Raw genomic sequence first — 72,089 nt, 5'->3', positions numbered from 1 at the left:
ATATAACCTGGATGAGAGTGAAAGCTAGTGAAGGTGAGGAGAAGTGGTCACTTTCTGAAAAAAATTTTATGTAGATTGGAAATGTTGGTAGATTAGAAATGGAGTATTAAAGAGAGGAGACAAACACTTTGGCCTGAGTAACAGGAAGAGTGAAGTTGCCTTTTAAGACCAGGATGAAAGTGTCAGGAGCAACTTTTTGTGGAGAGCAAAGGGAGATGTTATGTTTGAAGTGCCTGTTAGACATCCAAGGGAAGAAGGAGGAGAAGGGATGACAGTGGGGAGGGAGAAAAAATGTGGCAGTTGTCAGCATATCAACAATGGCCTTTATAGTCAGGAGACTGGATGAGATCACCAAGGGAATGAGTGTGAATAAAGATGAGAGGAAGTCCAAAAATCCAGTCTAGGAGAGGACAGAAAGATGACCAGAAACCAGCAAAAGAAACTGAGAAGGTGTGATTATGAAGCTAGGAGAAAAACCAGGAGCACCAGTGTCCTGGAAGCCAAAGAAGAAAGTTTTTCAAGGAATAGGAATGACCAGCTTTGTCAAGTGATGTCTTTGGTTAGGAAGCAAGAGGACTGAAAACTGACCATTGTATTTGGCAAAGTGGAGACTGTTAGTGATGTTGGAAAGAGTAATTTCGTTACAAGGAGGGAGTGAACCTCTTTGGAAAGTGTTCTTGGCCAACATTGTTTTATCTATATCCCACCCCAACCAGTGCCCTAGAAGATCTATATCTACATCCCCACCCAATTACCCCTACCCTAGATAATCTTGTAGCAAATTTAAGGTATATATAAAAAAAGAGATTGGTGATAGTCTTTTGTGTTAAAAGGGGGAGGACATATTTTTATTGCCTGTATATACATAAAGAAACTCTGGAAACTACTAACGATAGCCCATACCTTACATTTGGTGTGTTTTCCCCCAACCCTCTTGAGGACGTTTTGGTGCTCACTTTTACTGGAGAAGCACCGACCTAGGCAAGAAGCTTCGCAAGGAGCCTGCTTCGGCTATTGTTCCCTGCACCCAACACAGTAGGCCTCTGGCACCTGGTGGTGACTTGTTAGTCTAGCACTTTTCTAGAGAAAGGTAGAAGGTAATCTGAAGACCTGTCAGCTACCTAGCTGGGTAACATGGACAAACCTCTTGGTCACAACTCAGTTTCCTCATCTGGAAAATGAACTTAAAAATCCCACTTGGTCCTGCCTCCCTCCTGAGGCCATTCTGAGGATCAGATGAGATCCAGCACTTAAGTATTCTACATAGTCCATGAAGGGTTAAGCTGCTGAAAGACAATAGGAAAATTAATTCTTTTGCGTCCGTCAGCCTTGAAGATATATTTGGGTTCTTCCTTGCCACCCACCCCGTTCCCCAATCCTCAAGGGTAATGGTCCTTGAGATGTTATATGAACCCTTCTCAGTTGCCCCTTTCCCTCTCCATTCTGATCTCTCACCCATTTCCTCTTCTTGAGAGATTCTTTGGGCCTCTGACCCATTTTCCTGCACTCCTACTCAACCCTTCCTCTGCTGGGAATACTGTGCTTTAAAGATGTTTTCAGCTCTTCTTTATTTATTTAATCCCCCCCCCCCCAGTTGTCTGTTCTCTGTGTCTATTTGCTGCTTCTTGTTTCTTTGTCCGCTTCTGTTGTCGTCAGCGGCACGGGAAGTGTGGGCGGGGCCATTCCTGGGCAGGCTGCACTTTCTTTCGCGCTGGGCGGCTCTCCTTACGGGGCGCACTCCTTGCGGGGCGCACTCCTTGCGCGTGGGGCTCCCCTATGCAGGGGACACCCCTGCGTGGCACAGCACTCCTTGCGCGCATCAGCACTGTGCATGGGCCAGCTCCACACGGGTTAAGGAGGCCCGGGGTTTGAACCGTGGACCTCCCATGTGGTAGACTGACGCCCTAACCACTGGGCCAAGTCCGTTTCCCTGTTTTCAGCTCTTAAACTCTCAGGTTTTTCTATCTTTTAAAAACTGCTTTTACAAAACCAAGGATGTAAAGGACTTGTACACAGAAAACTACAAAATATTCCTGAAAGAAGTCAAAGAAGACCTAAATTAATGGAAGGACATTCCATGTTTATTGACTGAAAGACTAAATATTGTTAAGATGTCAATTCTACCAAAAGCAATTTACAGATTCAATGCAATCCCAATCAAAAATTCCAACCTTCTTTGAAGAAAGGAAAAAGCCAATCCTCAGATTTATATGGACAGGTAAGGGGCCCTGAATAGCAAAAGCCATCTTGAAAAAGAATAACAAAGTTGGGGGACTCATACTTTCAAATCTTAAAACTTATTACAAATCCACAGTGATTAAAACAGCATGGTACCGGCACAAGGACAGAAATATAAACACATGGAATTGACTTGGGAGCTCAGAAATCAACCCTCACATTTATGGCCAACTGATTTTTGACAAGGGAGCAAAAACCACTTCACTGGGAAATAATGCTCTCATCAATAATTGGTGCTGGGAAAACTGAATCTCCATTTGCAAAAGAATGAAAGTGGAATACTACCTCACAGCACATACAAAAATCAAGTCAAAATGGACCTAAGCTTTAAAATAAGAGCCAGAACTATAAAATTCCTGGAAGAAAACATAGGGAAGCATCTTCAGGAACTGCTGGGCAATGATTTCTTAGACTTTACACCTCAAACACAAACAAAAACAGAGAAATATAGATAAATGGGACCTCATTAAAATTTTAAAATTGTGTGCCTCAAAGGACTTTCATGAAAGTAACATGACAACCTATGCAATGGGAGAAAATATTTGGAAACAACATATCCAATAAGGGTTCAAGGTGGTGGACTTGGCCCAGTTGTTAGGGTGTCCGTCTACTACATGGGAGGTCCGCGGTTCAAACCCCGGGCCTCCTTGACCCGTGTGGAGCTGGCCCATGCGCAGTGCTGATGTGCGCAAGAAGTGCCCTGCCACACAGGGGTGTCCCCGCATAGGGGAGCCCCACGTGCAAGGAGTGCGCCCCATAAGGAGAGCCGCCCAGCGCGAAAGAAAGTTCAGGCTGCCCAGGAATGGCACCGCACACACGGAGAGGTGACACAGCAAGATGACGCAATGAAAAGAAACACAGATTCCCATGCCGCTCACAACAACAGAAGTGGACAAAGACAACGCAGCAAATAGACACAGAGAACAGACAACTGGGGCAGGGGGGAAAGGGGAGAGAAATTAATAAATAAATCTTAAAAAAAAAAGGGTTCAATATCCACAATATATAACAAACTCCTATAACTCAACAACAACAACAAAAATTGAAAAATGGACCAAGGATGCAAATAGACATTTCTCCAAAGAAGATGTGAAAATAGCCAAAAAGCATGTGAAAAGCTGCTCAATATCATTAGCCATTAAAACAATGCATATCACACTCATAATGAGATACCATTTCATACCCACTGGAATGGTTGCTATTTTTAAAAAGGAAAATTACAAGTGTTAGAGATTATATGGAGAAATAGAAACACACATTCATTGCTGGTGGGAATGTAAAATGATGCAGCCACTGTGGAAGACAGTTTGGCAATTCCTCAGAAAGCTAAATATAGAATTACCATATGACCCAGCAATCCTACTTCTTGGTATATACCCAAAATAATTGAATGCAGAGAGGCAAACAGATATTTGCACACTAATGTTCATAGCAGCATTATTCCCTATTGCCAAAAGACAGACACAACCCAAGTGTTCAACAATTGATGAATGAATAAAAACAAAATGTGGTACATACATGACAGTGGAATATATTCAGCCATAAAAAGGAATGAAGTTTTGAGGCATACTGCAAAATGGATGGACCGTAAAGACATCATACTGAGTGAAATAAGCCAGACACAAAAGGACAAGTATTTTATGATCTCACTGATATGAAATAATTAGAATAAGCAAAGCAATAGAGTGAGAATCTAGAATAAAAATTACCTTGGGTGGAGTTGGGGAAGGCAGTAGGGAGTTAAGGCTTAAAGTGTACAACGTTTCTATTTGGGACATGGAAAGGTTTTGGTAATGGTGGTGATGGTAGTGCAACATTGTGTACATAATTAACAGCATTGAATTATGTATTTGAATGTGGTTTAAAGGGGAAATTTTAGGTTGTATATACGTTACAAGAATAAAAAATTTTAAAAATCTGTTGAACTGCACAACACTAACAGTGAACTCTAAATTAAACCATGGAGTATAGTTAATAGAACGATTATAAAAATGTGTTTTTATCAATTGTAATAAATTGCACACCAATGCAAAGTATTACTAATAGGGTAGTATATGGGAATCCTGTGTTTTATGTATGGTAGTGCTATAAACCCACAACTTCTCTAATTAAAAAAAAAAATACAACAGTAAAAATAAATAAATAAATCACCTACATTGCACCAGGAACCATGCTAATGTTCCTTGTTTATTAACTGATTCAATCATCACAGCAACCCTGTGAGGTATGTAACAGACCACGCTGATGATCCGCTAGCCCTTTACCACAGCTTGCATGTCTGACCCCTAGCTGCAGTAAGTGCTGGCTGCTAACACCTCACAGCTGCCCCCGGCGCCAGAGAATTACCTCAGCCTCATTGCCTGGGAGTAGCACTGTCCCAGTGCTTCTCTCTCTCTGAAATTTGCTTCCTCTGGGTGTTTCAGATAAGCAAGTTCATACGATATTTGTCTTTTTGTGTCTGGCTTAGTTCACTAACATTATGTCTTCAAGGTTCATTCATGTTGTCACATGAATCAGAACTTCATTCCTTTTTAATGTTGAATAATATTTCATAGTGTGTATATACCATCTTAAGTTTATCCATTCATCTGTTGATGGACATTTGAGTTGCGTCCACCTTTTGGCAAGTGTGAATAATGCTACTATGAACATTGGTGTGCAAATATCTGTTCGAGTCTCTTTATATTAGTCAGCCAAAGAGGGACTGATGCAAAGTACCAGAAATCTGTTGGTTTTTTTATAAAGGGTATTTATTTGGGGTAGAAACTTACAGTTACCAGGCCATAAACCATAAGTTACTTCCCTCATCAAAGTCTGTTGCCATGTGGTAGAGCAAAATGGCTGCCACCATCTGCAAGGGTTCAGGCTTCCTCTTCCTCTTAAGGCTCTGTGGTCCCAGCTTCATCCAATATCAACTATAAGCTGGGATAAGTCTTGTCTCTCTCCCAGGGCATCCGTCTACCACATGGGAGGTCCACGGTTCGAACCCCAGGCCTCCTTGACCCGTGTGGAGCTGGCCCACATGCAGTGCTGACACGTACAAAGAGTGCTGTGCCGTGCCACACAGGGGTGTCCCCCGCATAGGGGAGCCCCACGTGCAAGGAGTGCGCCCCATAAGGAGAGCCACCCAGCGCGAAAGAAAGTGCAGCCTGCCCAGGAATGGTGCCGCACACATGGAGAACTGACACAACAAGATGATGCAACAAAAAGAAACACAGATTCCCATGCTGCTCACAACAACAGAAGTAGACAAAGAAGATGCAGCAAATAGACACAGAGAACAGACAACCAGGATGGGGGGGGAGGGGAGAGAAATAAATAATAAATAAATCTTTAAAAAAAAATATTACTACTAATGATAGCCCATATCCCACATTTGATGTATTTTTCCCTGAACCTACCCGATTATTAACACCATTATTATATTATATATTGTTATCATTCATGAAAGAACATTCTCATATTTGTTCTGTTAATCACAGTCCATCTTCCATCACTGAATTCCCTGTGTTATATAACCCCATGTCTTGTACAATCCATTAAAAGCGTATACTCAGTGGCTCTCATTTTTATCACAGAGTTGTGCTATTATCAACCTCAGTCAGGTTTAGAATATTTTCATTACTGCAAAAGGAAAAATCTCATGCCTCTCATACTGCCCTATTGTTTTCCCTCTCTTCTTTGCTTCTCCTTGCCCCTGAGACATAAAGAGAATGAGGGATTCTTCCAGGGATCCTCCTTTAACAACAGATTATCAGAGTTAGATGGCCTCTTAGGTATTAATGAGGCAACCCCCTCATTCTTAGGGGGAGAAACTGAGGCAGAGAGGAGGAGTGATGCACTCAGAATCACACAGGGATGATGGGAAAGAAGGATGTCATAAGTCTCTTTTCTCTAGCTTCTGAACTCTTGGCCTCCCACATCATACAAAGTTTACAAAATAGTATACATAGAATAATCCTATTTAAAACAAACAAAAAATAGGAGGTATGTATATATATACAACAACAATCCTCAGGTGTCTGGAGCTCCTGAGACCTTTACCTCTACCCTAAGCAGTCTTATTTTTATTTGGGGGACCTACAAAATGTTATTTTCTATATGACCTTTGATGTGAAAAAGATTGGGAAGCATTGTTTAAATAGGGTTTCCACTTTTGAAAGTGAAAGAGGCTGTACCAATATCTACACCAGGACAGCAGGCAAACTGGGATGTAACGTGTGGGGCAGAATAACAGCCCCTCTTATGTCCACGTTTGAATTCCTGGACCCATGACTGTGACCTTATGTGCAAAAGGGGCTTTGCAGGTGTGAATGAATTAAGGATCTTGAGATGGAGTGATAATCCTGGATTATCCAGGTGAGCCCAAGGTAGTCACAAGGGACCTTACAAGAGGGAGGCAGGAGCTGCTGGCTTTGAAGACGGAGGAAGATGCATGGCCTCTTGAAGCTGGAAAAGAAACGGAAACTGATTCTCCCTTAGAGCTTCCAGAAGGAATACAGCCCTGCCAACACTTGATTTTTCAACTTCTGACCTCCAAAACAGTTAAGAGAAAAAATTTGCATTGGTTTAATCCACTAAGCTTGTGGAATTCGTTACAGCAGCAATAGGAAACTAAGAAAAATCATATTTAGAAATGATAGAAAAATAAGAAAGCAATCTTTGTACATATATAATTTTAAAAACTTATATGGTGGGAAGCAGATTTGGCCCAGTGGTTAACACATCTGCCTACCACATGGGAGGTCCGCGGTTCAAACCCCAGGCCTCCTTGACTCGTGTGGAGCTGGCCCATGCGCCGTGCTGATATGCGCAAGGAGTGTCCTGCCACACAGGGGTGTCCCCACGTAGGGGAGACCCACATGCAAAGAGTGTGCCCCGTAAGGAGAGCCATCCAGCACGAAAGAAAGTGCAGCCTGCTCAAGAATGGTGCCACGCACATGGAGAGCTGACACAACAAGATGATGCAACCAAAAAGAAACACAGATTCCCATGCTGCTGACAACAACAGAAGCGGACAAAGAAGAGCATGCAGCAAATAGACACAGAGAACAGACAACTGGGGCAGGGGGCAAGGGGAGAGAAATAAATAAATCTTAAAAAAAAAAAACATATGGTAAGCAATAAAGAACTAAACTAGTGAAATAATTATATTGAGAGGAAGAATAAAGAAGACTGGCAGGTTTAAATCTTCATCGAATGTAATGAAGGCTTATGGTGATGAATTAAGAAATATTATTATAAGTATATTATATATAGGGATGGAGAACTAAAACAAAAAGCTGCTTTTAAAAATAAAAATAAAGAGGATAGCCCAGAAAGCAGAATTTGGAATGGCGAAGGTCAGATCAGCAGATAATATCTTTTTATTACAAATCCTTTGGTAAAAATAATGTTTAACCTTGGACATTTCTTTTTTAATGTGAACATTCATTTTTTCTTTTTTTGGAAGTCCAGGGACTAGGAATTGAACCCAGGCCTCCTATGTGGGAAGTTGGCGCTCAACCACTGAGGCACATCAGCTCCCCTAAGTTGGTTTTTGTTTGTTTTGCTTGTTGTTTTCTTTCTTTTTTTTTTTTTTAGGAGGCACTGGGAATCAAACCCAGAACCTCCCGTGTGGGAAGCAAGTGCTCAACAGCTTGAGCCACATCTGCTCCCAAATATTAATTTTTAAAGTAAGGTGGGGTGAAGTTGGGGACACCTCCAACAGCTTATTGGGCCCAGGTTCTCCAGAGGTCTAGCCCTGCCCTACTGGAAACATGCTTGTAGCCGTGCCTCACTCACACACCCTCCCTAGCCTCGTAGACAGCCAGCAGCTTCCTTGCTCTCAGTCTTGACTCCAGAGAGCACCAACTGATGAGTTCTCCCGAAATAAGGCACAGAAAGACATCATTGGACAAGGAATGTTGCCCCCAAGCAGACCTAGGAGCTTTAAGGACCTGGCGAAACCCACAAAGCCCCTTCTGGAGGTGGGCACACCTGGGGTTTACCTCACAAAGGGAACAAGGGTCTGGAAGAGCTTAGGAGAGAGAAGCAATCAAAGGATATTCACTGGAGCATCATTTCCACTACCTGACCAGAGCAAGGAGGGTTTTCTAAGCCCATGTGGGCTTCCTGTTGCTACTGAAAAAGTACTTGAGTAGAAGCCAAAAGAGAAGGGCTCAGTCCAGCTCTGCCTTTTACTGTCAAGTTTCTTTCAATCCAGACTTCATTTTCTCATTGATCAAACAAGGAGGGAAAGGTAGTTCCTCTCTCAAATCTTCCAGCTCAGTGGCTGGGCCCTAGATTAGACACAAAGTCAGTATTGATTACTTTGGAATTCCTTTGAGCTCATCTACAGCAACCCATTCGTTTTATAATGGGAAAACTGAGACTCAGAGAGGCAAAGATATTTGTTCAGGGTTACACTTGGTAACAAAGTTGGGTGAGACCCTATGACCCCTCACTTGGACTGTACAGTTCTTTCCACTGTATCATGCTGCCTTAGTCACAATTTCCCATATGAAGGTGGAGAATGGTGGATATGGTGGGTTAGCCTTAGCCTCCATTTTAATCTCTTCCCAGTCGTCTTCCAGCCCTGCAGAGGCTGGAAAGAGTGAACACTACATTCTTCAGACTCCCTTGCAGCTAGGGCTCTGGAGGTGAATTAGTTTCCACCACTTAGACATGCTGGCACAACTCTGGAAGGCAGCTGTGGTGTGGGGCATCCTCCCTAAGGCTTTGCTCTGGCAAGCATGGCCATGGAGGTGTTTTTCTGCAGCAGCATTCCTGTGTCCAGAAAGAGTCAGTGCTGAATGGCCATTGCTGCAGTAGCTAGCTCCCTGGTCCCTGAAATCAGCAGTTCCAGCAACAAACTTCCTGCCTTCCATCTTCCTAATTGTGGGAACTATTCTTGGAAGCCCAACCTAGAGCCTCTTTCCCCATGCTTCCAACATTTTACATGCACCTAATTTCCTGTATTAAATGTATTAGTATTTTAAATAGCTCCAATAACGTTTGCTTCCTGCAGCTAATTCTATCTCGTGGGGGGGGGGCAGTTAAAATAGCTTTGAATTGTACTCCAGATTATAAAAGTATTAGAGATTCGATGCAAAGGTTTCAAAAAGTAGAAGGAAAGGGGAGAAGACCACACAAATATCCCACCACCCAAATACTGCCACTGTTAATATTTTCAGACTTATCCTTCTAGACGTTTTATTTGCGAGTTCTCCACCAACCCCCAGCCCCCGTTCCCCCAGGGTCCAGGGGCCATGGCACCTCAGCAGCTGCTCCTGGCCCTCCAGGTCCTTCTGCGCCTTCTTGCGCACATAGAAGATGGGGCATCCCCGGCCGGTGCAGAGGACGTCCTCGTGCTGGCTGCACTGGCACCGCGGCCCTGCGTCCAGAGGCGCAAGAGGCGCTCTTCCAGGGCGTTCGGGTGGGACACCGCCCTCTGGTACAGCTCTGACTCCCGGGGCTGGCAGAGCCTGCACACTGCTCTCTGGTGGCTGAGCACCCAGCGGCAGCCGACGCAGCAGCTGCGGCGCTGGGCGATGGCCAGGAGGCCACCCACCTTGCCCGTGAGCACAGTCTCGCAGCTCACGTAAATATGTATATAAATTTTCATTTATTATTTAATTAAATTGTTTTCAATAAACAATACTTGCACATAGTAAAAAATTCGAAGTATACAAAAGGAAATACAAGGGAAATTCTCCTTCCTATTCCTGTCTCCCCAGTCACCCAATTCCCCTCTAGGGAGGCAACTGATGTTACCAGTTTCTTGTTTCCTTCCAGAGATATTGCATGTGCATTTAAGCAATTATGCATGTATACATTTTTCTTTTTATTAAACATGTGAAAGCATGATATACATACTTGTTTTTAATTTTGCTTTTTCCACTTAACACACCCTTTTTACTTGTTTGAAAATGTTTTTATTTTGTAATTTCTTAAAGGATAATTTCTTTATTCATACATAAAGAATTTCCTCATTCTTTTTATAGCTGTTTGATATTCAATTGTATAGATGGATCATAATTTATTTACCTGGTCCCTTAGTGATAACCATTTAACTCGTTTCCAATCCTTTGCTATTACAAAAAAAAATAAATATATAGTGAAAAACTTATTTCATATCTCATTGCATACTTTTGCAAATTATATATATATAAAATAGAGCCTACAATATATTTTGGTTTATGAACCGCTTTTTAAAAAAGCATTTATCAATTTGCAAAACATATTGTTAACCTGAGAAGACATAGATAGGAGAACGAAACAAGACAGTCTGCTAGACCTTGTGGGAGAGAAAAAGGTGGGCAAGACATGGTCCAAAAGAAGGGATGGACATTTATATTGGTAATTATAAACTAAGAGAGATTATAATCAAGGAAAATCTTTTCCTATACATACCCTGTGCATATCCTTTGACTAGATGGCTCTATTTCTAGGAATTTATTCCACAGGTATGCTTTCATGTGTAACTCCTGACACATGCACAAGGATTTCATTGAATCATCATTTATTTGAATGATGGTTCAAATAAGCAAATATTTATTGAGTGTCTTCTACTTACTAAGCACTCTTTTTGGTACTGAAACTATAACAAATCTGCTTTCGCAGAGCTTTCATTCTAGGGGAGAAAGAAGATTATGCACAAAATAAGTAAAGCTTTTAGTATGTTGGATGATGAAGAAACCAGATTTTCACCCAGCTCTGACACTTACTAGCTGTGTGAACTTGAGCCTCTCTTTTATCTTTTCTGAGTCTCATTTTCCTCTGTAAAATGGAGATCAAAATGTCCATTTTAGCAACATCATCTCACAGACCTTAAATGGAGCAAAAGAAGGCAGAAAAAAGAAATTTACTAGGGTAACTTGTGTGACCTTAGTAATCTTAACATGTATACTTAAATTAATAAAGTACTAATGAAAAGTTAAATATCTGTTCCCACCTTACAGAAAATGTAAGAATTTAAAAGCATCTCCATTGTACCACCCCCCAAGTTACACACTAATGGTGTTGCATTATTTTAATTCTCTTTTTGTTAAACTGTCTAAGATTTAATCACATATATATTTACATTTCTGGTTTCTTCATTTCTTTTTTGGGGGGGGTGAGGTGGGGGGCAAATATCATTTATTGTATATTTTGTATGCTTTTTTTTACTTTTATATATGTATTTTTAAATTTATTTTTAAAAGATACATAGATCACACAAAATGTTACATTAAAAATACATTTAAAAGATACATAGATCATACAAAATGTTACATTAAAATACACTAAAAGATACATAGATCACACAAAATGTTACATAAATGTTACATTAAAAAATTCCCATATGTCCCACTCCCCACACGCCCCACTTTTCTCACATCAACATCTTTCATTAGTGTGGAACATTCATTGCAATTGATGAATACATTTTGGAGCACTGCTACACAGGATGGATTATAGTTTACATTGTAGTTTACACTCTCTCCCAGTCCTTTCAGTGGGTTATTTTCACTTCTTTTTGCATCATCTCAGACCTTCTGTCTCAGATCACCATCCTTCTGTCTGAATAATTACTTTAAAATTTCTTTCAGTGAATGTTTCTCTGTTTTTGCTTTTTTGAAAATGTTTTTATTTTGCACTTTCTTAAAGGATAATCTTCCGGTGGTACAGAATTCTGACTGTTATCTTCTCTCAGCATATTGAGATAGTCATTTCATTATCTTGTGGCTTCCACGGCTGCTAAGAAATCAGCCGGCAGCTGATCTCAACTCTTTTCCTCTGCTCTGGCTGATTTTAAGATCTCTTTACTAGTCTTCAATTTCATTTTGAGAGGTCCAGACATGGGTTTCCTTTTATTTATCCTATTTGGGTTTCTTGAGTCTATGGGTTGATTTCTTCTTTCAAATCATCCTGGTCATTCTTTAAAGTATCTTGTCTTCTGCACATATTTTCAAGCTCTCTCGCGCGCTCTTTTTTTTTTTTTTGCTGTTGTTAAAGTGGTCACTTTGTAGTGTCTATTAGATAAGTTTAATTTTCTGAAGTTATTGTGTATCTATTTCTACTTCCTCCTGTTTTGAATTTCTCTTATAGAATTTCTTTGAGGCCTAAAAGAAAGTGGATTGCTCTGGAACGGGGTGGGGGGGTCTTAATCAGGGGTTCACAGGCCCCCAAAGGGTCCATGGAAAGATTTCAGGGGGTCCATGAGCTTGAATTGAAAAAAGCCAACCTATTATCTTTATTTTCTCTGACCACTAATGGAAATCTAGCATTTCCTTCACTTATGAATGTATGCAGTAAATTACAGTAGTATTCACTTCATACCACATTAGAGTTGTTGCATATCTCAAAAAATCGCTTATGCTCGTCCAACACTAGCTGAGTATCATTAAACTACCTTCTACTATATTCTGAGAAGGGGTCTGTGGTTTTCACTTGACTGGCAAAGGGATCCATGGAACAAAAAATGTTAAGAACCCCTGATCTAGAAAGAATTTGTATTTGCTTCTGCCAGCAGGAAATCAATTTAGGATGTATAAATTTAAATTTGAGCCTGAGGTATTTTGGAACACCCAGGTGGACGAATTTGGGCTCTGTAGAACTTAGTGAAAGTTGATGTCTCATTCCACATTTTAGCAGCAATTTCACCCCATCCTCTCTTTTTTTTTTTTTTTGCAGTCTCCTACTTGGGGAGGAGGTGACTCAGGGAGGAGGGATGTCGGTTTATTTCTACTTCACTCTTATACTGAGGAAAAGGCGCTTTAGGGGTCCCAACCTAGGGGGGCATGGAGAACGACCTATTGCCAGAATTATTCACTGTGGGTGAGCTCTGGAATTTGTCTCTTGTTCCCCATGCCCCAGGGGGCCATGCTGTTGAAGCTCACAGGACAAAAGCTGCAGGTACTGCACCTCCACTCAGACCCTTACCTGGGAATTCCTTACCTTCTTGATCTCCCCTCAATGTTGATTAAAACATTTTTTTATTTTTTTTTTAGGAATTTTAATTATTTTCATCAGCCAGGTCAATCCAGTTACCTAGCTTCTGTATTACCATGGTAGAATAGTTGTAATTAGGATCTTATTTTGAAAAATAAAGACTGGAAATTCAGAATCATAGTGGCCGAAATTAAGAAGAAAAGCTCTTGCCAAGTGTATTCATTTTCTATTGCTATGTAACCAGTTAACATAAACTTAGTGGCTTAAGGCAATACGCCGTCATTATCTCACTATTTCATGGATCCGGAGTCCACGTACTGCTAGGGTGGATCCTTTGCTCAGTGTCTCACAAGTCTGTAGTCAGGATGTCAGCCGAGCTATGTTCTTACCTGGAGGCTTGACGGGGGAAAAATGTTCCAGGCTCACTCACGTTGCTGGCATCGTTCGTTTCTTTGCAGTGTAGACAGAAGGTCCCAGCTCTTTGCTGGCTGAGTGAGCTCAGCTTCTGCAGGCCACCTGCATTCCTTGTCACAGGGTCCTATTGATCTTCAGGCCAGCAATGCTGAATAGTTGTCTGACTTGCCTTTCTGCCAGAGAAAGCCCTCTGCTTTTATTTTATTTTTTTAAGATTTATTTATTTATTTATTTCTCTCCCCTTGCCGCCCCCCCACCCTGGTTGTCTGTTCTCTGTGTCTATTTGCTGCATCTTCTTTGTCCGCTTCTGTTGTCAGTGGCAAGGGAATCTGTGTTTCTTTTTGTTGCATCATCTTGTTGTGTCAGCTCTCCGTGTGTGCAGTGCCATTCCTGGGCAGGCTGCACTTTCTTTCACGCTGGGCAGCTCTCCTTACAGGGGCGCACTCCTTGCGCGTGGGGCTCCCCTACGTGGGAGACACCCCTGCATGGCAGGGCGCATGGGCCAGCTCCACACAGGTCAAGGAGGCCCGGGGTTTGAACCGCAGACCTCCCATGTGGTAGACGGACGCCCTAACCACTGGGCCAAGTCTGCCGCCAACCCTCTGCTTTTAAAGGATTCATGTGACTGGGCTGGGTTCACCCAAATAATCTCTATATTTTAAGGTCACCTGATTTAGGACTTTAATTACATCTTCTGATTTTCTTCACAGCAGTAGCTAGATTAGTGCTTGATCAAATAACCTGTGGATGGGAATCTCAGGGAGGCCATCTTTAGAATTCTGCTTACCACAATGAGATTTTTTTTTCCTTCAGTTTATTTAGTTCAATCTCCCCTTCAGTTTCAGAATTCCTGCTACTTTGCAGAAGTCAGAACTGAAAACCTGTGGACCAAATTGTTCTACATGTTTTTCTTTTTATCCTTTGCAATGTTAACAAAATAAAATTTATTTGAACACTTAAAAATAAGAAGAGTCCTGTTTCTTTGAGGGAAAAATCAGAGGGTTCAGCAAAAAGAAGCCCATATCACCTCAAGACAACCATCTGCTGTAGCTAAGAAGCAGATGATCCAGTTCACCACAGCCCCCATTGCTGCATATTGTATCCTCATTTGTGAGATAGAAAAATTATTTGCTATTCATCATTAGACTTCCACTTATTCCCCCTTATATTAGGGAGGAAAGTGAGGTGAGGCAGGCTGAAGTCTGGCAAGCATAGCCGCGCCCAGTGGGGGATATGCGCAGCCCACCACTCAGGTGTAGGGCGGCTGGAACGGGTGAACTGCCCTCAGCCATGGAACGGGTGCACTGCCCTCAGCCCCACCCAGGCAACCGACACCAGCTTGCTGATAGCCAGCAGAAGCTGCCTACGCTCACATCCCCCCTCCCGCACTGTCAAGCCGCAGCACAAGCCGCACCATAAAAGGCAAGGAACTAGTCCCTACCAATCACTCCCAGCCCCGTTCCCCTTTCCCGCCGGTGCCGCCCCTTCACCAACCTAGAATCTGCCTCTTCCCCCCACCAACTGCTCGCCACCGCCAATCCAATCCCCCTTTGGCCACAGCCAATCAGTCCCCTGCTCACTCCCCCATAACCCTATATAAACACATGTACTTCCCTTAATAAATTAGACCTGCGTGCTCACCTCGTCTCCGTGGTGGTTTCTCCACCGCGTGCCCTCCACGCCTGCGAGCTCCCGCAGGAGCCTAGGCCTCTCCTGCCCCGTCGTCCACCGGACAGGACGTACCGACCGCAACAGGACGTACCGACCGCAGGAAAGCAAAATATTTCATGTAACTACAGCTCTAGAAAATACAGGCAAGCAGCATCCAAGCAAGGTGGCTGCATGTTTTAGGAAAAATTCATTCTCTCATTTATTCTGTGCATCTAGTGAGCCTTCATTACATGCTTTATGTCTTGAAGATGCAGGAGAATACAGAAAAATAAGAGAATCAAATTTCTTTATGGATATGATTATTTCTACCTGCTTAATATGCAAACAAATTGTGTCTGAGTTTATATATATAAAACTTAAGAAGCCATTTGGAACAGACTTAAAAACAACATATAAAAAAATAAGTGGTTATATTAGTTTTCAATTGCTGCATAAGAAATTACCACAAACTTAGTGGCTTAAGACAACGCACATTTGTCATCTCACAGTTTCTGTGAGGCAGAGCCCAGGCACAGCTTAAGTGGGTCCTCTGCTTAGGGTCTCATGGAACTGCAATCAAGTTGTCAGCCAGGCTGCATTGTCACCCAGAGGCACAACTGAAGAATTCTCTTCCAAGCTCACTCGGGTTGTTCGCAAAATTCATTTCCTTGAGGTTGTAGGACGGAGGGCCTGGCTTCTTGATGGCTGTCAGCTGGAAGCTGCCCTATTATCCTAGAGGCTGCCCCAGCTTCTCGCCAGCTGGGTCTCCCAACATGGCCACTTTGTTCTTCAAAGCTAGCTAGAGAGTCTTACACAGTATAACGTAATCACGTACATGGCATTCCATCACCTCTGCCATATTCTATTGGTCAGAAGCAAATTACAGGCACATTCACACATAAGAGGAGGGGATTATACAAAACCATGAACTCCAGGAGGAGGGGGTCCTGGGGAGGGCGCACCTTAGAGTCTATCCTCTGCGGTGGTGAAAAAGGACTGAAACTTCTGCTCCTACAAGTCCAGCAAGAAGATGGATAAAGATTAGCTAATAGACTTGGCAACAAGGGGGTGTTGTTGGCTGAGGCAAGAGCAGTTTCAGAGACATAGTAAGGATGAAAGCCTGCTACAGGGGGTTCAATAGAGAATGGAAAGTGAGAAATTGGAAAGAGTGAGTAAAGACAGCACTTTTAGGGAGTCTGGCTATCAAAGGGAGCAGAAAGATGAGATCGAAGATACTATTGTGTATTTATATGTTCTTGAGAATGAAGCAGTAGACAGGAAATTTTTGATGATGTGCAATAGAGAGAACTTTGCAGGAGCAAAGTTCTTGAGTAGGTGAATGAAAGAGAATGAGATCCAATGCGTAAGGCAAAGGGACTGTTCTGCTAAGGAAGAGGCAGAAACTAAATGCTGTGCAAAGGCAGCTTTATTCAATCAAATGAGTTTCAGGTTAAATCAAATGATTATAACATTTGAACAATCACAGAAGAGTAATTAATTAAAGACATAGGAAAGATTAAAAGTATATATAACCGCTCACCAAATTGGGGGAAAAAACAACATCTGATCTCTCACGAGGCTGGGAAGTCCCTTTGCGACCAGAGTCCCAATTGGGAAAATGGTCCCAGGCAGAGTGTCCTCTCCTGGGTGAGACTTCCACTGGCAGCTTGGGGACCAACCCTTTGAAGGCATTCCAAACCTCAGAACTCTAATGAGTCTTGTAACTTGTGAGGAAGGACAGTGAAAGTAACCGAATCCATCCAGCAGCGGCAGGCAGTGTCCAGCACTCCACAGGAGAGACGCAGTGTCTCGAGGGGTCTTTGTTCTGTTCTATTCATGGTACACTGAACAGGAACATGAAAGCTTTCTACTTTTAGTTTTACAGGGGATACAAACGGGATGTGCAAATGCCACATCTGGTAAATCGTTCCTTTTAAACATTTGTTTTTTGGTTAATAGGTGAGGGTACTGCTTGCATAGCAACATTACAACATTCCACAGGACAATGGACAGGTTAATCATTCACAATTCTAGGCTAAAACAGCAGACACTATTAATTAGAAAGCTTATGAATTCACAATTCTTAATAATAATTTTCTTATACTACATTAGGGATTTAAGACAGGACAGGAATGGCTTGGCTATTGATATGACTGAGAAAAGAGTGTGTGGATTCAGAAGCAAGTGGGCGGCTAGAGTTAGTTGTTGCTGCACAAGGTACTTCTCTGGCTGCTTCTATTTTCTGAATCAAATAAGGACATGTCATCAATGGAGAGTGAGAAGAGGAGAGCAATGGAGGTTTGGGAACAGGAAATAATCCTCTTGAAGAACGGAAGAGTAACATAAATAGGGGCAGGGAGTAGATTTGTCCAGCATTGCTTGGACACACCTAAGGTTTGTGTTCACAAATTTAAAACAAGACCATTTAGCAAATGTGTGTATTTTTCTCCTGCCACACTCAGTAGCTTGGGTGCTGCTCACAGTAAATGGAAAGGTGGCTTTGCAAGGTGGGCACAATACACCGAGAGGGACAAGGGATTACGAGCGTATGGCAGGGAGTTAATTCAATGATTGTCCATTGCTCAAAGCTGGGTAGGGAGGAAAGCGCAGATGTGAGGGGCGAATCACCGTGAACAGGCAGCAGAGGAGCGCCAGTGGACTGAGGGTCAGATAGGGTCAGCAAACCAGAGGATATGAGCTGCACCATGGGATTTGGGGACCAGAGGACAAGAAGGCTTGAAGTTGAGATTTTAAAGGTGGTGCATTTCTTCTAAGGTATGTCCATGGGTGTCTGAGGTAGGATGGAAGACAATCTGGAAGCAAAGGTGGTCAAAGGCAGACAAGTCTGGTGTACCAGAGGATTCCTCTATGGCTGCTGAAATCATCACTCACCATCATACTAAAATGGTGGAGGGGGCTGAGGGGCGGGGGGAGCACATACCAAGTGTTAAAATACCAGTGGGGGAAACAGACTTGGCCCAGTGGTTAGGGCGTCCGCCTACCACATGGGAGGTCCGCGGTTCAAACCCTGGGCCTCCTTGACCCGTGTGCAGCTGGCCCATGCGCAGTGCTGATGCGCGCAAGGGGTGCCCTGCCACGCAGGGGTGTCCCCCGTGTAGGGGAGCCCCATGTGCAAGGAGTGCGTCCTGTAAGGAGAGCTGCCCAGCGCAGAACAAAGTGCAGCCTGCCCAGGAATGGTGCCACATACACGGAGAACTGACACAGCAAGATGACGCAACAAAAAGAAACACAGATTCCCATGCCGCTGATAACAACAGAAGCGGACAAAGAAACAAGATACAGCAAACAGACACAGAGAACAGACAACCGGGGTTGGGGGGGAGGGGAGAGAAATAAATAAATAAAATCTTAAAAAAAAAAAAACCAGTGGAAGCGGGGGTGCCCTTGCGTGCTGTGCATGCCCACAGCAAGGAGAGGTGGGCAGTCTTCCAGCACGTGTTGCAAAGGAGCCAGCATTTTTAGAGAGGGGGGAGGAAGAATGACCCGATGGAGAAGCAAGGTCCCTTACCACTTCCTGGCGGGCTGGTGTGAAGGGCGTGAGGACAAAACTCTTAGAGGCCTGCAGGGGAGCAGTGGCCTGAGGGGAGCCATATTTCAGTTAGAGAAAGAAGGTAAAGAGAATATTGTGATGTAGGGGAATTCTGTAGGAGAATTCCCTTTTTCTCAGGAAAACCTCTGCTAATCTCTACTACCGGGTAATGTTTTTGTTCCACACTCTCAAGCCTCTTAATTTTCCTTTACAGTACTAATCACAGTTGAAGTTTTAAACTTATTTGTGGGAAACTACAGTTAATGGTCTGCATTTCCACCTGGGCTACAAGCTCATCAAGGCCAGGGACTGCCTGGAAACTTCGGGTTCCCGGTCCCCAGCAAAGTGCCTGGCACATAAGGACTCAATCAATATTTGTGTCAGGAAGGAAAAAGGGAAAGAACAGACTGTTAGAGCCACTGCAATTAGTCCCTGGGTGGGTGGGGGAGAAGCCCATTTATCCATCCATTCATGCTTTGGCCATTCATTATTCCTAAGGAGCAGAGCCTCTGTCGCTCCAGAGAAGGGGGCGGAGCTGCTAAGGCTAAGCAGCTAGGGCTGTGCTTTGCAGTTCCCAGATGCCAACGCTGTTCTTGCTCGCAGCCCCTGCCAAGGTCATGGCTGCTCCCAAGCCCTCACCCACCCAGTGCTTGGAGCTGAAGAGCACAGAGTCCCCCTGCCTCAGGCTCGAGGTGGCTCCTCCGCTGGTCAGCCCCTGGACAGTGCAGCCCAAGGAGTACCCCACCAGCCCCCAGGGAGGGCCCAGCAACTCTCCTACCCCAGACTCCAGCCACCTGGAGGAGGCCAGTGGGATCTCATAAGTGCCCTTTCCTCTCCAACGGGAGCTCCTGGGCCTGAGATTTTATACCTGGAAAACTTTGTTTCTAGGAATTGTTTCCTTCTGCTTTTGAGTAACCCAAGTTGCTTTCCTCTCCATTCTTGAAAGACAGGCAGAGATAGTGGCTCCTAGAAGAAAATTCTGCGGATCCTAAGCACAACTCTTTAGAGGTTCGTTTAGTCACCAATATTTAGCACTTGAGCAGCGTGGGGCCCTAGCAATGGACAAGATCCAGCATTCCTGCCCCTGCCTCTAAGGGAGGAAGATATCTATGCACGTAAGTGAAATTCCAGATAGAATGTCATCAGCTACAGGAGTGAAGCCAGTTTTTTATGGGAGTTCAGAAGAGGTAGATGTTATTTCCAGATGGTGAATCGGGGGAAGGCTTTGCATTAGAGATGGCATCAAAGCTCATCTTTAGAGACATGATATTGCCAGTGAGGAAGCTTTATATGCCTCCAATGAAGACAACAGATCAAGCCAGCATCAGAATCTCAAGTTTGGCATTGACCCAGGTGGCAGAAGATGGTAGGAATGAGCCCCCTGGGTTTGGAGTCAGTCAGAACTGATGTCAAACCCCAGCTCTGCCACTTAGTCGTTGTGTTACCTGGGACAAGTTACTCAACCTGTCTTATCCCCAATTTTCTCATCTGACAAATGGGGGTTAATAATAGTGTGTGGTATCTACCTCGGAAAATTGTTGTTAAGGTTAGATGAGATAATCCAGGCAAAGTACTTAGCCCAGTACCTGGCACATAGTGTTTAGTAAAAGGTAGCTGGATTAGACTAGCTGCCCAGATTGTGAGCAAACTGAGGACTACAAACATGCCTTATTTACCTCTCTCCCCTCCTTCCAAGTCTAACACGGAGCCTGAGCACAAAGAGATCAATAAAGGTTCACTAAATGAATGAACGAATAAAGGAAGGAGGGATAGTTAAAATTACCCAGGAAGGAAGATTTTTCTGAGAATGAGTGTGGTTGATCCTTAAAAGGAGTTTCTAAAGAAGGCTGTGTTATTGCCAGAGGTCTTTCTTTTTTTTTTAAAAAAAAAGATTTATTTTTATTTATTTAATTCCCCTCCCCTCCACCGGTTGTCTGTTTTCTGTGTCTTTTTGCTGCGTCTTGTTTCTTGGTCCGCTTCTGTTGTCGTCAGCGGCACGGGAAGTGTGGGCGGCGCCATTCCTCAGCAGGCTGCTCCCTCCTTCGCGCAGGGCGGCTCTCCTTATGGGTGCACTCCTTGCGCGTGGGGCTCCCCTAGGTGGGGGACACCCCTGTGTGGGGCTCCCCTAGGCGGGGGACACCCCTGTGTGGCAGGGCACTCCCTGCGCGCATCAGCACTGCGCATGGGCCAGCTCCACGCGGGTCAAGGAGGCCTGGGGCTTGAACCTCGGGCCTCCCATGTGGTAGACAGACGCCCTAACCACTGGGCCAAAGTCCGTTTCCCCAGAGGTCTTTCAAGAAAATAAATGACCATGGGGCCTTGATGATTTAATGGGCCAGTTTGCCTTGAGGCAAGAGAGGTACTGAGCCTATTATCTCAGGAAGTGTTCAAGTATTGGCTGTAGTAGGAAAAATTCAAACATTTCCTGAGAGGGGGAAGAACAGTGACTCTTGAGGTTATGGGACAACATGTGTTAAAACCACAGGGAAACTCACTACTATGTACAAGTGAGGTTACAGGATCTTTTCTTATGTGTATGATTTATATTATAAGAAGCCGTCATTATCTTCAAAAGTGGTTGCACTGTTTGGTTTTGCATTGACTTGAGTAATAATTATGAGTTTCTTAAAATAAATAAATAAATCAAACTAAAGCACACACACACAAAAAACCCACAGGGAAACCCACTCATACTCCAAGCCCAGCTTTGCTGCTCCCACATTGACTGTGTGACTATAGGTAGGCTCTCTCTGTCTCAGAGCCAGAGATTTTTGAAAACTCTAGGTAAAATGCTGAGAATAATACCTATTGCAACTTATAGTTGTTGAGAGGGTTAAATGAGGCATCGGGTGTTAAGCCTCATGTAGGGAGCATTTATAACTGGACTTTCCCCTTGGATCCTGGGCAGAACAGAGTCTGCTTTGGACATCTTCTGGACCTTCTGTGTCCCATGTGAGATCACAACTTTACCCATTTCATCAGATGCTCTCAAGAGTTTTCAAGGAAGCAGAAGGAAGAAATGTTCTTCATCATTTGTCCCTAAGAACACCCCCCAAACCAAGGTTGGACCATCTGTCGTGGAGGTCTGGGTACAATTAGATCCATAGTATGAGTGCCAAGGGAGCAAGAGAGAACAATGGATCTGAGAGAGATACTGAGACATATCAAACTCCCTTCTGCTTCACCTGCCAGGGAAAAGAGCTGAGCACTGGCACACCCCTTGCTCCTTCTAGGGTCATCCTAGATTTGAGGATTGCCTTTTCTGCTAAGGGAAAAAAATATCACAAGGTCCCAGACCTCGAGACATGTTGGAAGTCATCTAGTCCTTCATCTCCCAGCCTCCTATCACTCAGGGCTTAAGGCAGAATACCTTGTATTTTAGGCAGAAAAATGCCAGAAATATATTTAAACGTGGGAATTAGGGGCTTCCATAACCTTTGTGGGGGTTGGAGAAGGCTCAAGGCTGGACCTCCAGATGGACACCCAGAACATTGCCCCTGCACTGGTCAGGTGAGCCTGACGCCTCACCACCACCAGGAACGGGGGGAAGCAGGAGCCCCAGGACTGCCAAGCCAAGAACACAGGCTGCGGGGTCTGCCACTGCTGCAGCAGCTGCCTCTCAACCCCCTTGAAGCTAGAACTGGGTCACTGTGTAGAGAAGCCCCACTTCTCTACAACCTCCCCTGCCTGCAGAAAACAGCCCAAATCGGCAGGAAGATATCCTCTGCTCTTTTTTGACCTTCCTATTTTATATCTACAATCCTGGCTTTGAGGAGTCTTGGGATACAGTTGTTTGCTTTTCAGCCGCTCCAGTACAGGAAGGTTCACTGAAAGGATGTGGTGATAAAAACTTAGTGACAGTCAAGCCTATCCTACATACCTCAATCACTGCTTGAATGCGACTAGAGACAGGAAGCTCACTATCCCAGAAGACATTTAGGGGCCATCCTGGAGAGATCTGAGTGCTTTCTTGAGTTAGGATGGAGGCTGCTTCACTGTGGCATCCACCCGTTGGCCTTTTCTCCCCACTCAGATACAGGGCGCCATCTTCTCCCTCATCCCATGGCTGCCTCTCAGAGGGGGCGGGGCGTGAGGATGGCGGCCTAGTTTTCACAAGTGCTTTCAAGCTTCCTTCCTAAGACATACTTTCCCGGACCCTGACAGCTAGTCTCTCTCCTGTGAACAGGTTCTGGCCTACCAGGATCCTTAATAAAGTGAGGAATAAGCACAAAGTTCAAAAATGCCTACGAGACCTTCAAGGATTTGCCACTCTTTACTTTTCACAAGTCAAAAAGTGTGATACAGAAGGGGAATGGGGAGTTCACATTTAGTTGGTGTGGAGTTTCTGTTTGAGGAGGATGGAAAAGTTTTGGCCGTGGATGATGGGGATGGAGGCATAACTCTGCGTTTGTAATTCAAACCACTGAATTGTATATTCAAAAAGGGGAAAAAGGGAAATTTTAGGTTATATATGTTGCCACATACACAAACCCATAGAACATTTACAACACAGTGTAAACAATGTGCTAAATAGTAATAGCACAATGATTATTTTGTTTTATGAATTCTAGCAAAGGTACCACACTAATGCAAAATGTGTGTGAGAGAGGGGTATATGTGGGAACTCTGTACTTCCTGCATGATGTTTCTGTAAACCTGCAACTGTTCTAATTAAAGGAAAAAAAAAAAAGTTAAAAGTGTGATGCACTGTGTTTGCCAGGGCAGACTGAGATGGCCCTTTCCCCCGCAGCCAGGGGGAAAGCCCTTGGAGGGTAGTTTGCCAGTGTCTATTAGAACTTTGAAAAAACATACCCTTTAACCTGACAATTACCCTTCTGAGAATTTATCTAACAGACAAGTTCTCATGTATCTATGAAATCACATGTCTCCAGATAGTCATTTCAGCTCAATTTGTAGTGATTTTGAAAACAACCAAAATCCCACCAAAGGGGCTGGTTAAATAAACCACGACACCACCAACAGAATACTATGGAATTGTTTAAAAGGATAAAGAGTGAGTTCCATCTGTTAGGTACTGATATGCCCAATCTCTCTCAAAAAAAGGGAGGGGTGAGTTTAATTGTGTAGAAGTGGTAGAAGTATATATATGTGCGGTCACCCCTCAGGCTGAAGTGTGGTTTGCTGGCCTGGCGAGGGGGGGCGGCCGCGGTAGGCCTATTCCAAACCGCTGCTCCCATAATAGGGTGGTTGGTCGGGCCCACCGCCACCCCTGAAGGGAGCTCGGCATGGGCGCAGAGTGCCCTCGGGTCTCCCCTTCTCGGCAGCCATGCTTCCGCGGCCGCCCCTCCTCCCAGATGGCGCCACACGATGCCTTGTGGGGCGGCACCCTTCTTCTTCTTTCTCCCTGCGCAGGCGCAGGGCAGAAAATTCCAGTCTGCCCTTTTCCCTCCCCCCGACAGCAGCAACAGCCAGGCGTGGGCGGGAAACTCAAGTCTGCCCTCTACCCCAGCAACAGCAGCCACCAATCACTAAACCCTGCCCCTTCCCCCAGCAACAGCGACAGCCAATCCCTAACCACCACCCCTCCCCCGCCCAGTACAGCCCACTGACCTTTCTCCGGCAACCAATCAGAACAGGGCGTGGCTTCAACCAATCAGCCTTCCCCAGCCCCTATAAAACTGTTGCCTCTCCCTCAATAAAGTGGACTTGCGTGTTTACCTTGTCTCCGCGGTAGTTCTTCTGCCGTGTGCCCTCCAGTCCTGAGAGCCCCCGACAAGGGCCTGGCCTTCCTTGTCCCCAGTTCGTCGCCTGCTTCTCCGGGCGACCCCCTCGTCACCGGCTTCGCCGGGCGACCCCCTCGTTGCCGGCTTCGCTGGGCGACCCCGTCAGCCGAACCGCGCAACCCCTGTGAGACCGACCCCTCGTCTGCTGCCGGACCGACCCCTCGTCCCAAGTGGGACCGACCCCTCGTCCCAAGCTGGACCGACCCCTCGTCCGCAGCCAGACCCCACCTCTACCGACCGAGCAAACCGTCGCATATATGCATACGGAGAGCATGAGAGAGATTAATCTAGAAGAATATGTAAGAAACTGGTAATAGTAGCTGCTTCTGGATAGGGGAACTGGAATTCTAGGGATCATAGGTGGGAAGATTTACTTTCTTTCTATAAATCTTTGTTGTATGTGTATTTATTTTTGTAAGTAATATATTAAAAATATCAAAGGAGAATACCAGATTCTAGATCTATATTTTTAAAATATTGGCTTTGAGCCTGTTGACTTTAGTTTTTGTTTTAGTTTTGGTCACATTCATTCATTCATTCATTCACTCGTTCATTCACTGATTCCTTGACTCCTCTGGCACTCATGCCTTTGGATCCTCCATGCCGGCTGCTTCCCACTGTGACTCCTGTGGGGCTGGCCAGCCCCCCTGCCCCTGCCCCTCGCTCCGCTCTGCTGAGCCTCTCCGCCCATCCTGCCCATCATGGTTGGCTCTGGGCTGAGGCTGGGAGTGACCAGGCTTCCCTCATTTGCCCCTCTCCCTGCTCCTCGGGTGGCTACAAACCCTGATCCACATAGTGAAAAGCAACTTGGGCATGGGGCTCCTGGGGCGCCCCCAGGCCGTGAAGGATGCAGGCCTCCTGGTAAGAGGGGTCAGGAGGGAGGGGTGGCCCCTGACTGGGGGGGATGTGGAGCGGGGATGTCTTTGGTGTTCTCATACTTGCTTGAAAGGGAGGACATTCTGTCAGTTACTTTGCCTGAAAGCAAATGTCACGCAAAGGGACACTGGACACGGCTTGCCATCCTTCTCTCTCTTCAGGAGCCCGCCTTAACAGGTTGGCTCTCACATCTGGGAGTCAGAAGGTCTGTGTTTGTCCAGCACTGCCACTTGTGAGTCTGAAGAGCTCTAGCAAGTGCCTTGGCTCTTTTTTGTTACTTGTTTTTTAACAACTTGACAGAGACATGATTTTGCATATCATAAAGTTCATTTGTTTTAAGTGTAAAATTCAATAAATCTTTGGTAAATTTACAAAGTTGTGCAACCATCATTGCGGTCACCCCTCGGGCTGAAGTGTGGTTTGCTGGCCTGGCAGGGGAGCGGCCGCGGTAGGCCTAATTCCGCTGCCCCCATAATAGGGTGGCTGGCCGGACTCACCGCCACCCCTGAAGGAAGCTTGGCATGGGCGCAGAGTGCCCTCGGGTCTCCCCTTCTCGGCAGCCATGCTTCCGCGGCCGCCCCTCCTCCCAGATGGCGCCACCCGATGCCTTGTGGGGCGGCACCCTTCTTCTTCCTTCTCCCTGCGCAGGCGCAGGGCAGAAAATTCCAGTCTGCCCTTTTCCCCTCCCCCGACAGCAGCAACAGCCAGGTGTGGGCGGAAAAATCCAGCCCGCCCTTTTCCCTTCCCCCGACAGCAGCAACAGCCAGGCGTGGGCGGGAAACTCAAGTCTGCCCTCCACCCCAGCAACAGCAGCCACCAATCCCTAAACCCTGCCCCTTCCCCCAGCAACAGCGACAGCCAATCCCTAACCACCACCCCTCCCCCGTCCAGTACCGCCCACTGACCTTTCGCCGGCAACCAATCAGAACAGGGCGTGGCTTCAACCAATCAGCCTTCCCCAGCCCCTATAAAACTGTTGCCTCTCCCTCAATAAAGTGGACTTGCGTGTTTACCTTGTCTCCGCGGTGGTTCTTCTGCCGTGCGCCCTCCAGTCCTGAGAGCCCCCGACAAGGGCCTGGCCTCCCTTGTCCCCAGTTCGTCGCCTGCTTCTCCGGGCGACCCCTTCGTCGCCGGCTTCGCCGGGCGACGCCGTCAGCCGAACCGCGCAACCCCTGTGAGACCGATCCCTCGTCTGCTGCCGGACCGACCCCTCGTCCCAAGTGGGACCGACCCCTTGTCCCAAGCGGGACCGACCCCTCGTCCAGAGCTGGACCGACCCCTTGTCCGCAGCCAGACCCCACCTCTACCGACCAAGCAAGCCGCCGCAGCTGGCGCCCAACGTGGGGCAAGGCAACCCCACCACAGCACAACATGGGGCAAGGCAACTCCACCACAGCCTCACTCCATAACCTGGCGGCCCCCCCTCCTCTCTTCTCACCTTGGGACTTCTCTCGTGCAACATTGCTGCTACCTGAGCCTTGGCTACCTCATATGATCCACGGCGGTCTGGGAGAATCGCTGGATGGCTTTCTCCTTCCATGTCGGGGGCTTATACCGACCCGCTATGATTAAGAGGAGCCTTGGATTTCTCGGGAGCGCGCGCTTGCACGTCTGAAGCAACCCTACCACAGCCCTACGCCCTCCTCTCTTCTCACCCCTATCTTTTCGCTCTGCATTGCTGCTCCTGAACCTTGGTGACCTCATACGATCCACGGCGGTCTGGGAGAATCGCTGGATGGCTTTCTCCTTCCATGTCGGGGGCTTATACCGACCCGCTATGATTAAGAGGCGCCAATAAAACTCTCAGGAGCGCGTGCCTGAGCACCTCCACCCCTGCCTTCACCTCTGCCTCCTCCCCTCCGCGCTTGCTCCCCTTTGCCTTGCTCCACTGCTCGTCGTCCCGCCCTCCCCTCGTCGGGGCCTTCTCTTGGCCCGCGACCACCGTCGGAGCCCCACCGGCTCCGACCCCTCGTCTCACCGCGCACCTCGGCTCCCATCGCCGCGCTCTCAAGGTAAGGGCCCCTTTTCTTATCGGCTCCAAAAGGCCATTAGCAATGGGTAACATCCTATCTGCTAAGCAAGCCCCACAAGTTCGGGCCCTCACCGGTCTCCTAGACACTCACCGGTGTAAGATCTCTCTGAAACAACCCCAAGTCTTCTGTAACCGCGACCCCCCATGCCGCCATCGCTCTCAAGCAGCTCCAGGCCCGCAAAACGGCCCGCAACCTGCTTTCCCCGGCCTGCGGCCTGCTTTCTAGCATCTAATAACGTTTCTGCTTTTGCCTCCCCATACTTCTGCGGAGCTTCCTCCTGTCTCGACCTCACTCCTCTTCTCAGCCATCCAAAGCATCCCTTCTCATTCCCCGCCCCCCTCCTTTTTCGCTTGAACCCCTACTGCGTTGCAGATTGGGCCGCCCCATGTCGGCCTGCCCCATTAACATCAGCCTCTCTCGCACCCGTGAAGACCTTGGCCTTCTTGTCCTCGCCTACGTCTCCACCACTCCCGACGCTGCCGCCACCACCGTCGCTGGTGCCCTGACGCAACTTGTCCTCACCACTGCGATCCTCCAGACCATCACATAGTCTACCTCTGCCACTCTTCGCCACCAAGAAGAGATCAACCACCTGTAACGCGCTATCATCCTGGACTTTTAACAGCACATGGACCTTATAGCCACCGAGATAAATGAGAATTGGACATTGGCCACCCTTGCTTGCAACGGCAAGATACTGCCCCCCAAATTGTACATTTGTATCCCCGTCATACTCACCTCCCTCTTCAGCCCCGCTTCCCTCATTGCTTACTGCCTCTTGGGCCTCAGCTACTTGTTGCTGCTGCCATCCTGGCCCTTATTTGAAAAGAAGGGGGAAATGCGGTCACCCCTCGGGCTGAAGTGTGGTTTGCTGGCCTGGCAGGGGAGCGGCCGCGGTAGGCCTAATTCCGCTGCCCCCATAATAGGGTGGCTGGCCGGACTCACCGCCACCCCTGAAGGAAGCTTGGCATGGGCGCAGAGTGCCCTCGGGTCTCCCCTTCTCGGCAGCCATGCTTCCGCGGCCGCCCCTCCTCCCAGATGGCGCCACCCGATGCCTTGTGGGGCGGCACCCTTCTTCTTCCTTCTCCCTGCGCAGGCGCAGGGCAGAAAATTCCAGTCTGCCCTTTTCCCCTCCCCCGACAGCAGCAACAGCCAGGTGTGGGCGGAAAAATCCAGCCCGCCCTTTTCCCTTCCCCCGACAGCAGCAACAGCCAGGCGTGGGCGGGAAACTCAAGTCTGCCCTCCACCCCAGCAACAGCAGCCACCAATCCCTAAACCCTGCCCCTTCCCCCAGCAACAGCGACAGCCAATCCCTAACCACCACCCCTCCCCCGTCCAGTACCGCCCACTGACCTTTCGCCGGCAACCAATCAGAACAGGGCGTGGCTTCAACCAATCAGCCTTCCCCAGCCCCTATAAAACTGTTGCCTCTCCCTCAATAAAGTGGACTTGCGTGTTTACCTTGTCTCCGCGGTGGTTCTTCTGCCGTGCGCCCTCCAGTCCTGAGAGCCCCCGACAAGGGCCTGGCCTCCCTTGTCCCCAGTTCGTCGCCTGCTTCTCCGGGCGACCCCTTCGTCGCCGGCTTCGCCGGGCGACGCCGTCAGCCGAACCGCGCAACCCCTGTGAGACCGATCCCTCGTCTGCTGCCGGACCGACCCCTCGTCCCAAGTGGGACCGACCCCTTGTCCCAAGCGGGACCGACCCCTCGTCCAGAGCTGGACCGACCCCTTGTCCGCAGCCAGACCCCACCTCTACCGACCAAGCAAGCCGCCGCACATCATCATAGTCTAGTTTGAACAAATTTCATCATCCCAAAAAGAAGCCTTGGAGCCTTGGGCCCATCTGTAGTCACCCCCCGCCCGGGCCTTTGGGGCCTCAGTCTTCTCACCTGTAAAATGGGAATTAGTAATTCATGTACTGCCTGCTTACTGGAAAGATTAAATTAAATAATGTATGTAAGGTTGCTCTATAAACATTAGCTTTACTTCACACTTTAATGGTCTCTACTATTATATTATCATAATATAATTAGTGCTTATTTTTGTGGCCCTAATCTCTGTAGGTCAGGGGATCATACATGCGTCTTAGGAATTCCATAAACCTCATGAAATTTTGGGCAGCATCTAATGATTACATATATGCTCTTTTCCTGAGAAGGCCAATTTAGTCATGTAAAAGGGGTTTGTGACTCAAGAAAGAGAAAAAGAAAAGGTTAAAAAATTTCTGGACAGTCTTGTGGTGGGATAACTTTTAACTTCCCTTTGGACTTGGAAGACTGCACCGTCTTCCTTTCAATGCCTTCTTATCTCTGGAGGTCATCGTGCCCCTCCAGCCTGCCCTCCTGCCTTGCTCCCTCCTGAAACCTGTGCAGCCTCCCTTCCCCGGAGGCTTGTGGCACTTCTGGATCCATCATCGCTCTCTGTGGCATTACAGGCAAATGAGAGAGTCTCCATGTCCAGGCCCCTTTCCCATCCACCAGGATGTGCTTCCATTGTTACACTTTCCCTTCTGAGGCGAGAGGCTCTTTCCGCAGCGGGGTGGAGAGGCAGGGCCGGGGAGTCAGACTGCCAGCCTTTGCAGCTGAAGCCACCACCAACCAGTTCCGTGACGCTGGGCAAGTTCCCTAAGCCTCAGACGCCCAGATGGAAAATGGGGCTAATAGTAGGAAGTTGTTGTGTAGGTTAAATGAGATGATAGCTCTTAGCCAACTTCCTTAAAGGTCACTCTAATGAATTACTTCTATCTGAAGAAACACAGAAAGTTCTGCTCCCAGACATAAAAGAGACCCTTGAGAATGGCAAGCCCACTACACAAAGAGGAAAGGGGACCCAGAGAGGGGAAGGGACTTGTCCCAGGTACGGAGCAGCCAGAGGCACTGCAGGATGGAAAGCCAGGCCTGAGCTCCACGCACGGGCTCATCCTGCTGCCTCACGAGCAGCGTGGGGGTCTGTTACAAATCCATTTTTGTGCTGTGTTTTCACTCTAACATTCCTGCTCAACTCTCTTCTTTCTGCCCAAGTCCCCCCTCTCCAGCTGGGTCCCCTCAGCCTGTTGGTGATAGACCTGGTGGCCGTGCACTGCATGGGTGTCCTGGTGAAGTATGCCCCCCACTTCTGCTGCAGGTGAGCCCCGCACGCCTCCTGGCAACACAGCTTTATTTCCACCGGCGCCTCCTCCCACGGTCTCCTGCTGTCCATCTTTAAACATAGGCCGGGGCACCCGTTCTCAGCCATGCCCACCAGGCAAGAGTTTGCTCAGGTTTCTTTTCAGCAGTTTACATCACAAAGGTAAAGGGTCCTTTTTTTTGTTTTCCACTCACAATTTTTAAAAACAATACTTAATACTCTTTTTCAAACTCGACTAGAGATTTAAAAAATAACCTATTTATGGGTGCATTTGTAAATACACAGGAAAAGGTCTGGACTTAGCCACACCACACTGCTCAAAGTAGCTACCTTTGGGGAAAGACATGGGTAGGAGAAGTAGATTGGGACAAGGCAGGGGAGGGTATGAAGAGGAACTTTCCTATTTTATTTTAAATACTTCTGTACCATTTGACCTTTTAATATTAGGCATACATTACTGTAGTATGTTTTTAAACCCAATGGAAAAAAGTCCCCTTCCTTCTCATTTCCCTGAAACTCCGATGCGCCCTGTGCTCGCCTTCCTTGCCAGCATGGAGGCCAGCCATCCTGTGATCTCAGGAAAGCAGCAGTAGGGAGGTCACTGCTGCAGATGTCGGGGAGCAGGGCTCCCCCAGGCTGTGACTGGACAAGTGCCCACTCTGGGTCTGAGGTCTCTGTGGCTTCAGTGAGTACAGGGGACTCATTGATCCACTGGACTGTTGGTTCCACGAGGGGCCCCGCCTGACTTACTCACTGATGTGTACCCTGGTGCTTTGCACAAGGCCAGACACTCAGTAGCCATTCACGGCAGCTTGTTAGGTGAGTTACTAAGTGCTTTTCAGAGCACTCGGGGAAAAGGAGGTGGCATCGCAAGCAGCAGCAGGGGTTGACCCCATCACATCTGCAGGTTTCTACTGTACATCTGTCCAGTCTGCCTTCTACTAGGGAAAGGCCTGCCTTGCTCTCTGCCCAGGATATATGCCCAAAGTCAACAAAATCCATTTCATGTGCTCTCTCCCACAGGCTCAGCAAGCCCTTCATGGACTATGGAGGTACGGTGATGCACGCGCTGGAAGCCAGCCCCTGTGCCTGGCTCCGGGGCCACGCCCACTGGGGGAGGTATCTTGTCCCTCTCTTGCCCGCAATGGGTAGGATGGGGGATTTCACTGAGGCCCCAGGGAACCTCTAGCACCGTGCTGATGTCTGTCCCCTGGTAGCACAACCCTGATTAATACCAATACTTTGGGATGCCCTACAACTTTGGCCCTCAAATTTGGTCTCCAGCCCAACCATGTAGGCATCACCTGGGCACTTGTTAGGAATGCAGATTCTTAGGCCTGCCAAGGACTCCAGACCATCATTGGAAATCAGAACTCTGGGGTGGGCTGGGCAACCTGTTTTAATAAGTCCTGCAAATGATTTTGATGCACACGAACATTTGAGAACTCACCCTAAAGAAACTGTTTTATGTTATAAACTCTAGAGGCAGCTTCATGGAACAAATTAATATACAAGAAATCGATGTTTTCTTATAATCCTATTTCTTTTTCATCCTAAAGGGAAGACAGCAGGGGGCCAATAAGCAAGACTTAAGACTTGAACATGGGTCCAGATGGACTTCTAGAGAGTCCAAGTCAGGTGCTCCCAGGATCCAACCCCCCGAATGTTCAGATGGAGAAATTAAGCCTCAAACATAGGGAGAGACTTAACCATGAGTACACATGAGTCCCTACAGGGCTGAAGGTCACAACTCCCAGAAAAGGTGCCCTCAACTGGATTTACCTGGCCAGGGGTGGAAGTGGGTCATATCTGAGTATGGACGAGCTGGTTTTGGTGCTGGGTTAGTAGTCATCTCTCTCCGCCATCAGTGATATTTTGACAGAGGAGCTGCTATTCTCTTCACTAGCTCTTCATCTCCCTCACTCTATTACCTCTCTGCTGTCATTGGAAATCAAATGATGAGCCTCTTGGACACTGCTCTTACAGCGCAAAACAGATCATTCTCACTTCAGCAGATGTGTTTGGTTAAACCTCACCAGAAATTATTTACAAGAGATACATTTTGATGCCACATTTTGGGGTTCTAGGAAGGTAGTGGTGAATAAAATAGACATGGTCCTTAAGCCGGTAGAGTTTATGACCTACTGCTAGACAAAACAAAGATGAAAATATGTAAAAGTATAATTATGAATTATGAGAGCTATGAGGGAGTGAGGCTGGAGGAAACCCCCCTGAGAAAGTGAAGTTTAAGCTAAGATCTAAATAACTAAGAGTCAGCCTTTTGAAAAGGGTAGGACAAACTTCCTAGGGATAAATATCAGCAATTGCAAAGGCCAGGAGGAGGGAAAGAGCTCCGAGTCCTCCAGAAACTGGCTGAAGTGTGCTGAGTGAGAAGGAAGAGATGGAGAAGGAAGAATGGAAAGGTAGACAGGGCCAAATCCATGCAGTAACTTGTATGCAAGTTAACATGCTAGAATATTATTCCAAGGGCAGAGAGAAGTCCCAGAAGGGTTTTTAAGCAGAAGAAGGGCATGATATTATCAGTAATGTTTATAAGATCACTCCAGCTCCTGTGTGGAGCAGAGATTGGAAGGGGTAAGAGTGGAAGCAAATTCAGCCCATGGAAGAAGAGACGGCCAACAGTGAGCAGGGTGCTCAGTGTCCAAGTCAAGTTGGCTGGAATTGAGAACAGAGTCCCCTTCTCTGAGCAGATGAGGTTGGGCAGCAGATAATGGGTCAGGAAGGTCAAGACAGGCTGATTTGACTCCATAACTATCTGGACACAAGAAGTTTCTGCCTAGAAAATAGTGATGAGCCTGCCAGGGAACTGGTATCCCTTCCAGGACTGCAGGAGGTCTGAGGCTGCAGCAGTGTTCCCCCCTGTGCTGAGGGAAGCAAGGGCACCCAGGCAGGAGAGGCGAGGCACAGGCTCATAAAACCAGGACGTTGGGTGGCCTCAAATTCTCTCTGCCTTCCCTCCTTTTATAACAAACACCTTCCTCTCCCAACACCTAGATCCATCGTGCTCTTCTTCCTGATTGTGGACCAGCTGGGCTCTGCTGTGTGTTCCTAATGTTTCTGGCAGATAACTGTAAACAGGTAGGGTAGAGCGTGTGAGCAGAAATACAAGCTGGCAAGCAGTGGCAGGCTGTATTATGTACCCCAATGGAGACATATTCTTAATCACATCCCTGGGCATGTGAACCATTGTAAATAGGACCTTTCAAGGATGTTAATCTTAGTTGAGGTGTGACCCACCTGAACGAGGATGGACCTTAATCCAGATTACTGGAGTCCTTAATAAGCAGAAGAAATTCAGACATGGTAAGAGAAAGCCACAGGGAGGAGTGGGAAGCTGGAGGGATGCTGGAAGCCAGTGGGAACCTGGCAGGAAAAGGAGAGGACACTCACATGGAGAGGAAAGCCAAGGTGCCCAAGGATGCTACCTACCCTGGGAGGAAGCAAGCCTTCTAGCCAGCACCTTGATGTGGACTTCTGGCTCCTGAAACTGTGAGCCAGTGAATCCCCACTGTTGTGTGGTATTTGTCATAGCACCCAGACAAACTAAGTCAATCGCCCAGCTTCAGCCTTGAGAAGCTACATCCAAATCAACCAAGCTACAGAAAGCCTGAACAATGCAGGGTCACTTTGGATCCTGCAGGTCCTCATCTGAGAGAAGCAAGAGAAAAAACTGAGCACAACTTTCCCTCTTGAAAATCTTCAACGCCTCCCAGTTGAACAGCCTCCATTCTAAACACCTTAACCTGCCTCACATGACCCTGGGTGACCTAGCCCCTGCCTGCCTCCCCTTCAGTGTGATCTTCCTCTTCTCCTTTTTATATGGTCTGTCCTCCAGAATACCTGCACTGTCCACTGTTCCCAAGTAGATCCTGTCCTTTCCCATCACAAAGCCTTTTCTTATGCTACACCTTCTACAGGTACTGTCCTCCCTCCTCTACTTTCTGATTTTTGCATGTCCAAATCACACCCATCCTGAATGTTCTGCTCAAACACCACCTGCTCTGAGGAGCCTACCCTGATCCATGCAATGCAATCTCTACCTTATTTTCCCCCTCTCAATCCAACCCAACTTTATATATTTATAGTTTTCCTTGAATAGTGTTCTGTGTCTACATCTTTTTGTAAATAGCTTATGAGCTCACCGAGGCTAGAGAAGTTTCCCCGGGGGCTATTTAGAACAAAATAACTGCCCAATAAATATTTGTTAGATGTGTATTTTCAGCAAATGGCCCTTCATACCCTACCACTGAAAAAAACTCCAGTGTTATAGGCCCTAAAAAGATAGGTATAAAGCAATGTGTACACCTAAGTCTCACTCATATATAGACCTGTTTCCATATATATACACACAAATACACATTCTAAAATGTTAACAGCAGTTGTCACTCTGAAATGAATCTACAGGTTATCTTTTGTCCTCATTTTTAATCATTATGGTTGAACAATGCTCTTTCTTGAACAAAATCAAACAATAATATAGACATTATGAAATAGAAACCAAAAGGTCCCTATAAATCTCTCCCCTTGCATACACTGCTAAATGTAATGACTAGCTTTTCAAGTTTTTCCCTTGAATATTTGAACATACTGTATTCGTCAGGACTCTCTAGGGAAACAGAATCAACAAGATACCTGTCGATAGTAAGATTTTACCAGAGTCTTTCACATGACCGTGGGCATGCACAAGTCCAGGTTCCATTCAATGAAGGTCCTTGATGAGTTTCTGGGAGATGCTGGCTGTCCAAAGATGAGCTGGGAAATTCTCCCTGAATGCTGGGATCACTTCTTTTAAGGCATTTAACTGATTGGATTGCTTATGGCAATCTCCCTGATTGATGTAATTGTAATCAGCTATCTACGCAGTAAATTCGCTGGTCACTAAAGTCCATAAATATCTTTGTATTACAATTAGCCCAGTGCTTTGCTTGACCAAACAACTGGGTACAATTACCTGACCCAGTTGACACATTAGCCTAAGCATCACACATACATATGTAGTAATCAGTCTTTTTCAAACTATGGTACTGATCTGTCATTTACATTGTTTTCTTAATAATATATCAGAGACCTCCCCAGACATAACCTATTTACCAAGTCCCTATTGACAGGCATTTGGATTATATCTATTTTATTTTATATTATTGCTATTATAAACAATTATTGGGAAGTGGACTTGGCCCAATGGATAAGGCGTCCGCCTACCACATGGGAGGTCCACGGTTCAAACCCCAGGCCTCCTTGACCCGTGTGGAGCTGGCCCATGCGCAGTGCTGATGCGCGCAAGGAGTGCCCTGCCACGCAGGGGTGTCCCCCGCGTAGGGGAGCCCCACGCGCAAGGAGTGCGCCTCGTAAGGAGAACCACCCAGGGCGAAAGAAAGTGCAGCCTGCCCAAGAATGGCACCACACACATGGAAAGCTGACACAACAAGATGACACAACAAAAAGAAACACAGATTTCCGGTGCCGCTGTTACAGAGAGAAGCGGTCACAGAAGAACACAGAGAATGGACACAGAGAGCAGACAACGGGGGGGGGGGGGGAGGTGAGAGGAGAAGGGGAGAGAAATAAATAAAAAATCTTTAAAAAAACAAAAAAAAACAATTATTGCCAAAAAGTTCCCAAAGAGAATTTTTATTTTCTTTCTGCTTCTTTATATTTCTTATTTTTTTGCCATCAACACATTATTTTGCAATCATGAAACTGTTATTTGAAAAAAAAAAATGATGTGTCTAGGTCATCTCTGTCTCTCTTCAGAATATCACTAATTTTTTCTTTCAATTAATGAATCCATTCATTCATTCAACAAATATAGAATACATTCTTTTTTCTTTTTCTTTTAGGAGGTACAGGGGATTGAACCCAGGACCTCATATATGGGAATTAGGCACTTAACTACTGAGCTATAGTCGCTCCCCAATTCAACAAATATAGAGAGTATGCACCTTGAGTCGGCGGCTGTGCCGAGTATCCAGCAGAGAACACATGGATAAAGTCGCTGCCCTCGGGAAACATTCTAGTGGTAGAGAGGAGCATTTGGTAGTAGTCACACTACAGTACATCATACTTGGGAAGCAGATGCTCAACCATTTGAGCTACATCTGCTCCCTACCATTCTTTGTGCCTCAGTTTTTCCCATCTGGAAAATGGGACTGATACTAGGACCTATCCCCTAGGTCTGTGAGAATCAAACGGGTTAATACATTTGAAGAGCTTAGATCCCTGCCTAGTACGTTCTAAATACTAACTTTAAGCTGTTATCTCCCCCAAAGCTGGCTGAGCATCAGAATCACATTGCAACCTTGTTGAATAACAGATTTCCAGGCCCTGCCCTGGTTGTACTGAATCTGAACCTTTGGAATTGGAACCCAGGAATCTGTGGATTGTTTTTATTTCCTTTTGTTGTGTTGTTTGTTTCCCTGATTTTGATGATCAGCTAAGTATGGGGAAGTATGCTCTGAAGAGTTGCTATTCAGAGTGTGGTCTTCAGGGAAGCCGCAGCAGCATCTCTGAGCAGTGCTTCTCGAACTCCCGTGGGTATCCAAACCACCTAGGAAACTTGTTCCAGTGCAGATTCTGATTCTGGAAGTCGGGGTGGGCCCTGAGATTCTGAGATTCACAAGCTCCCAGGTGATGCCTGACCACACCCTGAATCACAAAGCTCCAAAGCACTTTACACATATATGTTATATTTTCCAAGCCCCTGATAATGCTAATGGACCAAAAAGCTTGTTGAATCCCAAAGAGCTGAGTTGAAATAGCTGCCAGTTTCTTCCTCTCATTAGCCAGAAGGAAGGGGGGCAGGGATTGGATATGAACTCTCCGGGCTGCGTGCTCCTCCTGAGCAAGAGGAAAAGCCCCTCCTCCACCTCGCCCCCCACCGGGCAATCCGCTCACTACTTGCCTAGGGGATTTCAGGGTAGGTCTGCCTCACTGTTACTGCTTCCCTGTGTCTGGAGGGCTCCTGCTCCTCTGTCCTCGAAGAGAACTGAGGTCCTTCCACCAAAGGGAGACGGTCAAGAGGAAGTCGAGCTCACTGTGGAACCCTGCTGGCTGGTTGGCTGTCTCTCTTTAACGTCATTTCCATTGCATTTTTTTTTTCAAATCCAGTTTTGTGGTAACCATTTGTCCTGGGTTTCTCTCAGGAAATCCCAGACCAGTGCAGCCTACCCCTAGCGGCCAACTGGAAGACCTACCCCCTGTTCTTCGGGGCAGTGCTCTTTGCCTGGGAAGGTCTTGGAGTGGTAAGCTATCAGATGGGGAGAGCAGCCCTCACCCCAGGCAATGGAGCCGAGGGGAAGAGCACTGGTTTCCCAGCCCTGCAGACGTGGTGTGAATACTGGCTTCATCCTTTCAAACTGTATGACCCTGGGCAAGCTATTTAAAAGCTCTCTGAGGGTCTGTTTGCTCATCTGTAAAAGGAGAAATTAAAATACCTTCAAAGCAGAGATATTGTAAGGACTCACTGATATAACTTATTGCCAAGTACAAAGTAGGTCTTTATTATTTTGTTTCACCAGTCCTTATCAAGTGTGTGCAAGATAATGCTTTTAAAAAATGCTAGAAAAAAAATCTCTAATAGAAAGCTATGGGGTATTGGGCAAATCTCTTTTCAGTGGACCCCATTTTCTCCATCTATGAAATGAGAGAACTGAAAACCTTGTATGACAATCCCTGCCTACAGGTCAACTGACATTAGCACTATGGTCTTCATATTAAATATCTACAATTTAGTTGAATATGCCCTTAGCACATTTGGATGCTGGTGATATTTTAATCCAGTATGAGGAAAAAATCACATAAACATACAAAAAATCAGCATTAAAAGGGAGCTCAACAATGGTTTTCAAATATTTCCTTATCCTCTGAACCCTTTGAATGAACTCAAAAGAGAAAACCTAAAGTTAGTTTAATATATAGCTCAGAAAAAATACAAACACACACACCATGTATATGTATGTGTGTATATATATACATACACACACATACATCCCCACACTGCACATTCACATACAGAAGGAGAACATGATAAAGCAAATGAGTTAACCTTTGAGGAATCTGGGTAAACGGTTATGGGAATTCTTTGTACTAGTCTCACTTTTCTGTAAGTCTGAAGTATTTCAAAATAAAAAGTTAAACAAAGACACAGATGAAAATTTTATCGCCAGGTTGAAGCGTATTATCCATGCACAGGTATTGAAGCTGAAGGCTACAGGTAATGGGGCGTGTCTGCGAGCACACTGCCGTTAAACCCCAAAGCCAGGGCCTAAGCCCTCGCCTGTGAGCTCCCAGACCAAAGCATCTCCCCTGCACCCTCCTGCCTGCTCCCTCTCAGATTCTTCTGGTTTCCCTCTTTTAAAAATCAAATTAACAGTTCCCCTTTTAGATCTGCCTTGACAGCAGTTCACCTGGGTCTTCCCCCCTCCCCCACTCTTTCTCCTCTTCCACCATCCCTAGACACACGCACGCATACACACGCGCACTGCTGCCTGAGCAGTTATTCAGAGCTGATGCCTCCGCACTGCCACCTGGGACACGGAATCACAGTTCACAGGCAGCTGGCCTGGAATGCAGGGTGAGCACTTAGAGGCTTTTCTAGACAACTCACACCACGATTGAGGAAACAGGCTTCTTCAGTCTGGTGCCCATACAATCCCCACTCCTTTTCCACCCTTTGGTCAGGAGCTGTTGTATTGTCAGGTGTGCTGGCTATATCCCCCCTCCCACCCCCAAGCAAAAGGAATCCAGAATTATACTGTCACCAGCATACCTGCATTACTGCCGAAAGGGCACCTCCAGCTGTGAAATGGGGAACGAGCCCCTCCTGTGCTGAGCACAGGGCACAACACCTGCCGAGACGCTGCTTGTGCATCCCAGCTGCCATTTCCCATAACAACGATGGTGACGACGGTCATCATCGTCCATGGACCACCAGCCTGGCCATAGGTGGAGCCTGTCCTGAACAGGGTAGAGAATACTCAGGTATGGATGGCTGGCCCAGAAGACTTCTAAGGTCTTTTCAATAACTGGTATTTTAAACTCAATAGTCCCTTGTACTTATTGGATTTGAAGGAGGCATCACAAATTGGAGCTATTTGGGCTTTTTTTCTCAAGTTTTTTGATGGTTGAGATGGATGCGTTTAGAATATTAAAGAGTGCATAAATGGGGTCTCCACATAAATGGGGTCCCCTGTGTAATTGTCTGTGTCTCCTCTGTTCACAGATTTTGCCTCTGGAGAACAAGATGAGGGACCAGACCCAGTTTCCACTCATCCTGTATGGGGCGATGTTAGCAATCACCATCCTGTTCATAAGCCTTGGGACTTCAGGCTATCTCAAGTTTGGGGCCGCCACCCAGGCAAGCATTACCCTCAACCTCCCCAACTGCTGGTGAGTGAGCTCCAGAAGTTCTTATGGTCACTGGACTCTCCAATGACGTACAGGGTGGGCTGGCTTAGCTTCCCCTTATGAGAGGCAAAGAGCAAGGGCCCGAGTGAGGACCAAATCTCCAGTATGGAGAAAGATGCCACAAGCAGGACTCTGCACCATGGAAAGAGGGGACTACATAAATCAAGAGCCCTGGGTTCTTGGTCCAACCTGGCCATTAATTCTCCTGTGTTCTAATCAAGAGATTTCTCCTCTCTGAATCTCAGTTTCCCCATCAACCAAACAAAAGCATCGGGCTAAATGATTTCTAAGTGTTCTCCCAACTTTGACTGATATATTGGTCAGGTCCCTTTCATTTGCAAGTGACAGAAGTTCAATACAAATTGACCTGATATGAAAGAAAAGTTTGTGGCTATATCTAGTTTCAGGCATGGCTGGATCCAGCCATTTAAGTGGCATTATCAAGACTCTGTCTCTCTCCATCTCACAGGTTTGTTTTCCTCTGTGTTGACTTTATCCAAGTGGATTCTTCCCACACACAGTGGCTAGATCACTGCTCACCACCCCTTGGTTACAGGCTGTTCTTTCATCAGCCCCAGTGTCAAGGGAATTTCTCTTTTTCCAAAAGGTCTATTAAAAGCCTTAGATTAATTCTAATCTGCCCAGTGAGGGTCAGTTGCAATTCCTGAGCCAATTCTTTGGCCAGTAGATGAAATATGCTGCTTGGCCAGACCTGGATCACATGCTTTCCTATAGCCCGAGAGCAGCAGAAGGGCAGGGAGCTCTCTGAACTCGTGGTCTGAGAGCGGGACAGTGTGGCTCCTGTGTTAGCTGAAGCAGTAGCGGTTCCTGGGCAGGTTAACCCAACCATGTCCATTAGAACATATCATAATTACAGCCAAATCCAGGGGCCACAGATCATTTAATAGATGTCCTTACAAGTTCTCATAAGGCAGGCAAAGTGCGGGAATCACTAAAAAGGGTGTTAAGTAGAATATCAGTTATAGGATGGCTAGAGCTGCTTCTCTCTTTTTTGCTCTCCATCTTGACTTTGCATAAGCACTCAGGTTTTCAGACACACAGATCCCCTCTTTTATTCTGTCCCACATTTTACACTCTTACATTAACTCCCTCACTGGGAACGTGTTCTTGTCTCTGCACAAGGTGAATCCAGCCCAGAGTGTTTGGTTCTTAAAGGCAGATGTGAGAAGTTTCATGAGATGAGCCACAGCTGAGAGCTCTGTCTGGCGCCAGGAGTCAGTGTAATGATCATCTGAGCCCATGTGTATAAACTACACACATGTAAGTGGGTGGTAATTTCTCTTAATGTCACCCAGCCCCTAGAAAAGTCTGTGCAGATTCACACCTCCCTGGCCATAGTGCTTATGGTCTGGGAAATTCTCCTACTTCTTTACATCTTTCACGTTACTGGCAGGGATGGAATGGGTAGCTATGGACTTGGCTGAATGGAAAGGTGGTCTGGTTGAATGGAAAGGTGGTCTAGCATTACAAAACCCTTAAGAGTGTGATTTCCAAAATCAGTCAGACACCCTGGGTAGAAGTCTGTGCTTGTCACGCTAGTTGTATGACCTTGGGAATATTACCTGCCTTTCGAAGGTTCAGCTTCCTCATTTGTAAAACTAGGCCATACCAGTACCTACTTCATAGGGTTGTAGTCAGAAATAATCAAGTTAAAACCAAGAATTTAGCACCATGCCTGTCACATAGAAGTAACTCAGTAAAGGTTGGTTATTATCAATAGTATCTTCCCCTGAAAATGTAATTCTATATTTGTCATTCCTCTCTCTTAAAAAAACAAAAAACAAAACAAAACAAAACCCAACAACTACTGGGGCCACTTTCTCCACATCAATGCTACAATTCCTTCCATTGCTAGTCACTATAGTTCCATAGTAGAATATCAGGAGGTCCACTGAGAGGGAAGAAGAGATGTGATGCGGGAGCATTTTCGGGACTTGTAGTTGTCCTAAATGATATTGCAGGGACAGATGCTGGACATTATGTATCCTGCCATAACCCACTGAATGTACTGGGGGAGAGTGTCAACTACAGAGTAAACTATAATCCATGCAGTGCAGCAGTGCTCCAAATGTATTCACCAAATGCAATGAATGTGCCACACTGATGAAAGAGGTTGTTGATGTGGGAGGAGTGGAGTGAGGGGGGTGGGGGGTATGTGGGAACCACTTATATTTTTTGAATGATGCATTTTTTGTGATCTATGTATCTTCAAAAAATATATAATTAATAAATAAACCTTAAACTAAGGTGATTTTCTTAAGTTACTGACCCTAAATAAGTTCTTTTAAAAATTTCTCTCCCCTTCCCCTCCCAGCCCCCAGTTGTCTGCGCTCTGTGTCGATTCACTGTGTGTTCTTCTGTGACTGCTTCCATCCTTATCAGCAGCACCAGGAATCTGTGTTTCTTTTTGTTGCGTCATCTTGTTGTGTCAGCAATCCTTGTGTACAGCGCCATTCTTGGGCAGGCTGCACTTTCTTTTGTGCTGGGTGGCTCTTCTTACAGGGCACACTCCTTGCACGTGGGGCTCCCCTACATGGGGAACACCCCTGCGTGGCAGGGCACTCCTTGTGCGCATCAGCACTGCACACGGGCCAGCTCCACACGGGTCAAGGAGGCCCGGGGTTTGAACCGTGGACCTCCCATGTGGTAGGCAGATGCCCTATCCATTGGGCCAAGTCCGCTTCCCTAAATAAGTTAATGACACTAAACAAAGGTCGGGAAAGCACATTTGATCTAATGTATAAATAAACACTGTGATAACTTGGACATAGTTTTCTGAGTATCTCATACCCAATATTAATATTAATAGGAAGACTAGCAGGAGGAGAAGAAGGAAACACAAGCATTTGCTGTTTCCCATGTGCTAAGTGGTTTCCAGGCATGATCTCATTTTATGCTTGTAACAACCCCATCTGCCACATGGAAGGCACAGTACAAGGTGCAGGGACTACCAGTATGACCTAGCCTCACTCCCCAGCCTCACAGAGAGGCTGACATACAACCAACTAATCCTCATGTGAGAAGCTCTCCAAGTGGGGGAGGACCAAGTGTCATGGGAACTCAAAAGAAGGAGGATTAACTCTGACCAGGGAACAGAAGCATCACAGAAGCACCCAAGACCTGAGTGATGAGCAGGAATATGACAGATTCTTGGCAGAGGGAACAGCATGCACGAAACCTCAGGTCATGTCTAGTTGTCTGGTGTGGCTATGGGGTTGAGCATATGGGGGTGGAGATGGAAGGAGGGACTGTTGCTAGAGGACATAAAAGGAAATTAGCCTGAAATGTGATGAGCTTTGAATCACAGGCTCAAGTTTGGGATGCTTTCCTACAAGCAGTAAAATACCATTAAAGATTTTTTGAGCATTATAGTAACATAGTCACCAATCTTTCATTTGTTTTATGCCTGCTACAAAAACAGTATTGTTTTTCCTATTCTTGAAAAAAAGAAAAAATGAGCCCTTTGTGGTCAGCATTTCATGATCATAAACTTTCAGAGACTATCAGATCTAACCCCTGCCTTTTTTCAGGTACAGAGTTTAACCCCACTTTACAGGTGAGGCAAAGGAAGTCACAGGAAGTAAAGTGACCAAAACATTTAGTAGAAGAAACTAAGGATTCAAATCTCTTGAAACTATATCTGGTAAAATTTTCAACATAAGCATCATGCACGCATACAAATCCATCGTATGAGAGAGATTTTTCAAGTGTAGGCAGTTTCACCCACCACCTCACTTACTGAATAGATACCTAAAGAAGCTTGTTATAGTTACGAATTCCAAAAACAGATATTGGATTATGTTTGTAAACTGGTCTGTACCTGGGCATGATTAAATTATGATTAGGCCTTGATTGGGCCACGTCAGTAGTGTGCTGAGTCCCCACCCCTTGGTGGGTGGGGATCACAGATAAAAGATATGGCAAAGGACAGAGTTGGAGATTTTTATGTTGGAGTTTTGATTTGGAGTTCGATGCTGGAGTCTTGAGCTGGAGCCCCAGGAAGTAAGCACACAGAGGAAAGAGAAGCAAGCCCTGGGGAGAGAGGACCTGAGCCAGGAGAAGAACACAGAGGAATAGAGACAGCTCCTTAGACATGGCAGAAACCCCGGGGAGAGAAACAAAGCCATTCGCCTAATAGTCTACAGCTGACCTTGTGAAGAAAACATAGTTGCTGAGGAAGCCTGAACCCTCACAGACATTGGCAACCATCTTGCTCCAACACATGGAAATAGACTTTGGTAAGGGAAGTAACTTATGCTTTATGGCCGGATATCTGTAGACTCCTACCCCAAATAAATACTCTTTATAAAAACCAACCAATTTCTGGTATTTTGCATCAGCACCCTTTTGGCTGACTAATACAATGCCCCTGAAGGAATATGAGATGAAACAAGAACCCTTCGTCTTCTCTATAGGTCTTGGTCCCTTCATCTTTCTGATAGTAGGAGACTCCTAGTGCCTAAAGATACATATGTATAATTTTCTACAATATGGCCCCTTCACGTATTGCTGTATTTTAGGGCAATTTTGGCAATTCCCAATTTCTGCTTCTTTCTCTGAGTTGCTATATCCTTCAGCTGGTCCTCTAGAAGCTGATGGCTTTTGTGGATGGAGCTTTCCTGATCCCCTTTGCCTTCCACAGGTTGTACCAGTCTGTCAAGCTCCTCTACTGGGGTGGTGTCTGCCTCACCTATCCACTGCAGTTCTACGCCATTGCTGAGATTGTTGTGCCCTTTGCTGTTTCCCAAGTGCCGAAGCGCTGGGCCTTTGTGGTAGACCTGGATGTCTGTGCTGCCATGGTCTGCCTGACAGGTGAGTAAAAGGTGGGCAGCCTTGTTTGTCTTGTTTCATACCTAGGGCCCTGATTCTGGATCATATGGTAAGACTATGTTTAGCTTTGTAAGAAAGTACCAAACTTTCTTCCAAAGTGGCTGTACTCTTTCGCATTCCCACACACAATAAATAAGAATTCCTATTGCTCCACATCCTCACCAGCATTTGATATCGTCAGTTTTTTTTTGGATTTTAGCTATTCTACTAGGTATACATTGATGTCTCATTGTTATTTTAATTTGCAATTCCCTAATGACATAAGATGTTGAGCATCTTTTCATGCGCTAATTTGATATCTATGTATCTTCTTTGATGGGATGTCTGTTCAGATCTTTTGCCCTTTTTTAAATTGGATTGTTCATTTTTTTTTTTTACTTTTACTTTTAAGAGTTCTTTGTATATTGTGATGACAAGTTCTTTATCAGATATGTGTTTTGCAAATAGTTTCTCCCAATCTGTGACTGTCTTTTCATTCTCTTAACAGGGTCATTCACAGAGCCAATGCTTTTAATTTTATTGAAGTCCAATTTATCAATTTTTGTAAATTTCATGGATCATGCTTTTGGTGTTTGTCTTAGTTTCCCATTGCTATGACAAATACACACAATGGGTTGGTTTAAACAATGTGAATTTATTGGCTCATGATTTTGAGGCTATAGGAAGTCTAAACTCAACATTATCAGCAAGGCTTGCTTTCTCTCAAAAATTTGTAGCCTTCTGGTACTGATTGCTGGCAATCCTTGGGGTTCCTTGCCTTTCCCATCACATGGCAATATCCTCTCCTTTCTCTTCTGGGTTCCTGCTTCTGGGTCCTTCCTGTGGCTTTATTTTCACTATGTCTGGATTTATTATGCTTATAATGGACTCCAGCAATCTGGGTTAAGGCCCACCCTTATTTAGTTAGGCCACACCTTAACTAAATTAAATCTTCACATCTGTAGGGACATGGATTAAGATTAAGAACATGTCTAAATTGGGGTACGAAATTCAATCAACCACAGGGTTGTAGCTAACCCTAGATATTCTTGTGTGTTATCGTCTAGAAGTTTTATAGTTTTGAATTTAACATTTATGTCTGAGATCCATTGTGAGTTATTTTTGTGAAAGGTCAGTGTCTAGATCCATTTTTTTTTCATGTGGATGTCTAGTTGTTCCAGTACCATTTGTTGAAAAGATGATACATTCTCCATCGAAATGCCTTTGCTCCTTTGTCAAGACCTTTTCCAGTCTTTGCAGATTGGACTGGGTGAGTGCTCTCCTTCAGAGTTTAGCCACACAAGAAGTTCAGTGAATAGCTTGAGGCAAAAGAGTAGGATCTTCCTTGGTCCTTTCTTTGCATGTGTCTTACCTTGGACACGTGCACGTGACCATAAGAATTCCCCTGTTTACATGGATACAAATGTTTCCTCTTCCTTAGAAAGCAGCATTTCCTCCTGGTCCCAGGCACTTCCCATAGCCAGCAATCCCTTGCCCCAGGCAAGTCTCAGAAGAGCCTTGCCTGCTTTCCCACAATGTTCTGTAGGAGAGCTCTGTGAACTGTTTTTACATACAGGGCAATGACCTCCAGATTCATCCATATTGTCATATGTTTTTTGACTTCATTTCTTCTTACAGCTGCATAATATTCCATCATGTGAATACACCACAGTGTGTTTATTCATTCATTGGTTGATCAACTTCTGGGTTGTTTCCAACTTTTGGCAATTGTGAACAATGCCACTACGAACATAGGTGTGTTCTATTCTTATCACTGCTCTCAGTTCTTCTGGGTATTTACCCAGTAGTGATATTGCAGGGTCACATGGCAAATCTATATTCAGCTTCTTTAGAAACTGCCAAACAGTCAGCCACAGTGGCTGTACCATTCTGCATTCTTACCAACAGTGACTAAGCATTCCTATTTCTCCCTATCTTCTCCAACACTTGTAGTTCTATCTTTTTAATAGTCACCATTCTAGTAGGTGTGAAGTGATATCTCACTGTGGTTTTGATTTGCATTTCCCTAATAATTGTGATGCTGAACATTTTTTCATATCTTTTTTTCCATTTGTATTTCTTCCTTGGACAAATTTCTATTAAAGTCTTTGGCCCATTTTTTAATTGAGTCATTTGTCTTTTTATTGTTGAGTTGTAACATCTCTTTATATATCATGGATATTAAACCCTTCTGGGACATGTGATTTCCAAATATTTTCTTCCATTGAGTCTGCTACTTTTTACCCGTTTGACAATGTTCAAAAGTGTTTAATTTGAGGAGGTTCCATTTATCTATATTTATCTATTTTGCTTGTGTTTGGTAGTTTTATGGTCCTGGCTTTTATATTTAGGGCTTTGAACCATTTTGAGTTGACTCATGTATAGGGAGTGAGATAAGGGTCCTCTTTCAATCCTTTGGTTATAGATATTCAGTTCTCCCAGTGCCATTTGTTGAAGAGACTATTTTATCCTGTTAACATAGACTTGGTAGGTTTGTTGAAAACCAGCTGACCAAAGAGGTAAGGGTTTATTTCTGCACTCTCAATTCTATTCCACTGATCAATATGTCTGTCTTTATGCCATGCTGTTTTGACCACTGTAGCTTTGTAATATGTTTCAAGGTCAGGCAGTGAAATTCTTGCCATGTCACTCTTCTTTTTCAAAATGCTTTTGGCTATTCGGGTGCACTTTCCTTCCAAATGAATTCAGTAATTTCCTTTTCTATTTCTGTAAAATAGGCTGTTGGAATTTTGATTGGTATTGCACACAATCTATAAATTAGTTTGGGTAGGACTGACATCTTCATGATATTTAGTTTTCCAATCCATGAACGCAGAATGTCTTTCCATTTGTTTAGATCTTCATTGATTTCTTTTAGCATTGTTTTGTAGTTTTCTGCATATAGGTCCTGTACTTCTTTGGTTAAATTGATTCCTAGGTGTTTGAGTTTTTTGTTGCTATTGTAAATGGAATTTTTTTCCTAATTTCCTCCTTAGATTGTTCAATACTAGTGTACAAAAACATTACTGATTTTTGCTTGTTGATCTTGTATCCTGCCATTTTGCTGAACTCATTTAGCTTTTTGGTAGACATTTCAGAATTTTCTAAATATAGGATCATGTCATCTGCAAATAGTGAGACTTTTACCTCCTCTTTTCCTATTTGGATGCCTTTTTTTTTTCCTGTCAAATTGCTCTAGCTATAACTTCTAGTACAATGTTAAATTACAATGGTAACAGTGGGCATCCTTGTCTTGTTCCCAATCTTAGAAGGAAAACTCTCAATCTTTTCTCATTAAGTACAATGTTGGCTGTGGGTTTTTATACACCTTTTATCATATTGAGGAATTTTCCTTCTATTCCTATGTTTTGAAGTGTTTTTATCAAGAAAGGATGCTGGATTTTGTTGAATGTTTTTTCTGCATCGATTGAGATGCTCATGTGTTTTTTCCCCTTTAATTTGTTAATTTGATTGGTTTTCTTATGTTGAACCAGGCTTGCATACCAGGAATAAATCCCACTTGGTCTTTTGGTATGCTGTTGGATTTGATTTGGAAATACTGTGTTGAGAATTTTTTGCATCCATGTTCATTAGAGAGATTGGTCTGTAATTTTCTTGTAGTGTCTTTATCTGGCTTTGGTACTAGGGTGATGTTGGCTTCATAAAATGTGTAGGGTAATTTTCCCTCCTCTTCAGTTTTTTGGAAGAGTTGAAACAGGATTATTGTTAATTCTTTTCAAAATGCTTGGTAGAATTCACCTGTGAAGCCATCTGGTCCTAGACTTTTCTTTGCTGGGAAATTTTTGATGACAGATTCCATCTCTTTAAATGAGTTTGGTTTGTTAAGTTCTTGTATTTCTTGTAGCATCAGTGTAGGTTATTTGTACATTTCTAAGAATTTTTCTACTTCATCTAGATTGTCTAGTTTGCTGGGATGCAGTGTCTCATAATATCCTCTTATGATTGTTCTTATTTCTGTAGGGTCAGATGTAACTTTGCCCTTTTATTTCTGATTGTATTTATTTGCATCTTCTCTCTTTTTTTCATTGTTCATCTAGCTAGGGGTTGGTAATTTTATTGATCTTCTCAATGAACCAACTTTTGGTTTTGCTTATTTTCTCTATTGTTTTTTTGTTTTCAATTTCATTTATTTTGTTCTAATCTTTATTATTTCTTTCCTTCTCTTTGATTTGGGATTGGTTTGCTGTTCTTTCTCTAGTTTCTCTGGCTGTTCAGTTAAATCCTTGAGTTTAGCTCTTACTTCTTTTTTAATATAGGTATTTAGGGCTATAAATTTGCCTCTCAAGACTGCCTCTGCTGTATCCCATAAGTTTTTTAAACTTTATTAAAATATATCACTCATACATAAACATACATAAACAGTAAGTGTATAATTGTGAACTTACAAAACAAACATACATAACACCAAACAAACATATATAACATCTCACCCTACCACCAATAACTTGCATTGTTTTTAAACCTTTTTAACTAATGATTAAAGAGCATTGTCAAAATATTACTGTTAAACAACGTAGTTTTCCCCTAACCAATCTAATTGTTATTATCTTTATATCATTTATATATGAACATACATAAACAATTAAGTATATAGTAAAAGTTGTGAACTTACAAAGCAAACATCATACAGTGGTCCCATACATCAACCCTCCACCAACACTGCATTGTCATGAGAGGGTTGTTACAAACTGTGAAAGAACACTATCAAAATCTTACTACTAATCATAGTCCTTATCTTACATTTGGTGTGTTTCTCCCCCAACCCACCCTATTATTATTTTTTAAATATATTTTTTATGGCAGAAGTTGTAAACTTACAAAAAAATCATGCACATGTGCAGAATTCCCAAACAACACCCCTCCATCAACACACCACAATGCTGTGTATCATTTGCTACAGATAAAATAATATCATCTGATTGTTACCATATCCATAGTGTACATTTGGCTCACATTTTCCATACTGCCTCAGTATCAGCACAGTACATCTTTTGCACAGATGCAAGAATATTATATTATTACTACTAACCACAGTCTATAGATCACTCCAGCTGTATTTTTCCCATGCTTCTCCACATTCCCAACACCCTGCAGTGGTGATATACATTTGTTCTAGCTAACAAAGGACACTCTTGCATCTGTACCATCAACCACAATTCTCACCCACCATATGGTTTACTGTGCCATCCAGTTCCTAGATTATTCTCAAGCATTCTGTCAATTGACATTTACATAACTAGACTACCATTTTCAGTCACATCCCCATTTATAAACTAGCTCTTACTATGTGTTACCATACACACTATACATTTCCACAATTTTACAGTAAATTTAATTAAAACTTCTACATACATTAAATATCAGTAGTCCACTCAGTCCTTCTCTTATCTCCTTTAAGAATCTACCACCTACCACCCGGTCTTAAAGATATTTTCCTACAATTTCTTCTAGAAGTTTTAGGGTTCTTTTATTTTTAGCTTTTTTTTATTTTATTTTATTCTGTAATTTTTTTTTTATTGACTTTGTAATAATATTACATTAAAGATATATATGTGAGGTCCCATTCAGCCCCACCCCCCACCCCCCCTCTCCCCCCTCCAACAACACTCGTTCCCATCATCATGACACATCCATTGGATTTGGTAAGTACATCTTTGGGTACCTCTGCACCTCATAGTCAATGCTCCACATCATGGCCCATACTCTCCTCCATTCCATCCAGTGGGCCCTGTGAGGATTTACAATGTCCGGTGATTACCTCTGAAGCACCATAGGGCAGCTCCATGTCCCAAAGACGCCTCCACCTCTCATCTCTTCCTGCCTTTCCCCATACCATTCATCCCAGGTATGCAAGGATGGTTCAACATAAGAAAATCAATCAATGTAATACACCATATAAACAGATTGAAGGAAAAAAATCACATGATTATTTTTAGCTTTTTGATCCATTTTGAGTTAGTTTTTGGATAAGGTGTGAGATGGGGGTCCTCTTTCCTTCTTTAAGCTATGGATGTCCAATTTTTTCAGCACCATTTGTTGAATGGATTGTTCTGCCTCAGCTGTGTGAGTTTGACAGGCTAGTCAAAAATCACTTGACCATACCTATGAGGGTCTGTTTCTGAACCATAAATTTGGTTCCATTGGTCTGTTGTATCTGTCTTTAGGCCAGTACCATGTTGTTTTTACCACTATAGGTAGGTATTATGATTTAAAGTCTGGAGATGAAGGTTCACTTTTCCTTTTTTTGATGTTTCTGGCTATTCAGGACTCCTTACCCTTCCAAATAAATGTAATGATCATGTTTTCAATTTTTTCTTTAATGCTGTGGAATTTTTATCAGGATTACATTAAATCTGTATATCAATTTGAGTAGAATTGACATCTTAATGATATTTAGTCTTCCGATCCATAAGCATGGAATGTTCCTCCAGTTACTTAGGGCTTTTTTAAAAAAATTATTTATTTATTTATTTTTTAATTTACATTAAAAAAAATATGAGGTCCCATTCAACCCCACCGCCCCCGCCCCCCACTCCCCCCACAGCAACACTCTCTCCCATCATCATGACACATCCATTGCACCTGGTAAAGTTCATCTCTGAGCATCACTGCACCCTATAGTCAATGGTCCACATCATAGCCCAGACTCTCTCACGTTCCATCCAGTGGGCCCTGGGGGGATCTACAGTGTCCCGTAATTGTCCGTGAAGCACTATCCAGGACAACTCCACATCCCGAAAATGCCTCCACATCTCATCTCTTCCTCCCGTTCCCCACACCCAGCAGCCCCCATGGCTACCGTTCCCACACCCGTTCCACATTTTATCTGTGGACATTGGATTGGTTGTGTCCATTGCACACCTATGTCAAGTGAGGGCTTAGATTCCACATGGGTACTGGATGCACTCCTCCCGCTTCTAGTTGTAGACACTCTAGGCTCCATGTTGTGGTGGTTGACCTTCTTCAACTCCATGTTAGCTGAGTGGAGTAAGTCCAATAAATCAAAGTGTAGGAGCTGAAGTCTGTTGAGGCTCTGGGCCTTGGTGTCATATTATCAGTCCAGAGATTCAAATCCCCTACATATATCTCAAACCCAGCACCAACTACAATTCCAATAAAGTAGCATGCAAGTCTTGTGAAAAGAGATCCCCTCTGAGTCCAATTCCATCACGCAGACTCAAAAGAACCAATACCTGGGGTTGTATCTACCTTATCTGTCTCTTAGACTCTGTTCAGTTGTACATAGGGGTATTCCTTGTGACAACCTCCAGACTCTTTTTTAGAGACTCACAGCCTTATAATCTCATTTCTCCTTTCCATTTCCCCCTTACATTAGGTCAAACCGCTTCCCGAAGTCATGTTATTATATGTAGACAGGTATATTCTGCTGTTCCGCATTGAATCTTTAATTCAAGGTCATTTTCTAGTTGCTTCTTCAGCTGGTATGTGGTAGTGATCCCTTGGTGCCAGGGAGGCTCATCCCCGGGTGTTGTGTCCCACGCTGGGGGGAATGCATCACATCTACACGCTGAGTTTGGCTGTGAGAGTGGCCACATTTGAGTAACATGAAGGCTGTCAGGAGGAAACCCCCAGGCACAATGCTACTCTAGGCCTTGTTCTTATTGCAGGTGTATAGGCTCAAAAGTGTAGCCATTAGTATCAAGAGCCCACTGTTGGGCCCTCCTTCCTTCCTGGTTCTTGCCGTTGCACCTGGAGGATTGCTGCTGCTCTCCCAGGGCCCACAACAGTGACCCCCCAGCCAGGAGCCCAGTACCCCCCCAGCTGTTGTTTTTAATTGTTTCCACTATAAGTATATATAGACATTACCATATACCCTGGGCATATGCCCTGTATAACTTCCTGTCAACCATATATATCTTGTCAATAACATCCCATATCAGTATTCCTCCGCTGCCATTGTTGAACCACTCTGTGATCCAAAACTTCCCGTAAAGTGAATCCCAACATAATGTCAGCTTCAGAAGAGTCTTAGATCACCGAAATTCTTATATACAATATACAGTATTTCCCCAGATCCACCATAAAACCTTTTCCCTTCCACAGCAATAATCTTTTAACTTATTCATATCATATTTCCTGAAACTGATGTACAGATTCCGAAACTATAGTTTTCAAACAAGGTAACATTTGTGCTTACTATGTGGTCCATACTTTAGGTTGTACAGTTTTCTAAATTTTTTAGTTATCCTATGTTTTGTCTTATGGATTTCATTATTAGTCTGTCATCCCCTATATGTTTTTGGTGTAATATTAGCTGTTTTATATTCATCCTCGTGTACTCTCACATAACTCCTCTTTTGCCCCCTTATTTACCTTTGTTCCATCCATTGCACATCCATTTTCCCCTCCCCTTAGGGCCCACAACGCCTGCCAATCTAATGCCCTGGGAGCCATCCTTTCTCACAAGAGATACAGCTCTCTCTATTCGACGGCATTAGTCTTCCCCAGGATATGGGTCCACCCCACCCAATGGTAGAACCCACCTTGGCAAAATGAGCCTTCAGCCATTCCCTCCGGAGTCCGTGCCGCATCAGACCATACCCCCTGAGCGTCCTAACCAGGTAACCCTCCTACTTATACTTTGATATGTTTTACTCAACATTTAGTTCTCAATGAACTTCTGACACTCTCCCATGTTTGTATGTTGCCCCTCCCTCCCACCTATTTCTTGGACCATATTACCCCTCTTCCCATCCCCAGCCCCCCTCAAACCCAGAAAACCCCACCCAAAGGTAACCCCTTGCCCCCATTTTGTCCCTTCTTTGTGCTCATACTTACCGCCAGCTCATCACAGATTCCACCCCTGCAGACATTAACTCACATCCTTCCTCCACCCCCCGATTTCCAGTAAGCCACTTTTCCAGACTCTAGCTCTCTGAGGCAGTTAACTTATTTCATATCATTGAGGTCATATAGTATTTGTCCTTCAATGCCTGGGTTGCTTCACTCAACATAAGATTCTCAAGGTTCATCCATGTTATCACGTGCGATTGTAGTGTATTGGTTCTTACAGCTGAGTAGTATTCCATTGTGTGTATATACCACATTTTATTGATCCACTCATCTGTTGATGGACATTTGGATTGATTCCAACTTTTGGCGATAGTGAACAATGCTGCTATGAACATTGGTGTACATATATCGGTTTGTGTCCTTGTTTTCAGATCTGATGGGTATATACCCAGCAGTGGTATTGCTGGGTCATATGGCAAATCTATGGATAATTTTTTGAGAAACTGCCAAACTGTCCTCCAGAATGGTTGGATCCTTCTGCATTCCCACCAGCAATGGATGAGTGTTCCCCTTTCTTCACATCCTCTCCAGCATTTGTATTCTACTGTTTTTTTCATGGCTGCCAATCTTATGGGAGTAAGATGGTATCTCATTGTAGTTTTGATTTGCATTTCCCTGATAGCTAGAGATTTGGAGCATTTTTTCATGTGCTTTTTAGCCATTTGTATTTCTTCTTTGGAGAAGTGTCTGTTTAAATCTTTTTCCCATTTTTTAAATGGGTTGTTTATCTTTTTGTTTTTGAGATATATGAGTTCTTTATATATGCAAGTTATAAGTCTCTTATCAGATATATGGTTGCCAAATATTTTCTCCCATTGTGTGGGTTCCCTTTTTACTTTCTTGACAAACTCCTTTGAGGTGCAGAAGGCTTTAATTTTGAGGTAGTCCCATTTATCTATTTGTTCTTCTGCTGCTCGTGCTTTTGGTGTGATATTCATGAAGCCATTTCCTATTACAAGGTCCTGTAGATGTTTCCCTACACTGCTTTCTAAGGTCTTTATGGTCTTGGCTCTTATATTTAGGTCTTTGATCCATCTTGAGTTGATCTTTGTATAAGGTGTGAGATGGTAATCCTCTTTCATTCTTCTACATATGGCTATCCAGTTCTCCAGGCACCATTTGTTGAATAGGCCATTCTCTCCCAGTTGAGAGGGTTTGGTGGCTTTATCGAATATTATATGGCTATATACATGAGGTTCTATATCTGAACTTTCAATTCGATTCCATTGGTCTGTGTGTCTCTCCTTATGCCAGTACCATGCTGTTTTCACTACTGTAGCTTTGCAGTATGTTTTGAAGTCAGGAGGTGTGATTCCTCCTATTTCGTTTTTCTTTTTCAATATGTCTTTGGCTATTCGGGGCCTCTTTTTATTCCAAATAAATTTCATAGTTAGTTTTTCTAGTTCCTTAAAGAAGGCTGTGTTGATTTTTATTGGGATTGCATTGAATGTGTAGATCAGTTTTGGTAGGATAGACATCTTGATAATATTCAGTCTTCCTATCCATGAACAGGGAATATTCTTCCATTTATTTAGGTCTTCTTTGATTTCCTTGAACAATCTTGTATAGTTCTCGATGTATAAGTTTTTTACCTCTTTAGTTAAATTTATTCCTAAGTATTTGATTTTTTTATTTACTATTGTGAATGGTATTTGTTTCTTGATTTCCTCCTGATCTTGCTCATTATTGGTGTACAGAAATGCTACTGATTTTTGCGCATTGAAATTATAACCTGCGACTTTGCTAAACTCATTTATGAGTTCTAGGAGCTTTGTTGTAGATCTCTCAGGGTTTTCTACATATAGGATCATGTCATCTGCAAATAATGAAATTTTGACTTCTTCCCTTCCAATTTGAATGCCTTTTATATCTGGTTCTTGTCTCAGTGCTCGAGCAAGTACTTCCAAGACAATGTTAAATAGGAGCGGAGACAATGGGCATCCTTGTCTTGTTCCTGAGTTTAGAGGGAAGGATTTCAGGATTTCGCCATTGTAAACAATGTTGGCTTTAGGTTTTTCATATATACTCTTTATCATGTTCAAAAAGTTTCCTTGTATTCTGATCTTTTGGAGTGTTTTTATCAGGAAGGGGTGCTGTATTTTGTCAAATGCCTTTTCTGCATCTATAGATATAATCATGTGGTTTTTTTCTCTCAATCTGTTTATATGGTGTATTACATTGATTGATTTTCTTATGTTGAACCATCCTTGCATACCTGGAATAAATCCCACTTGGTCATGGTGTATAATTCATTTAATGTGTTGTTGAATATGATTAGCAAGTATTTTGTTAAGTATTTTTGCGTCTAGGTTCATTAGAGAAATTGGTCTGTAATTTTCCTTTCTTGTGGTGTCTTTGTTTGGCTTTGGTACTAGGGTAATGTTGGCATCATAGAAGGAATTAGGCAGTGTTCCTTCTGTTTCGATTTTTTGGAATAGTTTCAACAGGATTGGTATTAGTTCTTTCCGGAATGTTTTGTAGAATTCACCTGTGAAGCCGTCTGGCCCTGGGCTCTTCTTAGTTGGGAGATTTTTAATGACTGATTCTATCTCTTTGCTTGTGATTGGTTTGTTAAGATCATCAATTTCTTCTTTCGTCAGTATGGGCTGCTTATGTATTTCTAGGAATTTGTCCATTTCCTCTAAATTGTCATTTTTGTTGGAATATAGTTTTTCAAAGTATCCTCTTATGATAGTCTTTATTTCTGTGGGGTCAGTGGTGGTATCACCTTTCTCATTTCTTATTTTGTGTATTTGCATCTTTTCTCTTTTTTTCTTTGTTAGTCTCGCTAAAGGTTTGTCAATTTTGTTGATCTTCTCAAAAAACCAGCTCTTGGTCTTGTTTATTTTTTCAAGTGCTTTCTTATTTTCTATTTCATTTAGTTCTTCTATTATCTTTGTTATTTCCTTCCTTCTTCTTCCTGTTGGGTTACTTTGTTGTTGTTTTTCTAATTCCGTCAAAAGTGCAGTTAGTTCTCCAATTTTTGCTCTTTCTTCTTTTTTGATATATGAATTTATGGCTATAAATTTCCCTCTCAGTAACTTAGGGCTTTTTTGATTTGTTTTAACATTGAGTTGCAGTTTTCTGAATACAAGTGCTTTACATCATTGGTTAAGTTTATTCCTGACTATTTGAGTGTTATCTGTCATATTTTATTTTCACCACTCTTTTGACAATTCTAGTTACTTTTATTGATATGATCTTCATTTCTAGACTCTCTTCCAGGCACCTCTCTCCTGTCTTTTCTTTTCAGGCTCTAGCATACTTTTTAGTATTTCCTGAAATTCTGGTTTCTTGCTTAGAAATTCTCAGTTTCTGTGTATCTGTGAATATTCTAATTTCACCCTCATTTTTGAATGACAATCTTGTTGGATATAAGATTCTTGGCTGGAAGTTTTTCTCTTGTAGTGTCTTAAATATATCAGATCACTGTCTTCTTGCCTCCATGGTTTCTGGTGAGAAATCAGCACTTAATCTTATTGGATATCCCTTATATGCTATGAAGTGCTTTTCTTTTGCTGCTCTCAGAATTCTCTCTTTGTCTTTTGCCTTTGACATTCTGATGAGTGTGTGTCTTGGAGTTGGTCTATTTGTTTTTTTTCAGATGGGAGTATGTTGTGCTTCTTGGACAGGGATATCTATGTCCTTCCATAGGGTTGGGAAATTTTCTACCATTATTTCTTTAAATATTCCTTCTGCCCCTTTTCCCTTTTCTTCTCCTTCTGGGATACCCAACACATGTATGTTTACATTTAGTTCCCTGAGACCTTGCTCAATTTTTTCCATTCTTTTCTTCATCTCTTCTTTTGTATGCTCACTTTCAGAGGCAATTTCTTCAAGCTCACCAATCCTTTCTTCTGCCTCCTCAAATCTGCTATTATAGGATTCCAATGTTTTTTAAATTTCATTGATTGCACCTTTCATTCCCATAAGATCTGCTATTTTTCTACGTATGCTTTCAGATTCTTCTTTGTGCTCATCCAACGTCTTCTTAATATCCTTAATCTCTTTAGTCATCTCATTGAATTTATTAAGGAGATTTGTTTGAACGTCTATGATTAGTTGTCTCAACTCCTTTATGTCATCTGGAGGCTTATCTTGTTCCTTTAACTGGGCCATATCTTCCTGTTTCTTGGTGTGGATTGTAATGTTTTGTTGGTGTCTTTGCAACTGGCTTACTAGAGCATTTATTCTGGGTGCAGTTTTTCTCTTTAGTTTAGGGCTTCCTATCATTTCTCCCTTGCTTGTTGTGTAGTAGGAGCCAAGCATGTAGTTGATACTGTAAGCTGGGGAGGCTCAAGCTGCCCTCATTGCATAAGGGACCAATGAAGCTTCTTCCAACTTTCTCCTTTGCCAGGGGTAGGGAGAGCATCACAGCTATGTGGAATAATCTATGTGCAGGCCTAGACTGTAGTTGCCCAAAGAGACTAATGAAGCTTCACATCCCTTTCTCCCCTGCCTGGGGCAGGGATGGAGCTGCAGGTGTGCACAGCAATCTATGCAGTGCTGGCCCAAGATGACCGCAGTTGCCCTGGTAGACTTCTGATTTTCAGTCTATAGCAGCCAAAGTTCCCTGCAGTTACCTGTATAGGCTGGTGCAGGGCTCCTCAGCCTCCTCCCTGCCAGAGGCGGGACTGAAGCCTAGGTTAGGGCTGCAGGCTGATCTGCGTGAAAGAAACTGGTTCCTGCCGACACTGAGAATTTCAGTCACCCCAGCTTCCCCTCAGGCAGGGGGTGGGGTCAGGATGGTAGCTACTGGCCTCTTTCTGACTTGGGCTGGTTTACACCCCAGCTGTTCCCAGGGTTATATCTTAGCCAGCCAAGTCTACCAATCAGTAGTCGAAATCAGCAGCCAATCGTCTCCTCCTTCCGGTTCTGGGAAATGGAGCTTCCAATTAAAGCCACAGAGCAGCTGCTGGGGCGGCTCTTGCTGCCAGAGTAGGACAATCACCAGCCTCCATCGCTTGGCTGGTAATTTCCCAGAGAGGCTGGCGCAGGTCCCTGCAGATTCCTCCCTGCTGGAGGTGGCACTGGGGCCTAGGCTAGACCTGCAATATGATCTGGATGGGAAGAAGCTGGTCCCCACCAGCACTGGCATTTTCAGTCTACCCCACTTCCCCTTGTGCCAGGTGCAGAGTTAAGATGGCAGCTCCCAGCTGACCTGGACAGGCTCAAACCTTAGCTGTTCTCAGGATCATACTGTAGCCCACTGAATTTCCTTATCATAGCTGAAATTGGTGCCCAACCATCTCTTCCTCCCCTCTTTTGGGGAAGTGGAGCTTTCAATTCCAGCTGCGGAACAGCTTCCAAGGTGGCTTGTGCCTCCAGTGGAGGATGGGAACCAGCCTGGTGGCGTGGAGTGCTCTGCTTACAAGTCTTCCCTGCAGATGGGCAGTCTCCTCCTTCCACTCCTTCAAAGACATTGCAGGATGCTCTCCTGGTCTCCTGGAGCCCCCAAACAGGTGCTTCAACTAGCTCCAGAGAGTCTGGGTGTTTGCTAACTGCCCTGTAGCAGGATCTGACTCTAGGAGGTCCTCACTCCACCACCATCTTGCTGGTTCTATCCCATAAGTTTTGATAAGTTCTGTTCTCAGTTTCATTTGACTCAATATAGTTACTGATTTAACTTGCAATATCTTCTTTGACTCACTGATTATTTAGAAGTGTGTTGTTTAGACTCTATACATTTGGGAATTTACCTTTCTCCTGTCTATTATTGATTTCCAGTTTCATTCCATTATAATCTAAGAAGGTGCTTTGTATAATTTTAATCTTTTTATATTTATTGAGAGCTGCATTGTGCCCTAACATGTGGTCTATTCTGGAGAAAGATCCATGAGCACTTGAGAAGAATGTATAACCCACTGGGTTTGGATGGAACATTCAGTATATGTCTGTTAGGTCTAACTTGTTTATCATATTGTTCAAGTTCTCTGTATCCTTGTTGATCTTCTCTCTAGCTGTTCTATCTAATGCTGTGAGTAGTGTGTTGAAGTCTCCAAAGATTATTGTGCAGATGTCTATTTCTCCCTTCAGTTTTGCCAGAGTTTGTCTCATGTATTTTGGGGCACCTTGGTGAGATGCATAGGTATTTATGACTGTTTTATCTTCCTGGTGAATTGTCCCTTTTATTAATAGATAATGACCTTCTGTATCTCTTATAAATATTTTGCATTTAAAATCTGTTTTTTTCTGATATTAGTATAACTGCCCTTGCTCTTTTTTGGTTACTATTTGCATGGAGTACGTTTTTCCAACCTTTCACTTTCAGTCAGTTTATATCCCTGGGTCTAAGGTAAGTCTCTTGTAAGCAGCATATGGATTGTTTGTTTGTTTTAATCCATTATGTCAGGCTATATCTTTTGATTGGGAAGTTTAATCCATTCCCATTCAAATAATGCAATACTATAAATGCATTATTTACTTCCACCATTTTATTCTTTGGTTTTCATAGGTCATATTCTATTTTCATCTGTCTTTTTACTCTTTTGATTATCCTTTCTGCTATTCTTTCTTCTATACTCTCATCCAAACCTCTCTCCTGTCCTTTTTTTTTTTTTTCAAGCTCTAAAGCTAACTTCAATATTTCCTGCAAAGGTGGATTCTTTTTTATGAACTCTCTTAGTTTCTGTTTGTGATCATTTTATACTCACCTTCATATCTGAAGGACAATTTTGCTGGATAAAGAATTCTCATTATCACACCACTCTCTTCTTGCATCCATGGTTTCCTATGAGAAATCCACTTACATCTTAATGGGCATCCCTTGTAAGTGATGGTTTGCTTTTCCCTTGCTGCTTTGAGAATTTCTCTTTATCTTTGACATTTGACATTCTGAGTTGTATGTGCCTTAGAGTAGGTCTATTTGGAATTATTTTTATTTGAGTACAGTGAGCTTCTTGGACATGTAAATTCATTTCTCTTGTGAGAGTTGGAAATTTTTCAGCTATTATTTCCTCAAATACTCTTTCTGCCCCTTTTTCCTTCTCTTCTCTTTCTGGAACTACCATGACACATATGTTGTTATGTTTCATGTTGTCATTCAACTACCTGAGCCTCTGCTCAATTTTTTCTATTCTTTTCTCTCTCCAATATTTTCTTTTTTCAAATTCAGATGTTCTGTCTTTGATATCACTTATTCTTTCTTCTCTCATTTCAAGTCTGTTGTTGTATGCCTCTAATTTTTTTTTATTTTTTATTTTTTTATCCCCCCTATTGTGTCTTTCATTCCCATGAACTCTGTTACTTTTCTATTGATTCCAAATTCTTTGTGCCCACTCAGTGTCATCTTGATGTTGTTTATCTCTTTAGTCATATTGTCTTTCAATGCATTCATTCAATTTTAGAAATTTGTGTGCATCTTGTCAATTAGTTCTCTCAAATCCTGAATCTCTTCTGGGCCTTTGATATATTCTTTTTCTTGGGCCATGTCTTCCATTTTCTTAGTATGGCTCATAATTTTTTAGCTGATGTCTAGGCATCTAATCAGGATGATAATTTACTCAGATGCTCAATTTCTTTCTTTTTCATAGGAATTTAGTAGTGGGAAGCTGTATTTTACTGCTACTCATTTTTTTTTAAGATTTATTTTATTTCTCTCTCCCCACCCTCTTGTTGTTTGCACTTGCTATGTCTGCTCATCTTTTTTGTTTCTTTAGGAGGCACCAGAAACAGAACCCAGAACCTCTGATGTGGGAGGGAGGAGCTTAATAGCTTAAGCTACCTCTGCTCCCTGCTTTCTTGTGTCTCTCATTATGCTTTTTCTCTTATGTCTCTTGTTGCATCGTCCTGCCACATCAGCTCAGCCTGTCGCAACAGCTTGCCATCCTGCTCATCCTGTTTAGGAGGCACCAGGAAACTCTGCTGCCTGCTCTGTTGTGTCTCTCCTTATGTTTTTCTTCTTGTGTCTCTTGTTGCATCATCTTGCTTTGTCAGCTTACCATGCCTGCCTGTCACACCAGCTTGCTGTCTTCTCTAGGAGGCACCAGGAACTGAACCATGAACCTCCCATGTGGTCAGGAGCCCAATCACTTGAACCATATCCACTTCCCACTGCTACTCTTTGATTCTGGTTTGACCTGGATTGTTAGGAATGTCCCTGTTAGTTGCACAAAACTGGGCTCTGAACCCAGTAATGGGTTCCAGACCTGCTTCCTAGGGCCTTGGAGAGAGAGGCTCTAAAGGCTGGATGGAAAAAGTCTCTCTTACTTTTTTATTTTTAATTTTCTAACATGCACTTCCTTGGCCTGTCTGCAGGTGGCGCTCATTGGAAGCCCTCTCTGTTCAATGCCTGTTCAAAGTGTGTTTGCTGCAACACAGATGGATCAATGTGATAGAGGTTCTTTCCTGGAGGCTAAGAGCCTTGTAATTCAAACTTTTTGAGACAGTTCTCTAGCCTTCTCTGGCAACCCCTCCCTTTTCCCAGGCAGGAAATAATTCCACTCCCTTCTGCCTCCTCAACAGTCAGTCCAGGATAGAAGAGAGGGAGATTGAGAAGGTTGGATCTCTTTAGTCTTATGCTGGCTCCCAGGGCAGACAAGAGCATTGTCCTAACCAGCCTTGAAGGACTGGTTGGAAATTGCTGACGAAATCTGTGGGTCAGAAGCTGAGTCAGCCTTAGTGTGTGTCCCTCTCTCCCCCCTTTCCTGGGGCAATTGATCCCTGGAGCCCCCATTTGTCTGTAGCCAGCTCCAAGCCCTGAGAATTCTAAATTGTCTTTAGCGTAGGGGAGGGTGCTAGCAGTAGTAGCCACTGGTTTCAACTCACAGTTTTGCTGTAGCAATACCCCTCCTTTGTCCCTCTCTCTTCTGGGTGGTGCCAGCCTTCACGTGGTGTCCTATACCCTAGAAAATCTTTTTCCAGGCTGTTTCAGCCAGTACTCTAGCTAATTTTCAGCAAGAGAAGAATCCTGTGTCTTTCTAGTCTGCTATCTTCCCAGAAGTCTCTATTTGCAGTTGGTTTTGAAGTTCTTGCAGTCCTTTTAACTACCAATTCCTTTTGTACCATTGTACAATCGTGCTATTTTGTCATATATTTTACTTTTATGTATGCTATAAATCCACAATACATTGCTACTATTTTTGCTTTAAACCAGAGATTATCAAACTTTTTCTTAAAGGGCAAGATAGTAAATATTTTATGCATGTAGTCCACACAGCCTTACTGCAACCACTCAGCTTTGCCATTGTAACTCAAAATCAGCTATGGACAATAGGGTAATCAATGGGCATGGCTGTGTTCCAATAAAACTTTATTCATAAAAATAGTTATTTGGCTCATGGACTGTTTTGCTGATTCCTGTTTTAGAAAACCAAATCTCTTTTAGAGCAATTAAAAATAAGGCAAAATGTCTTTTAGATTTCCCTTCATTTTAACTATTTCCAAAGATCTTCATTTCTTTTTTTATTGAAGTATATCATTCATACATGAAGACACATAAACAATAAGTGTATAGTAAAGATTGCAAACTTACAAAATAAACATATATAACATCACACAAGGGTCTCATACATCACCCCTCCACCAACTCTTTGCGTTGGTGTGAAATGTTTGTTACAAACTATGCAAGAGCATCATCGAAATATTATTACTAACTATATTCCTTATCTTACATTTGGTGTATTTTTCCCCCAACCCATACTATTTTTTTAAAATATATTTTTGTTACAGATATTGTGAACGTGCAAGACAATCATACAGATGTGTAGATTTCCCATGCAACTCCACACCCTGGTGGAACATTTGTTACAGATTATGAGATAATATCATCAGACTATTACCACCAATCATGGTCTATAGCATATATTTGGTATACTTTTTCTACATACCTCCATTATCAACACAGTACAGCTTGGCATTGATGCAAGAATACTATAGTATTGCTGTTAACCACAGTCTATAGGTCACACCAATTGTAGTTTTCCCATGTTTCTCCATATTCCCATCACCCTGCAACAGTGGTGTACATCTGCTCTAGCTCACAGAAGGACTATCTCGCATTTGTGCCCTTAACCACAATTATCAACCACCTCTGGATTCACTGTTATTCAGTCCCTAGATTATTCTTTAACTTTCTTTCTATTGACACTTCCCCAGACTACCTTTTTCAGTCACAATCCCATTTATAAACCAGTTCCTGCTCACTATAATGTGTTACTATCAACTCCATCTCCACACTTTCACAGTCAAGTTAATTAAAACTTCTACGTACATTAAGCATCCATAGTTCTTCTCAGCCCTCCTCTTATCTCCTTATAACCTATAATCTACGTTTTAATTCCATGTGTTTATTATTTGTATTTAGTTCATATTAATGAGACCATGCAATATTTGTCCTTTTGTGTCTGGCTTACTTCGCTTAGTATAATGTTTTCAAGACTCATCCATGTTATCACATATGTCCCAATTTCATTTCTATTTATTGTAGCATAGTATTCCATCATACATATATACCACATTTTGTTTACCCATTCAATGGTGGATGGACACTTGGGTTGTTTCCATCTTTTGGCAATTGTGAACAACACCACTATGAACATTGGCGTGCAGATGTCTGTTCATGTCATAGTTTTTAGTTCTTTTGGGTATATTCCTAGTAGAGGAATTACTGGATCATCTGGAAGTTCTATATTTAGCTTCCTGAGGAACTGCCAAAAGAGGCTCCACCATTTTACACTCCCATGAACAATGAAGGAGTGATCCTATTTCTCCACATCCTCTCCAGCACTTATTGTTGTCTGTTTTTTTAATAATGGCCATTCTATGTGGTGTTAGATGATATTTCAGTGTTGTTTTAAATTGCATTTCCCTAATAGCTAGTGATATGGAACATTTTTTCATGTGCTTTTTGGCCATTTGTATTTCTTCTTTGGAGAAATGTCTATTTAAATCTTTTGCCCCTTTTAAATTGGATTGCTTTCTCTTTTACTGTTGAGTTGTATGATCTCTTTATATAGAATGGAAATCAAACCCTTATTGGATAAGTGGTTTCCAAATATTTTCTTCCATCGAGTGGGCTGCCTTTCACCTTTTTGATGAAGTCCTTTGAATCACAGAAATGTTTAAGTTTGAGGAAGTCCAATTTATCCATTTTTTTTTTTTATTGTTGTTGCTCATGCTTTTGGTGTAAGGTTTAAGAATCCACCACCTATTACCAGGTCTTGAAGATGTTTCCCTACATTTCCTTCTAGGAGCTTTATTGTACTTCCTTTTATATTTAAGTCTTTGATCCATTTTGAGTTAATTTTTGTATAAGGTGTGAGGTAGGGGTCTTCTTTCTTTCTTTTGGCTATGGATATCCAGTTCCCCAACACCATTTGTTGAATAAACTGTTCTGCCCCAACTGGGAGGGCTTGACAGGTTTGTCAAAAATCACTTGACCATAGATGTGAGGGTCTGTTTCTGAACCATCAATTCAGTTCCATTGGTCTATGTGTCTACCTTTATGCCAATACCATGCTGTTTTTACCACTGTAGCTAGATAATATGATTTAAAATCTGAAAGTGAGAGTCTCCAACTTCACTTTTCCTTTTTAAGATGTTTCTAGTTATGTGGGGCCTCTTACCCTTCCAGATAAATTTGATAATTGTGTTTTCCATTTGCTTAAAAAATGCTGGTGGAATTTTTATTGGGATTGCATTGAATCTGTATATCAATTTGGGTAGAATTGACATCTAAATGATATTTAGTCTTCCAAACCATGAGCATGGAATGTTCTTCCAATTATTTAGATTTTTAAAATTTCTTTTAGCAATGCATTATAGTTTTCTGAATACAAATGCTTTGTATTCTTGGTTAAATTTATTCCCAAATATTTGATTCTTTTAGTTGCTATTGTAAATGGAATTTTTTCCCCAACTTCCTTCTCAGATTGTGCATTATTAGTGTATAGAAACACTCTTTATTTCTTCTTGTAGATCTAAGTCTGTCTCTGGTATCACATTCCTTTTTCCTGAAGAACTTTAATATTTCTTATAGCACAGATCTGCTGGTAATGAATTATCTGACTTTACTTGTATAAAAAGGTATTCATTTCTCTTTATTTTTGAACAGTATTTTCGCTGGGTATAAAATTCTGGGTTGACAGTATTTTTCTCTCAATACTTTTATTTTTATTATTTATTTATTTAATTTCTCTCCCCTCCCCCCACCCCCGCCCTGGTTGTCTGTTCCCTGTGTCTGTTTGCTACGTGTTCTTTGTCCACTTCTGTTGTCAGCGGCATGGGAATCTGTGTTTCTTTTCCTTGCGTCATCTTGTTCTGTCAGCTCTCTGTGTGTGTGGCGCCATTCCTGGGCAGGCTGCACTTTCTTTCGCACTGGGTGGCTCTCCTTATGGGGCACACTCCTTGCAGGTGGGGCTCCCCTACACAGGGGACACCCCTGCGTGGCAGGGCACTCCTTGCGCACATCAGCACTGCACATGGGCCAGCTCCACATGGGTCAAGGAGGCCCAGGGTTTGAACCACGGACCTCCCATGTGGTAGACGGATGCCCTATCCTTTGGGCCAAGTCCATTTCCCTCTCATTACTTTTAAAATAATCACTTTATTGTCTTCTAGATTGCATATTTCTGATGAGAGGGAGCCTGCAATTCTTATATTTGTTCTTCCTGAAAAATGTCATTCTTCTCTAGCTACCTTCAAGATATTTTCTTTAATTTTGATTTTCAGCCATTGAATAAAGTAGGTCTATGTGAGTGTGTGTGTGTTTCAATGTTTATCTTGTTGTTTTTGGTGTTTTTTTCTCTGAACTTTTTTTTTTAAGATTTATTTTTATTTATTTCTCTCCCCTTCCCCCCCCAGTTGTCTGTTCTCTGTGTCCATTTGATGCTGGTTCTTCTTTGTTCACTTCTGTTGTTGTCAGTGGCATGGGAATCTGTGTTTCTTTTTGTTGCATCATCTTGCTGTGTCAGCTCTCCGTGTGTGTGGCACCATTCTTAGGCAGGCTAAACTTTCTTTCGCTCTGGGTGGCTCTCCTTACGGGGCGCACTCCTTGCACATGGGGCTCCCCTACACAGGGACACCCCTGCATGGCACGGCACTCCTTGCACGCATCAGCACTATGCATGGGCCAGCTCCACATGGGTCAAGAAGGCCTGGGATTTGAACCGCGGACCTCCCATGTGGTAGATGGGCACTCTATCCATTGGGCCAAGTCTGCTTCCCTTTCTGAACTTCTTGATCTGTAGTTTTGTGCTTTTCATTATTTTTGGAAAATTTCTCTTCAGATACTTATTCTGCCACCTCCTTTATTCTCCTGGGAAATTCCAATTGTTTTTATGTAAGACTTTTGATACCTCCTCACCATTCTTGGGTGTAATTTCTATTGCCCTATCTTAAAGTTCACAGATTCTCTCCTTAGCTTAATTGAGTCTATCAAAAATTCTAGCAAAAGCATTCTTCATCTCTGTTACTGTTATTTTTATGACTAGCATTTCCATTTGACTTTTTCTTAAAATTTCCATCTCTCTACTGAACTCCCCATGTATTTCTATATGTTGTCCAAATCTACTTCAGAAATGCTATGAAATATTCAGAAATAGACATATCCTCAATTCCCTTTCCCTGATGAGATGATGGGGAGTCACATTATGGTTGAATCTATCTGTGAGAATATCCTTTTGTGGAAAATGACCAAGATACCCCAGAGATTCTCTACCAGAGTTACAAAATTTCAGAATCTCAGAATTCTAGAAGCTTGCCATTTTGGAATCTTGGAAGTTAGAATTTTAAAATATCATAGGGTTCTAGGGTTGAATTTTACAGCTTGAAAACCTCCAAGGATGGGAGTCTACCAACTCACAAGGCAACTGAGGTGTAAAAACAGAACAAACAGAACAGTCTTCCTTCAGGTAGAATGATGTTGCTAATGTACCAATGGAAGGAAGACAATCCCCGGTCAGTGTCCAAGTCACAACAAAAGCCAGCTCTCCCACCCCTTCCCCTATCCCATACATACCAGGAATAAGAAAATCACTGCTCTGAAGAAGAGAAGCTAAAGATAATCAGTATACATTTGTCTTCTTTAAAGTGGTTTATATACAACTGAATTTGGGGTCTTAATTCCTTCCTATAAAATGAAAAAAACAGGAGTATGTCCTAGCTTTCTTGAACAACCTTTTCCTAAAATTTGCTTTTCCAAATCTCTATCAATAATGAGAACCGATAAGACAGGATATTAAGGATTCTTTTAACCTCACTAAGCTACAATGATCTCATCTCTGAAGTGGGATCAGTTTCTGCTCTGTTTCCCTATTAAGCTCCAAAATGCTTTAATATGACAACAACAACAAAAATGTTCATAATATATTAAGTGAGAAGATTAGGTAATAGGACAATATGTATAGTATAATGTCCTTTTTAAAACTGAATGTCATTTTAAAAAATAAGTGTGTATGTGTGCATGTGTAGAAATAGTAGACCTCTGGGTGGTAAATTGTGTGTATGTTTGTTTTATTTTTGCTTATCTATATTTTCCAATTTTCTGTACTGAATTTAATTTATAGAGAACCAGAGTATATAAAAACTTCAAAGTTCTACACAAATATAAGAAATGATTATCATTGGTTCATGCATGACTCCTACCTGGATTTATTTATCGTCCCCTTTGATTTATGTCTGTGGTTCTCCACTGGGGAAAATTTCCCCACCCACCTCCGGGACATTTGGCAACATCCGGAAACATTTTTTTGCTTGTCACAATGCAGCAGGTCATGCTAATGGCATATAGTGGATAGAAGCCAGCAATGCTGCTAAACCTCCTACAGTACAGAGGACACACTTTCCTACTTAGAAGCAAGTTAAATTAAACACAGACTCAGGCAAGTTGACATCGAGTGAAAAAGTTCCAATTTAGTTTATATACATAATTCCCTCTTGAAAAACATTTAAGTTGTTTCAAATGTGCTCCTGTTATAAATGATGCTGCAAAGCATAGTGTTGTATGCAGCCTTAGGAAATGTGGGGAGATTTCTTCAGGAGGGATACAAAGGAGAGAACCAGCTGGGCAGTGGGCATGCCCCTCCTCCTTACCTTTGACAGTAGCTGTGAGCCTAGCAACAGGGATGGAGTCTAAAAATAGAGGCTAAAGAAAGAGGCAAGAGATTCTAGCATGGTGCCCTTTACATAAATTAAACATACACTGACCATAAATCTGTAATACACACTTTACAATAGGGGATAAAAGACAATATATCCTAAATACATCAGGATGGTTGCTATGGCAGGGAAAGGACTGGTGCAAAGCAGGGTTTCTCAACCTCGGCACTAGTGGTACTGTGCATCAGATAATCCTTTGTTGTGGGGGACTGTCCTGTGCATTGTAGGATGTTTAGCAGCATCCCTGCGTCTACCCTTTAGATATCAGCGCCACTTGTAATAAGCAAAAATGTCTCTAAATATTGCCAAATGTCCCCTGGGGGGAAAATTGTCCCCAGCTGAGAACCACTGGTATAGATAAAGAAGGAAAGATGAATAAACCAGGTGGTAGCTTTACATGGACCCGTGATGACAGGATGACAGTACACCAAGAGTATGATTATCCCAAACTTTGGCCCTTGAGCCCCTGAAAGAGTGATAAAAAAAAGTTACTGCCAAATTGCCTTCCAAAGCAGCTATACAAATTTGTACTCCCAGCAGAATATGAAAAGCTTTCTTTTCTGACGCCCTTGCCAACACCCGATATTTTAAACCACTTTTATGCTTTATTCTTTTTTATTTTGCCAATCTGATTTTGTAAAACTAATTAATTTCATTGTTTCTCTAAAGTTGAGCATCTCTTCATATGTTTGTTAGTGTTTGTATCTCCCTTCTGTATCTGATTTTTATATACGTTGTGTGTGTGCTTTTGACATCCAAGGGAAGAAGGCAAAGCCTTCTGTGAGAAGTTTTGTCATTAACACAGAAAACTTCCATTGCTTCATTATACATTAAATGTTTATTAAATGCTAGCACCATGCTTTCCTACGTTTTCCACTTACACAGTTTGGATGACGTGATGGCCAAACTCATTTCTAATATAAAAATTCTAGAAGACACAAAGCAACTTGAAAGAGAGAAAGTTGAATTGGGTGATTGGGAAAAAGAGAGCCCTAGATTCAAAGATGCAGCTGGGCAAAACAGGTCTTTGTTTTCAGGAGAGACTCTTCATAGCTCAACATTTCTCCAGATTCGTTCTTTCAACATCTACTTATTGAAGATCAGACAATGTGCTAGCTCTTGGCCAACCCTTGAAAAGATGGTTCTCTTCTCTAAAAACAGCCAAAGGCAGAAATTCAACTGTTCTGTCTGTAGATTTAAGGATATTGTCTTTAATGTATTCTTTGCTGATAAAATACTCTCTACCTTTAATCAGCTTTCCTTTGACCGTAACATCATTTTAAGAACTTTGGTGAATTCTCATCTCTAGCCATTTAGTAGATAAGGACAAAGGAGGCGGAATTTTCCCAAGTCCACAAAAACAACCAAAAGGAATGATAAGATTGTTAAAAGTCAGTTTATAATTTCCAGAATTGGAAACATCCTATTCTTGAAGACTAAAGAAAATTTGCCTCTGAGCTGCAGTTTCTTGTAAGCCCAACTTGCCTCATAAAGTTTATGAAGATCATAGGGCCTAACAATATAAAAAAAATAGATGACTTTATTGACAGCCAAGCACTGAAAAATTCAAAATATTGTAAAAATTGTTCATGCTATAGAGTCTCAGAACTGGAAGAATTCTGTGAAAATTGAGCCCAAACTTCCTTTGAATCATCATCCTCTCTACCACACTATTTTATTTTATTTTTTATTTAACACTTTTTAAAATTAAAGTTAATAGTTCACAGAGAAGAACACACTATTTTATAGACAAGCAAACTAAGGCTCATAGATGGCACATGACTTGTTCAGCAGTCACAAAGAAAATACCAGGTGGCAGACTTGGCCCAGTGGTTAGGACGTCTGTCTACCACATGGGAGGTCCGTGGTTCAAATCCCGGGCCTCCTTGACCCATGTGGAGCTGGTCTATGCGCAGTGCTGATGCGCGCAAGGAGTGCCATGCCACACAGGGGTGTCCCCCGAGTAGGGGCGCCCCATGCGCAAGGAGTGGGCCCCATAGGGAGAGCCGCCCAGCGTGAAAGAAAGTTTAGCCTGCCCAGGAATGGTGCCACACACACAGAGAGTTGACACAACAAGATGACACAACCAAAAGAAACACAGATTCCGGTGCCGCTGACAACAACAGAAGCAGACAAAGACGACGCAGCAAAAAGACACAGAAAACAGACAACCGGCGGCGGAGGGGGGAGGGGGGAGAAATAAATAAATAAATCTTAAAAAAAAAAAGAAAATACCAAATATTTTGCTGTCATTTTGACTCAGGAATTTTGTTATTCGTACATCAAAATGCATAATTACTGGCTTTTCTTTCCATGAAGTAGTTAAGACATTCTTGCCCTTTTGCCCAACCCTGGTTGTGCTTCCCATCTCAGTATGCCCCAGAGTTGGACCTGAGTTAAAGCACAAATATTACCTGGTTATTTTACAAAGAAACTGGGAGTTTAATGATTTCTACTTCAAACTTTATCAAATCCCTGCCTCAAAATAAACACATTAAAGTTAGCTCACCAAAACATCCTGTCCCTACAAAGTGTTCAGCACATCCCCTCTCTGGTCTGTGAAATGTTCCCTACAGTTCTGCCGTGCTGGGATTCTTTAATTCTAGGGGTGCTCCCTTCCAGGGCAATGGGAAACCAGGTGTCTTCTTCACCTGCAGGTTCCCTGGCCATCCTCATCCCCGCCTGGACCTGGTCCTCTCCCTGGTGGGCTCCGTGAGCAGCAGTGCCCTGGCCCTCATCATCCCGCCCCTGCTGGAGATCACCACCTACTACTCGGAGGGCCTGAGCCCCCTCACCGTCGCGAAGGACGCTCTGGTCAGCATCCTGGGCTTTGCGGGCTTTGTGGTGGGGACCTACCAGGCCCTCCATGAGCTCAGCCAGCCAGAACACTCTCTCACCTTTCCCAACTCCACCAGCACCTTGGAACAGTGACCAATCTTCAACTCAACCCTTTTCCTTTCAGCCCTAAACTGACATTTTAGCCTTGCTTGAGCAAAGATTCTTCTTTAATTCCTAATGTCTATATTTTTATGAGCTCATCCTGGTACTGGGCAAAGAGCACAGGAAGAGGGTCAGGAGATCTGAGTTCTAATCCTGACCCCTGCCATTTACTTCTCACCTGGCCAGGGCCACTTCCCCTTGGAAGCCTCACTTCCATAACTGTGGTTTAAGAGCCCAGCCTTGCCCACCTGGAAATGTTGTTGGGACATGTGAGAGTATGTGGACGAACACTCTTTATAAAGATAAAGTGCTCTAAGAATGTCAATGGTTCTAATTAGTTAATTCTATTTCCTGTGAAGGCCAACCCAAGAGACTTGAAGAGAACCTCTCTTTCTCCAAGCCTGGCTGAACTACTTCT

The 72,089-nt window shown here is 43.5% G+C and overlaps 1 protein-coding gene across 1 annotated transcript; it reads left to right on the top strand.

Moving 5' to 3' along the window:
- The first annotated feature begins 23,078 nt into the window (after positions 1-23,078).
- Positions 23,079-71,718, top strand: LOC101412732 (proton-coupled amino acid transporter 1-like). Its single transcript, XM_071218664.1, is given in 12 exon segments — positions 23,079-23,172; positions 25,247-25,371; positions 30,453-30,541; positions 31,568-31,663; positions 33,560-33,597; positions 33,600-33,643; positions 36,835-37,001; positions 37,698-37,806; positions 39,786-39,952; positions 44,634-44,803; positions 58,818-58,836; positions 71,389-71,718. Coding segments are annotated over 12 exon segments (1,392 nt in total). The 3' UTR covers positions 71,663-71,718.
- Positions 71,719-72,089: the final 371 nt, after the last annotated feature.

The sequence above is a fragment of the Dasypus novemcinctus genome, chromosome 2 (genome assembly GCF_030445035.2).
Source record: "Dasypus novemcinctus isolate mDasNov1 chromosome 2, mDasNov1.1.hap2, whole genome shotgun sequence".
NCBI classification, from domain to species: Eukaryota; Metazoa; Chordata; class Mammalia; order Cingulata; family Dasypodidae; genus Dasypus; species Dasypus novemcinctus.
The sequence above is the reverse complement of the archived record's forward strand: the minus strand, read 5'-3'. Positions and strand labels throughout refer to the sequence as shown.